This window comes from Fundulus heteroclitus, chromosome 6 (assembly GCF_011125445.2).
Source record: "Fundulus heteroclitus isolate FHET01 chromosome 6, MU-UCD_Fhet_4.1, whole genome shotgun sequence".
NCBI lineage: Eukaryota > Metazoa > Chordata > Actinopteri > Cyprinodontiformes > Fundulidae > Fundulus > Fundulus heteroclitus.
Genome location: NC_046366.1, coordinates 7,107,603 through 7,178,001, shown reverse-complemented (window position 1 = coordinate 7,178,001; position 70,399 = coordinate 7,107,603). Strand labels below are relative to the sequence as shown.

General features: G+C 42.4%; 5 protein-coding genes and 1 long non-coding RNA gene across 6 annotated transcripts in view; 3 read left to right on the top strand and 3 right to left on the bottom strand.

Moving 5' to 3' along the window:
- The window catches only part of dnm3b (dynamin 3b), a 39,299-nt gene extending 11,507 nt beyond the window's left edge, over positions 1-27,792 (bottom strand). The window contains exons 1-17 of the mRNA XM_036137954.1: positions 27,443-27,792; positions 26,793-27,130; positions 22,697-22,770; positions 22,332-22,481; positions 18,812-19,015; positions 15,063-15,161; positions 14,779-14,939; positions 14,244-14,386; positions 13,912-14,047; positions 11,501-11,568; positions 11,173-11,311; positions 10,905-10,991; positions 9,678-9,748; positions 9,441-9,495; positions 6,961-7,074; positions 2,807-2,916; positions 1,164-1,278 (exon numbers count right to left, since the gene is read on the bottom strand). Of these exons, the coding sequence (XP_035993847.1) occupies positions 1,164-1,278; positions 2,807-2,916; positions 6,961-7,074; positions 9,441-9,495; positions 9,678-9,748; positions 10,905-10,991; positions 11,173-11,311; positions 11,501-11,568; positions 13,912-14,047; positions 14,244-14,386; positions 14,779-14,939; positions 15,063-15,161; positions 18,812-19,015; positions 22,332-22,481; positions 22,697-22,770; positions 26,793-26,953 (1,887 nt within the window). The 5' untranslated portion in view covers positions 26,954-27,130; positions 27,443-27,792. The remainder of the gene's footprint in view (positions 1-1,163; positions 1,279-2,806; positions 2,917-6,960; positions 7,075-9,440; positions 9,496-9,677; positions 9,749-10,904; positions 10,992-11,172; positions 11,312-11,500; positions 11,569-13,911; positions 14,048-14,243; positions 14,387-14,778; positions 14,940-15,062; positions 15,162-18,811; positions 19,016-22,331; positions 22,482-22,696; positions 22,771-26,792; positions 27,131-27,442) is intronic.
- A 15,581-nt stretch (positions 27,793-43,373) lies between these two features.
- Positions 43,374-46,053, top strand: LOC105925182 (myocilin). The gene is made up of 3 exons (XM_021315671.2): positions 43,374-44,572; positions 44,826-44,930; positions 45,016-46,053. The coding sequence occupies exons 1-3, from the start codon at positions 44,089-44,091 to the stop codon at positions 45,816-45,818; spliced, it is 1,392 nt and encodes a 463-aa protein (XP_021171346.2). The 5' UTR covers positions 43,374-44,088; the 3' UTR covers positions 45,819-46,053.
- A 786-nt stretch (positions 46,054-46,839) lies between these two features.
- On the top strand, positions 46,840-50,616 carry LOC105915703. Its single transcript, XR_004931202.1, has 5 exons — positions 46,840-47,087; positions 47,368-47,494; positions 47,690-47,789; positions 48,627-48,810; positions 50,255-50,616. It is a non-coding gene; the product is annotated as an uncharacterized LOC105915703 (long non-coding RNA).
- Positions 50,617-50,685: 69 nt separating this feature from the next.
- Positions 50,686-52,744, bottom strand: LOC118563398. The gene is made up of 3 exons (XM_036137953.1): positions 52,452-52,744; positions 52,027-52,332; positions 50,686-51,832 (listed from the first exon to the last, which is right to left on the bottom strand). Exons 1-3 carry the CDS (start codon positions 52,666-52,668, stop codon positions 50,802-50,804), a joined length of 1,554 nt encoding a protein of 517 aa, XP_035993846.1. The 5' UTR covers positions 52,669-52,744; the 3' UTR covers positions 50,686-50,801.
- A 6,708-nt stretch (positions 52,745-59,452) lies between these two features.
- LOC105925217 (phospholipid phosphatase 6) lies at positions 59,453-62,588 on the bottom strand. Its single transcript, XM_012860951.3, has 2 exons — positions 62,078-62,588; positions 59,453-60,026 (listed from the first exon to the last, which is right to left on the bottom strand). Exons 1-2 carry the CDS (start codon positions 62,451-62,453, stop codon positions 59,605-59,607), a joined length of 798 nt encoding a protein of 265 aa, XP_012716405.2. The 5' UTR covers positions 62,454-62,588; the 3' UTR covers positions 59,453-59,604.
- Positions 62,589-65,199: 2,611 nt separating this feature from the next.
- LOC105925216 (peroxiredoxin-6) lies at positions 65,200-69,872 on the top strand. The gene is made up of 5 exons (XM_012860950.3): positions 65,200-65,399; positions 66,536-66,692; positions 68,069-68,218; positions 68,340-68,486; positions 69,357-69,872. The coding sequence occupies exons 1-5, from the start codon at positions 65,308-65,310 to the stop codon at positions 69,567-69,569; spliced, it is 759 nt and encodes a 252-aa protein (XP_012716404.2). The 5' UTR covers positions 65,200-65,307; the 3' UTR covers positions 69,570-69,872.
- Positions 69,873-70,399: the final 527 nt, after the last annotated feature.

Genomic DNA, 70,399 nt, shown 5'->3' with positions numbered 1-70,399 from the left:
TGAAGAGGAACACTTTTCCCACTCAAAAATACACTGGTTATCCAAATTAAGTCGCAGGGAAAAAAATAAAACAACAGTGATCATAGACTCACTGACATTACCTGCCTGATATGGGGAATATAAAAAATAAAAGCATGAAGATCAGCAACATTCCTCCTATAAACATTAGAATATAAAACTCCCACATTTCCCCTTTTAGTTTAATGACATTTACAAAATGTAGAATCAAACTGTACTGAATAAAATACTGCTTGATTTTTACTATTATTCATTCAAAAAGCAGCAGTCTAACAGGCTTCTTTGGCACATTCAGACATTCTATGAAAGATTATAGGCTTCTAGCTTGTTTCATACCATCAGATTTATCTATGATTCTGCTGCTGATGTGATACAAAATGCACCCAATGTCTTCTTCTGTTGTCAAAATAGCAGCTTCTTGGGTTATCTGGGAACATTTAGCATTTTTCTTCTGCAGACAATGAAATTTAGTTTAAAGTGGAACAAGGTTGTTTAAATAAGACTTTATGAGCACTCAACATTAAATATGTCAGACTAATGAAGCATAAAGCTTGTTTCCGTCTGGTCTTTCTGTGGCAAAATTGCAGTCACGTTATTCACATTAGCTTAGCTGGCTAAATGTGTTAATCTTTCTCTGTACAGTGCCTTGAAAACGTTTGTTTAAAATTTTGAGTTTCTAAAATTTGTATTTTTTAACATATATCAATGTGACTTAATAATAATCTTTACTGTCACTGGAACATACATTTCAATGAAATTTGTTCTCTGCATTTAACCCATCCCCTTGGGGAGCAGTGGGCTGCCACTGTGCGGCGCCCGGGGAGCATTCTTGGGTTAAGGGTCTTGCTCAGGGACCCAGAGTGGCAGTCAGTGGGAGTTGAACCCAAAACCTCCAAGACACAAGCACACAGCTCTAACCACTAGGCCACCACTCCCCACTATTTAGTCACTCCAAAGTTTATATCAAACGTTTGTAAAAAGTTTTTCACTGGGGTGTGGCATATTTGTACCTTTACTGGCGTATGTATCTTTTTTGACAATGCCTTAAAATCCAACCATGAGCTCAGTGATGACAGAATCAGAAAAAGCAGCTGCATTGACTTTCAGACAATCTCACTGAACTGTGCCTGAGTGGATTCACAAACCGTGGTGGTCTTCTCAGGGTAGACCCCAGCACGTAGGAGAGATGACTTCCAGCTGTCCACGTCATCCTGGGAGTCACAGGCCAACTCCAGAGTGCGATTGTCCTTGTAGACATTCCTAAACAAAATAACGTGCTCACAGTGAGGAATCTTAGCCCGTCTGATTTGTAAAGCATTCAGATGATATCATATTACGTAATATATGAGACTAAATTAAGCTACGTGGCTTCTCCCACATGGATAGTTTCCCGTTGGATGTTTAAGAAATGCCATGTCAACGTGTACATGAGGAAACTGAATAAAGCTGTTCACAGAACATGCTGTAACAATCAGTGAAGGTTCAGCCATGAGATGAGACATTTTCACACTGATTCAGTGTCTTATGAAGAATTTGTAGTCGTTTAAAGACCATCTGCTTGCTTTGTCTATATGATTATTATCGGTCTATAATGAAAACCTTTCACTTTTCATAATCTCTAACAATTCCTTATTTGATCTAAACAGGTTTACTGAATAAGCCAAAACTAGGGATGCCCTGATCCAATCCCATGTATATGCACAGGGTTTCAGTCAAGGCCTTTTTAAATGTTATGCACCAAAGGTCCAAGCGAAACCCAACTCCCGCTACCTGTTGTTGATCTACAGTCTGTGCTAATGTCAGCCACACTCTCAGTAAGCCTTGCAGCTGTGTTTGCACGGCCCATCCCCCCCCCCTCTTTTTAAAAAAAAACAATCCCAGCTCGTTTTAATTTTCCAACTTGCAAATCAGTATTATAGGCCACACACATTATCTTGTTGCTCTATCAACTCATGGTTTGATGGAGCAACATTTTACAATGATGCTGACAGTAAACAAGGAACTGTATTGAGTGCTGTAATTCCCTGTGCGGTTTGTGAATATGTCCTGCTCTGCGTGATTTGTTCTGGTCATATAGCTCAGACATCCCCAGGTGTTCCGCCGAAAGTGCTTAGAAAGCAGCAAAAATATTATTCCACACATTTTAAGACGTTCAAATCCAAGTGCTGAGTACACGAAGCAGGAACAGCTTTTTTCCATAAGTTTGTTTCTGCACGTTTACCTAGGTCAGCACTGAATTAGCCAAATCATCTGAATTAGCCAAATTAGCATGCTAGCATTAGCCAATCACATCAGCAAGCTAGCTGTACGTGTCCAGTCTCAAATATCTTCAGAAAGAAGTTATACAGGGATGCGAGTCAAGGCCTGCTGTTAGACGAGTTAACCAATGTTGGAGAAGCAAATTGAGGATAAAACCTGCATAAAACCCAGCTGAAGGTCGAATAGTCATTATTATCAAGAAATGTAAAAAGAGCTGCAGTTTCACTAGTGAGTGAGTAAATTCAAAATCACAACTCCAATACAGACATGTGGAAACTTGTGGAAAATAGTTATATATATATATATATATATATATATATATATATATATATATATATATATATATATATATATATATATATATATATATATATATATATATATATATATATATATATATATGTTTGTGTGTGTGTGTGTGTGTGTTAGACAAGGTATCAGTTTAGCAGTATATTGTCTCATAACCCTTAGTTTTACTGTGCAAAATTTGCAAAAATTTGTCTATGAGCCCAAATCATGTGCAGCAGACCTGGACTCAGTGTTGAAGATGGAGAATATGTGCTTGCTGGACATGAAACTTTTCTCCACATCGCGGACCTTCAGGTTGTCCAGGGGCAGCATATACTTCTTCTCCTTCTCCTGGGAGGGCGGAAAAGCAGAGGACAGCCATGAGGTGAACAGCTGAACGACTTATTATTTTTGATCATTCCAGCATATGTCTGGCAACCAACCGCAATGTCTGATGCTGGTCGGGAAAAAGGTGAACGCAAGTGAGGGAGACAGGGGCAGGCCAAAATCGTGAGGGGGTGACGGGAGGAGGAATGGGGGAGAAACGAGGGTGGGAGGTAAGGCAGGAGCAGAGAAAGGGAAAAGGCAGAATGAGAGCACATGTGGAAATCATTAGAGTTTGGGTCAGGATGCAGTCGTTCTTCACGGTGGGTTTTAACGCAGAGAAGCGCTGGTAGCGAAAGCCCGGGGAGAGTCTGGTCGAGCTTAAGTTGCGTGGCGGGGGTGGTCGCTCATAGGTAACTGACCCGGCTGTTCAGATAAAGCCGAGCTCAAACTCAGGGTTGAAGCGACAGAGACCCGGGCTCAAACAGATAAAAAGAGATCCTTACCCTTTAGTTTACACTTCATCCCGGCCTACGCGTCTTAACTCTGACTGTCTGATTTCTTTTATCTCAACCTCTCAATATTTTCCCCATATTTTTTCTCTCCATTCCAGAGGGGCCCACTTCCTGCCCGATCTTTTTTTGTGTGTGTGTGTGTGTGTGTGTGCTTTTTTTGTGTTTCGAGGGAGGGAGAGAGAGCGAGAGAGATTAAATGACAGCCCGCCGTTAAAACTCAACATCTGGTAGTGCTTAGCAGCACACAGAGAAGCAGGGAAAGGAGGGAGAAGTTAAAGAGATGGCAGGGAGAGGGAGGAGGAGAGACTGAGACGGAGAACAAGAAGAAGAGACAGTGAGTCCGATTCAGATAAAGGTTTGCAAAAGAAAGACCAGCGGCCTGGAAAGTTTTGGTTTATGACCACAGGTAAGGTTTGGAGTACACGGAGGACGACCGCTATGGACACTTCAGGGTTGGTTTCCCCAAGGGGTCACCATGGCCCTTATATGGTCAGCCGGGACCCCTCCCTCTTCCTCTCCCTCCACCCCCCCACCCCCTCCCTCTTGAGTGTCTCTCCTTCTTTTTTGTAATATCCCCTCCCTGAACACGCAGCCAGTGTGTCCCAGTCGTCTGAGCGAATGTGCCACGTCAAGGCTGGATACTCTTCATGGCCGGCGTGACCTGAAACGGACCAGTCCAGGACGGCCAACCTAAGCAAACAAACAAACAGGAGGAGGGGGGGGTGGCGGGAGGTTGAGGGGGGGGGGGGGGGCTTCCAGAAAACCCGGAGCAGCAGACACGGATGAGGCGCACCGCTGCATTTCGATGGGGGGGTTTTGGGGACCCTTTGCCGGAGGAGCGGAGAGAAGGGGCGGCGGGGAGGGCGCCGACGGCAGAGCTGTCCCATGAGCATCTGGAATGGCAGCGCACAAGGCCTGGCTCTCCACTCCGGCTCCGTCCACCCAGTGTTCAGACTACCTGTTCATTGTCATGCTGGTGTACAGTAGTCTGCACATTGGTTAGACTGGGCACGGACCTTCTTCTATCAGTCTGTCTTTCTGTGTGTCTCACTATTTTCTCGATATGTGCAATGTTTTTTGTCTGCAGCCGACATTTCAACCAAATTCTCGCTAGACTTTTGTCCACAGAGCACTCTAACGTTCACCCGCTTCCCGCTCGCTACCACTTTATGGAATAAAGTTCCCTCGCCACTAACATCAGATCTGGCCGTGTGCTCGGAGGCAGTACCTTGGTTTCGAATCAATGCTCCTCGCATAAGAAAGCAAGTTCACATAAGTCATTGCATGAATGAGCGAGCATACAGGCTGCCGTGTGCCCTGAAGAAGATGCGGTCCCCTGAAATGGGAGGGGGGGAGAGGAGCGAACACGGCTGCAAAGCGTTGAGCACGGGCTAAAAGAGCCAGGGACCAATCAATCAAGTGGGCTTTGGGGGTACAGTGAGACAGCCCCAGGGAAGGTATTTCTGTGGGCGGCCCAAGCAAGCAGAGGGCACCGATGTATGCTTGGTGGTAGCAAATGCAGGAAAAGCAACAAAAAAAAAAGGACTACAAAAACCACAAAGAAAAATGCAAACGCACACAAAGCAAAAAAATCTAACTAATCTGATTTTTAGCCTGGAACGAACCCTCTTGCTGCAAAAGTCAGAAGCTGCGCATATGACAAAAAGAATAAAAGCAGTGCCTCTGAAGTGTGGGAGGATGTTGGAGTGAAGGGTATTGATATCTAATAGAAGGTCCTCTCTTCACTGAAATGCTGGACACTGATGTTTGGATTGCGAACGTTCCTGCCAAGAATGCAAGAAGTTCCAAAGGAACTGCCAGCCGCATTAACGTAGGGAGGAGGGAGGGCGCGCATCGGCGTACGTGAACGCGTATGCGACCGTAGAAAGTTCAGGAGGGTGTAAAACAGAAATACACACGGCGAAGCTAGCGGAGTCTGTAATTACGGACGTTACCGCGCTAACGTCTCGGATGGAAATCTGTGCCGCCCCCCATGTGCCGTGCCGTCTGAGGGCTGTCGTGTATTTTGGGTGACTGCGAGAGGGAGCATTTGGTTGGGATTGGGACTGCTCCAAATTCTTGTGAAGAAGAAGTGAATGGCTAAACTCCGAGTGAAAGGAGGTGTGGAGCAATGTAACGCAGAGGAGAAGGAAAACTCCAAAATAAAAGGCAAGGTACAGGCCAATGTCATTTATGTGAAGATGCATTCAGAAATACTTGACATTTCTTAAACTTTATTTGGTGATCAAAAACCGCAGACGTAGCATTTTGTTCAAAAACTCGCCACGGTGTACCTCTCCTGAAAGTTCATGATGGCAAACGACCAAATCAGGACTGCTGAGCAACGACGCCGCATCAAGATCAGCTGAAAGAAGCTGCCGTGTGTCTGCCTATCTACACTTGCTGTGCAGAATGTCCCCCAACCTGTACAGCAGGCACAGACAGGCAGAGAGACGCCAGGCTGCCAAAAAAGAGCCCAGCACGTCTGACCAAATGCTGCATCCTGTTGATGCAGGCCTGTGGATGCAAATGGCGGTGGGATTTAACCGCTAAAGCCGAGTGCCGTTTGTCAGTCTAAAAAAGGATTTACTTTAAAACAACTGTATGTCATTTATCCACGTGGCGATGGTTAAAATGTGTTTTTCGTTATTTGATATGTTCTCCCTTCAAGTCCTCCTTGTGCCGGACTCTGGTGTTTTGTGTCCAAAATCTGATTTAGAGTCTTTGAGGATTTCAAGCATGACGCCAACTGTTTAGAGATTAACACTAACTAATAATTCTTTCATTAGCGTGAAGGATGCATTTCCAATGCATTGCTCCAATCTCAGAATGTCAGTGATTCACGGGAATGCTATTTTATAAAACTTCAAACTGCCGGCATGTTTGCATGTTAGCCGTTATTTATGCAGACGAAGGAAGGAGGCAGTGAGCTACCAACAATGTTTCTGTCTAAAATAAATACTGAATGAATTAAAGATGAATGAAATAGATTTTTTACCTGTACTGCTACAACATGTTGCTTTTTACAGTTCATTACTATTCCATCAGGTAGTTCCATTAAACAGAAACACATCATCCGTTCTCAACGTGTGTTTCACACAGGAAGATGTATAGTGGCGCACTTCCTCCTACCTCCATTTCCTGTTTAAGTATTTTCAGCTTCTGCATAATTAACAGTCCGACGTGAACATGACAACAATCATAAAACAGCCGTTTTTGAGATTGGAGTTTTCTATCAAGATGGTAAATATCCTTGTTGGTCTTTGGTCCAGCCTCTGGGACCAACTCGTCTAGATTTATCCTAAATGAAGACTCTAAGAGAGTTATCTGCAGCAAGTAGGATATCATCTGCTATAATCTTTTAAAAGAACTTTGCTTCAAAGGTTCTGAACTGTCCATTTAGGAACCTGCTGATTTTTATTGAGTTGTTTTAAAATGTTTAATTTGAGGATATCAAACGCAGGATTAAACTTTCATGAAGACAGCCTCTTTTTACTCGGGCTGAATTTACCTATGCATGACGTAAGAAATCTAAAGGTGGCTGCTTCCAACTTACCTCATCATCCTTGAACCAGGAGAGACTCTCAGCAGTCAGCACAAACCAGTACTCCTTGGCTCCTCCTTTTATGATGCTGATGTTGTTGATGGTCAGCCAGCCTTTACGGATGACCTAAAGTGGAGGGTAAAGCCAAGAAGAGTGTGAGTGAAAATGCAGATGACGTCTGCAGCACATCACAAGCTTCATCTCCCTCAGAAAAAACAAATCAGCACAGCACATGGTTACGCTTCGATCGTGTAATCTGAGCAAAAGGACGAGACGAAAGGAGTGCGAAGGTTAAGTTAGGCGTGTCGCCGGGTTTCCGTGACTCACTCGGAGTCGAGCACATTGCCGCGTGTCAGTGCAGCCTCACACAGGGAGCTGTGTTCACGGGAAGATGCCTGTGTTAGGCATGTTTAGTGCTTCAAACCCACCATAAAGCATGTGAGTGTCTTCAGTGTTGGGTTTAGTAACTGGACAAGCCCTACGCAAACAGTCCCATGGGTCCATTGCTAAGGGATTACTGGGTTAGATTACTGTCAGACCTGCAGCACCTAAGACCGCCTAAGGAGGTTACCCACATCTTTATAAAAGCCCCTTCTCCTGGCCGCAAATGTTAAGTAGGTAGAGATGTTTTGTTAATGCCTCTCTTGGAGGGTGGAACTTGTATCAGGAGAATAAAATGGTGAGATTAAACTCTTCCAACCAGGCAGGTGGAGAGAGGGCCTGCAGCAGGAGGGAATGTGGGCGTTACGAACACCCTGCAGCATCTTTGTTTTAGTGCGAGTTAAAGAAAATGTTTCTGCCCCACACCAGTCAGTTAGCCTCCTGTGGTGGAGAAAAAGGGCAGCAGTGCTGGACAGCACCACACACTGGTAAGGAGCAGAACTGCAGGCACAGATGACATTGCAAACCACGACCCACGATGAGCGATACTCACCAACAAACACCCATGTGAGGGTAGCTGAGATTCTCACTAAGGGATGGGGATGAAATGCAAGGTGGCACCTTTATGACACAGGGAGGGTTCAAACAAAGGGAAACGTCTCAACAACAACAACAACACCAGGTATGATGGTGGCAAAAAAAAAGGTGATACTTAACAAAGAGATGTTCACTAGAGATGCACCGACGGCAGAATTTGTTTTGATTTTTAAAAATCTCTTCTAATTCTGATTATAACCAATGGTATATTATGCACAAAAACACTCTTTGCACGTTCTGGAGCAATTTAACTAATTTAACAGTAAAATGTTAGAATGAAAATAATTATTCATCAAAACGTTTGAAAATTACAGAGCTGTCAGCCTCTGGATAACAGAAAATGTACAAGTTCAGTTAAATCCTTCAGGTTGTACAACAGATACAGCTATAATTGAAAAATAAAACAAAACAAAATACAGCAGCTCTTGTTCACTTCTTTACAAAACAGATGATTCATTAACTAACTTAACCTATATGGGAACGTTTTCAATCTTTTTTATCAAGATCTGTTTTAAATAAATAAAAACAGTTTCCAATGTAATATTGGAGAGATAAACTGATTTGCAGATATTTGTTAGATTTATTCATTTCAACTGTACTGGGGCAAATAAGAAGTCTTTCCATGACTGATCGCTTCTTATTTGCATCCAGATACCTGAGACAGCATCACCCAGTGTGGGTAAGAGAGAGCAGTTGGCGTTACACAGCTCTGCAGTTAAACAGAAATTCACTATTATTTTCAAACGCAGATAACACGATTCCTGAGTTGACATCTTAAACTCTTATACTAGCGATCAACAAGGTTGTATTCCCTGTAAAGTCAGGTTAAGTCACAGTTAAGGTCTTAGCTTAACTGTGAAAACTCAGAAAAGCTGGCAACATTTCCTCAGCCAGACTGACTGACTGAAAGACTGAATAGGATTTCTCAACAGGAAAAAGCAACCGATCAGCTTTGCTGCAATGACTGTTACTAGCCATAGCGTCCCTCCTGTTGCTGCAGCACTGAAAGAACAGTTCCCTTTCTGGAAGCATCTTTGCTTCTTCTGCCATCATTTTCAACGTCACACTGATACCTAAAATGGCTGCAGTAACAATTAACACACTGCAGTGTTGTCAGTGCAACCTGACAGTGCTTGGGATGGTGCATTCAATGACTGCATAGCCATTCAGGCCGGTCAAGCAAAAAGTTAGAAGCCGATATCTCGGTGCATCTCTACTGTTCAAGACTGTTGATTAATTGAAAAATTAAAGCATGCACAACAAATAATAATTAATATAAATTGTGTGTTTTTTTGTGGAAACTGTAGGAGTGAAAAAAGGAGATCTTAAATTTGATCCTATGCAAAAGATCAACTTAATAGAAGCGGAGCGTTTTTGCAGATGCATTTCAGTCGAGTGGTTTCTATTTTTCTGTGCGGCAACCGTCTCTGAGCCGTGTGGGCGTGCAACACAACAGCTTTGACCTGCTGCACCGCCGTTTGTGTTGTGACACACCAGACGTAGAATATGCTCACCTGATTGCCTGCTGAACTCTGGCTCTTATTAGCCTGACTGCTCCTCTGCTGAGCGCTGCAGCGGGAAAACAACAACAACACAGAGACGGGGGCCAGGGAGGCAATGGAGAACATGAGAAGAAAAATAAGGAGAAAGGAAAGAGTCAGAGTAAATCTTGTACAAAAAATAATGTTTTGGTAATGCTTTAAAGCTGGTAGTTAACATGCTGAGTGAAGGAGGAAGGGTTCAATCTTTACCTAGCGAAGCCAATGAAATCCTCATGGTTGGTGTTTATGTAAGAGAGCTGCAGATCAATCAGTAGCAGAACCTGCAACCACACACACACACAACATTTATGACGAGACGTTGCTGGAGACAGATGAAAAGCTTTATAGCTGTTGTGTACAACGCCTGGGCCACCAGACAGAGTCCCAGAGGGACCTAACCTGACAGCACGGTGCATAGAGTAGCAGCGTGCTCCCCCCACCTCAACCTGTTGCTGCTAACTGCTGCTTACACCGCGCTCTTACCCATCTTAAGAAATAAAAGCACAAAGTTGTTTTCTTTTGGAAAGAAACAGCGAGGAAACTCGAGCAGTGCTTCATTTTAAGGCAGAGTTGTGATGTTACCATCAGTGTTTCATAGGAGAGTGTACTCTGGCAGCCTGACTAGTTAACCATAAAATATCATTTTGCTAGACTCCCAGTATTTCTCTCTAAAGGCTAAAATGGCAGAATGTTACAATCTTTTGACATTTACTTGAAAATAAACCTATACCAGGCCTAATTTGTCCCCCTGTATATATCTGTTTATTTAAAAATCACAAAATCTTTTAAAACAACCTATTGTTTTAGCTGACATTAACCTTAACTTTTAGCTCACTGCTTGTGAATGAAGTAGAATGTAGTCTTTCATTTTATGAAATATCTTTAGCTGAAAGAACATGATTGATTAAACATGAAGGGACCAGGAAATGTGTGCTAAAAATCAGAGTGAGAAGCAAAAAGTGATATAGATGACATTATTTAATCTGAAATAATCCATACAGTAGATCTGTTTGGCAGCTGTAACACTGCTTGGGTGTTTTTCCATTTTCAAGACAAAAAAAGCAATGAAATGTTTTTTTTTTAATGAATTTTCTTGTAAGTACAATGATATTATGAACATCTGGTACTCAATGTGATCACACAGTGAGACTTCTGCTAGATGCCTCCCCTGTACATACAGCTGCAACACACAGCGAGGTGGTGGCCAGTTTGGTGCTAACCTACAGCTAACCTACAGCTTATTTTGGTCAGGAAACAACTTTTCACTACATCTTTAAATGATCTGTGTTTCTAAACAGTAGGAGGAGAAGTATTGACGTGATTTTTCTATGCACTAATTCAGTTCTAACAGTAATAGGCGACTTTCTAACTTGTATGTTTGCTATAATCTGTACCATTAATGCGATAAATATTGCAGAAACACAAAGCTGTTTTTACCTGGTCCTTGGCGCGACTCTCTCTGTCTCGGATATGAGAGGTGACAATCCTCTCGGTTTCCTCACGCAGCCGCGGGAAGCATTCCAACTGGAGACGAAGCACACGGCATAGAAGTGCATCCACGGATAGGAAGTGTAACATATCATTATGAAAACAGGTCTTTTTAGTTGTGCCATCTTTTTTATTCCCCTGCTTTGGGATTTCAACCAGCCAAGTGAAGCTTGCAGGTTACATGGGCCCCACAAAGGTCATGAGTAACAGGGAATACCTTGTTGGAGCACTGGCGCACGGTGTTGATCAGCTCCTGGATGACCATGTCCACACACTTGACGCACGGCTCCTTCAGCTTCACAATCTGCTTCTTCACTATAGCCTCAAATGCCATGTCAGGGGTGAAAAGCCCAGTCCTGGGGACAAAAAGGGATGATTTGACTGTCCATGTGTTGCATATGTACAGCAATAATTGGTTTATTAACGGATATTTTTATCATTCTGTGCTGCTAACAAGCGGATGGTGGCTTCCTAAGACTGATGAACATGCTGAACACTTAAAATTAATTTAAACACAAATAAAGTACATAATGCAGAAACCCTACCTGATGCCATGAATGTTCTTGATGGCATAACTGATCTCACGCCGCATCTCCTTGTCATCACACTCCATCTGAAGCAGAGAGCAGATCCATGGCGAATGCAGAAAATGGGACAGTAAAAATGGACTGGCGCTAAAATAATTTACATGTTCAGCTAAGTGATTATCTCAAAAACCTGTCTTTTACATACATAAACAAATATTTTATACATAGCTATAGAAGACTCAAGAACCATTTCTAAGCATACATTCATCCTATAAAATATTTTTCTTACACTCACAAAGATCTTTAAGAGGTTTAAAATAATGTATTTACTGTAGGATTAACACCAACCCTAATGTCATCCATATTTGTTGGCACCCTGGTTAAGATGTGTAAAAAGCCTTATAATACAGCCATCTTTTATTGCAGTCACATATTTTGAAACTCTTTTTAAATCCTACCTTTAAATTAAGTAATTTTATTCAGTTGGAGACAAATCCCATGTTAAGTAATATTGGCAATATTTCTTAGTAGCCCTGCCTCAACACTTTCCGAGCCTTCTTTTACCAATAGGACATCACTTTGTCCTCCCCAACAAAAAGTCAAGGTTGGAGAATCTAGAATGACCAATGACACTGGATAACCCCTCGAGATCATCCAGAGTCCTGGCTTGTCTCTTTCCTTTAGTGCCTCCAAAGTTTTTCTTTAGGATCTATGTCTGGGGACTAGATGGCAATAGAAGATGGTCGATATTGTACCTGGTGAAGCATGTTTATGTTGGTGTATCATTATACTGCTAAAACTCATTGACTACTCATTTTTAGTCTAATGGCAGGGTTCAGTAACCTGACGCCGCCAGATAGATTTGCTCCGCATATCCATCTGGAAACCTTCCGTTGAAGTAATTTTGGGAAGGGGCGAAAATACTGGTTAGCTGATTGGCCTATGTTGGTGACGAAGCATATGACGTACTCGTCAACATGCTTCGTCGTCGCTCGTAACCACAAGCCAAGCTACTCTTGCTGCTGCAGGTAAAGGCTCGTTAGCTCAGCAAAGAAATACTCTGTAATTCCGATAAAACTTGCTCGATAGCCACGCTAATGCTAGTTTCATCGGCTGAAGCCGCCATGTTCTTTAGACTGAAATGTCGATCTTCTCGTTGCGTCACACCTCAACCCGCCTCAAAGCCAATGCTGATTGGACGTTCGTTTGGTGAACGGCTCCAAATTTTCTTTAACGGAGAGTAACCAGACTGATCTGCGAGTGAAACCTTGAAAGCTCGCGAGATCAGGATGGTCTCACGAGGCTAAGAGTTCAGGGCTGCACAGTGAAACAGCGATTAGCACTGATGCCTTAGAGAAGGAAGGTCCTGGATTCACATCCCCACCCAGGGTCTTTTGTCCTGGAGTTTGTATGTTCTCCACAGTCCAAAAACATGGCGGTTAGTTTAACATAGAGCTAGTCTGCCGTTACCCTCACCAGCATAGAAAGTATTGTTGGATCAGTAAAAAAAAAAAAAAATTTTGTGTGTGTCTTTGCTCTGTCTTGTCTAACTCTCAGTTGAGAGTTTACACCAGTTGTACGTTTCTTCCTGTTAAAGGAGAGTTTTTCTCTCCACTGTCGCTACATGCATGCTCGGTATGAGGGATTGCTGCATCAATAACAACACAGGAGACTGTCCACTTTCAGGAAGAGCTAATGCTGTTAGTCAATGGCTCAATGCAATCTGCCGGGTTACCTTGGATAGAAAGCTTTTTAACCAACCTGTCTGGGTGATTTGATTGAATTTGACTTTGTAAAGTGCCTCAGGGTGGCATGTGTTGCAAATATAAATAAGTTGCGCTTTATAAATAAAACTGGAAACTGAATGCTTTTTGAATTGAATGTAGACTGGCGACCTGCCCAAGGTGAAACCCCCACCCCCACTTTTCTTCACCCAACTTCACCAGTTGGCATGTTGATAGGATCTATTGGTTGTTATGGAGACCTCTTTTACCCCAAATGGCAGTCTCCGCTGCAACTCTACAACAGCTAGCTTTAAATTTTATTTTCCCATTCTCTTCTCTCTGCCTTGGGGGAAATTAAATGTACTTCATCTGTTCAATACAGTTCCTGTTGTTTTAAATAGTTCATGTACTACTCAGGAATACCATAAACAAAAAGATTGGTGATTGTTAGGGGTGCAAAAAAAAATTATGATAAAGACAGTTATTTTATAGGCAGGGTTTCTAACTCACTGAATAAATGCACTCCAGTATAGTGGTTAGATTTTTCAAAAACAGAATTTAGAATTTATATGGCTGCAATTAAATATTAATTTAGTGCATTTTTAGGCTTTTTGCACATTTCTACCAGGAGGTGCCAGTACCTGGAGCGATTCCATTCCTTCAGCTATATTATACAGTCTTCAGTTTTTATTCTCAGTAGTTCACCTTGACGAGCTCAAAAGGAAAGCGCTCATGAAAGACGCGATTGATTTTTGCTCCACCAGACAGCTCCACGGTGTCCACCTGATCCCCTGAACCCTCAATCCTCTTCTCAAAGTCAACAGAGAACTGCTGCACCATTCTGAAACACAATAAATATGCAAAAAATAAATTAATAAAACACATCTATCAGCAGGTTAATGCAATTTCTGGTTTCTGGCAACTTAAAATGTTAACTGATAAAGAATGGCAACAAAAAGGACAGAAATTCCTTTCTCATCGTCTTTTGTCAACAACATCTCGTGTTGCCTCTGCTGTGGGAAAAATGCTATACTGACTGCAGCAGCTGCTTGGTTTTGCGAGATGGGTCATCAGGCCGGTATCCACGGTATTCTTCTGCCTCCTTGTCTAGAGCCAACAGCTGGGCCTGCAGCTTGCTGCGGAAGGATGGCAGGGTGTCCCGAATGTGGTTGGTCAGTTGCTGAGGAGACACAAAACCGACAAGACACAAGATTATATCATATCGAAGACAACAGAAATCAGTTAATTAAGATGTAATTAATATGTAATTAATATGTAGTTTAAATCACTGATCTTTGACATGTCTAGGATCATTTCTCAAAATCTAAAATGTGTCCGTGTCATGTGCTTCACAGCAATGAAATAAGATTCTCATCCAAAAGCAATCCAGAGAAAATCTGGAATTCTGGGAAATCAGGGGGTTATTTGGAGCTGGACCAGAGAAACACCCTTAGCCTTGTAAAATCTACATGAATGTGCCGAGTGATGGAAGCAAAAAGAACAAAGAAGTAGGCCACTCTCTTATTAATTATGTAAAGTGCACCATGGGATGGAGGGTAAATCCATTGTCACCTGGTTGAGCACTTGCTGCAGGCGAGGGGTGCCCATTTTATCAGCCATGTGCCTGTATGCTGGGTGGGACAGGAAGAACTTCCTCTCAGCCTCTATAGCTGCCTTAATGTCTTTCTTGCCATCAATGTCCTTCTGACTGCGGTTTACTACGCCAATGTACCCTGGGGAAAAAAAAAGAGGCAAGGATGTAAACTGAGATATATAATGTAATGAAAACATTCTGATAAGTGGAGTAAAAGGTCTAAAAAATGATACCATGGTGAAATAAAAACAAAAATACACACCTCTTCGCAGTGGCAGCAGTTTATTCTCCAAAACATCTCGGGCATCTGTTCCCTCGTCCATCAAATCCAGTTTGGTAATTACACCAATCGTCCGCAGACCTTGACAATGCAAAAAGCATGAAAGCAGGTAAAATGCGAAACTACTAATTACATACAGTACAGTAGTGCCAACATATTCATACCACTTGAACATTTACACATGTTGTCAAATGACAACCACAAACTTTATTTTCATTTTTTTGGCATTCTATGTGACAGACTAACACAAAGTAGAGCATACCTCTGTTGAAGAAGGGAACAGATACAGGGATTTCTAAATGTTTTAACCAAAAATCTGAAAAGTGTGGCTTGCATTTGGGTTCAGTCCACTTGATTCTGATGCAACTAAATGAATTTCACTGCAATCAACCTCCTTAAGAACCTTCTCCTAATCATCCTAGTCATCAAAGTACATCTGTGTGTGATTCAAGTTCAGTATGAATAAAGTCATTATGTCAAGGTCACCTAATAGGTTTATCAGAGAATATTAAGCAGAATAGAAGCAAAGAGACCAGAGGTAATTCTGGAACAGATTCACTGTTCAGGTGGCGGAATCTGTTAACATAACAAATTTTAGTCATGCACTTCACAAATCTGTAAACGTGCGTGAATGGCTGAATGACTGAATACAGTGTAAAGTGCTTTGGGGTTGTAGATGTCCAGCATTCCTTCCATGACTGATTGCTTGGTCACAACATTTTCTGGATTTCCCTGGCTTGCCTTGCTCTTGTTGGACTTTTACCCAATCTTCTGATCTCTGGTCCCTTGTCGGGTTCCTGATTCTACATTCTCCAAAGTTTCTCTCAGCTTCTTCGCTTTCTAAAGTAACCGCTGTGGTCTAAAGCCTCAAAGCTCCACCCTGGGTTCTACCCTTGGCTCCCATTCTCAGAACTCCAGCCTGGGTTCAAGTCTCCAAAGCTCCAGCACCGATGCCGGCCTTCAAGATTCTTCTGGCGCTGCTGGCCTCCTGAACTCTATGCCTGTTCCAGATGACCTTCCGATCACCTGCCTTTATGCTGCCGTTTTTTTTTTCTTGCACCCCATCCAAAAGCCCCTCCTCCCACCCAGGTTATGTTAAGTTTTTTTTTTTTTTTGTTTCTCCTGGACTCTGTTTAAGCCTCTCCTATTCTGCCTGACACCTCTGTATCGAGTAAAGCCAGTCGTCATTGCCAGGTTGCTCCTCTTGTTCCTACAGAGGTTTCCTGCCTTCAGACAGGTTTCGCTGCCAAATAAGCCTTTTACAGTGTGACTTACCCCAAAATCAACTTTTTTTATATACAGATAAGTTGTATAAACTGGGCCTAAAGGTGCTACATCAATGTTACTGTACATTTTTTTTTACATTTTCATGTGAACATGTTTAGCTCTACAATTTGTGTCCTAAAACTGTATCAGTGCTGCCCTCTTAGGGTTGAGCAGTGGCTACTGGAGTTGACCTTTTGTATCGGTTCAAAATGTGCATGCTTACACCCACAAAATAGAACCAGAGTCCTATTACATTATTCCTAACCCTGCGTTTGGGTATAAAAGCATCTCAGTCAGATACACGCCCCCGTTGTAAGTCAGACTCAGGAGTTGGAATCATGAGCATTGGGAGCATTGGGAATATTGATCGATAGTGTTCAACATTTGTTACTGCTTTGAACATTAGCCCATGTCAGCAATGATGCTGCTATCATCACTTTACCACTTAGAAACTGCACCTATTCAATCCTCCACTGCCTCGGCAGCTCGGGCATTGCCGAGTCAGCGCCTTGAGCCAGTGGGTCGAACTGATGACGCTCAAGCCTGCTGGGCTCCACAAAGCTTCCCTCAACCTCTGGTGATGAGGCGGATGAGAAACCCACCACCTCAAAAGACAGATCTGTGGCAAAACCACCAGATGTCATCCTTTTTCCCCTCCATGTTTCAATATGTCACTTTCCCTGGTCCTGACTGCAGCCCTAAATCCAGGAAAAAACCCAACCGCTCATCTCCACGCCTAGCCATGTCACTTAGAAATGCTTTTATATTGGGATGAATTACACTTTAAACACAACTCAGTGTCAGGCTAATATTAAGGCTCCCCACAATGGTTTTTGTAACAATGTGGGGGAACACCAAACATGTGGAACAAGGTGCTCTGGTCAAATGAGAAATGCTGGATTTGTTTTTTGGACTACATACAGAGTGTCATATGTGAAGGAAAGCTATGACACCACATCCTCCTGTACACTGCAGCCACAGTGGGCCATAGTGGCAGGAACATCATGCTGTGGGGATGGTTTTCTTTAGCAGGGACAAGGAAGCTGGGAAGATGGAACCAGTAAACACAGGGGAATTTTGGAAGAAAACCTGGTAGAACCTGCAAACAAACCTAAACCTGGATCAGAGGTTCACGTTCCAGCAGAAAAAAAAATATGCTAGACACACAAGCTAAGCTATGATGGGATAGTACAGATAAAGATATATTGATTTGCTAGAATGACCAAATTAAAGTCTACCTAAACAGCATTTATCATCTTTAGCGAGATCTAAACAACTTTTTAGTCACTTTACATAAAATCTGACTGAGCTTGAGCTATTCTGCAAAGAAGAGTGACCAACAATTTCAGTCTCTTGCTTTGCAAAGCTAGTAGAGAGATACCTCCAAAGATGTGCTGCCCTAGTCACTATTAAAGGCAGATCAGCAAAGTACTGAATCGGTGGGCTGAAAACAAAAGTAAGCCACACTTTTCAGATTTGTGGTCGTAAAAACCTTATAAATCTTCAGCAAGTTCTCACTACTCAGTCATGTTCTACCTTGTGTGGCTCCATCACATAAAATCTAAGCCAAATCTATTTTGCGTTTTAGGCAGTAACGTGATCATTCGCTCAAGTATATCATGAGGGTCTCAGCCTGTGAAATAGTCTTTTCCACTCCTCATGTAAACTGGGTCAAAGAGTATGCTCTGCTCTGGTGTCATTTTCTGCAAAGTACCACAAACGTTCAACCATTAAACATCCTGTGTAAAGTAATTTCTGTCTCTTTTCAAATCCAACATACATCTATCTTTACTGTCTAGAAACATTTTTAGTAAGTTCTGTGATACAACCTTGAACAGTGGTCTTCATTTCTGGCTCATAAAACCTGATACCTGCTTTTCTGTGACAGCAAACTAAACATGGACCAATCTGGCCAACAAACCCCTCTCTGCTGATCTGAGCAGCCCATAAAAACATGGCACACTTTCATTGTAAAGCTAATAAATGGCCTCCTGCCTCTTTACGACAGTTTCAGGTTGCATTTAATGGATTTGAGTGTAAAAGGAGTTTTAAAGGGTATTCCCAACCCCATCTCCCTTCACTTGGGGAGCGAATTAATAATAACAGTGTGTCTGTATTGAGTGCGTTAGTGACAAAATGTAAATACGCATTTAGTTTTGCCCTAATTCTGCTCTCTAGTTCTGCCCATTTCTTTTGTTTTTCATTTTGTTACTGCTTTATTTTTTTATTTCATTCTTCATCTCTTATGTTTCTCTTCTCTCAAGACTCCTGCTTCTTATAATAATGTGACACTTGAGTGATCCCAGCAGGAATATTCCTCCTTCACATTTAGAGAGTGGTCAAAGTCAAAGTCAACAGAAAGCAGGTAACAGAGATTCCCTGTTGAGCTTTTACCCAGCAAAAAAAAAACCAAAAAAAAAACACAAGGTCACGTCCCTCCTACTGCGTCGGTATCCTTGACTCACCCTGGGGGTCCACATCCTTCGCCAGTTTGAGGGCATCAGAGTTGGCCAGGTCAGTGTTTGCTGGGGTGACCGCCAGGATCAAGCAGCTCTCTCGGCTGATGAACTGCATGATCATGTCCCTGATCTGTTGCTCGATGTCAACAGGCTGGTCTCCAACTGGCACCTTGGTGATTCCCGGCAGGTCGATGAGGGTCAGATTCAGCACTGCAGAGTCACAGGAATGCATTATATAAGTTATTTCCCTCCAACTAATCATCATAATAAGATGTCCATTGACTCTTACATGAATTAGTTTGGGCTAGATCTCTGTGGTTTGAACAAGGGGGTGCATTATGGAAAAATGTATAAAATCAGAACATTTGACCACATTTTATGATGTATTTAATTTAATATCCGGACGCTGTGTAATAAACTAGAAATAAAAAATAAACATAACACAGGTAAATCCTAACTGTGACATTACTGTTATCCTGATTAAGTCTTCTACTGTCTGTAGGATAGTTGCTAGATATGGAATCCAAATGTGTAATTTGGCATTTGGATTAAATGCTAATGTTAAAAGGTGAATCAGTCATTTCACCGGTTTACAATTTATTGATTCAATAGTAAATTCAGCTAAGAAAGACCTGAAAATAACCAACTTAAATTATTTACAATTTAAGTTAGATAACAATATTACAGTATGTTCCAATTTAAAGGATTAAATGTTTTGTTTCCTGGTTTATATTAGAAGCATTTTAAGTAGCTGCTATTATATTATTTATTTTTATTTATTTATCCTTTATTTAACCAGGTAATACCCATTGAGATTAAAAATCTCTTTTGCAAGGGAGACCTGGATTATCCAAAAGTTGTCTTCTTAAACATCCCGCAGCTCCTCTTCAATTGAAAAGTTAGGTTCACAGTTTTACATACTGGTTTACAAATATTTTAGCTTTCAGCTGGGAGTGAATATTTCATATGAAGTATTTGATAAAAAAAATTATGTTTGGGGAAAATATTTCTGTTTTGTATAAATACCTAATGGAAGGAAATAAGTGTGCATAACTCCAAAAAGAAAAAAAGGGGGAGTAGATGGGTGTACGCCTCTGAAAAAAAGAAAAAACCCCCCAAAAAAAACGTCACTCTCAGGTTCTTCGTAAATTCAATATCTAGATCAGGGATGGGCAACTTCCATGATAAAGAGGGCCACATTTTTTTCCAGCATGACCACTGGAGGGCCACATGACCACGCACTTCAAATAATTGGATATGAAAGATGCTACAAATTATTCTCAATAAGAACAAATTTTAGATGAATTTATATCTGTATGTTTACTGCATACAGATATTTATATGCAGAAAATATAACTATTTTCTGCATATAAATGTATTTTAATATGTCCTTAAGCAAAAGACAAACCGTTTGCTTTAAAAAAAAATTTGCAAAAAAGGAATTTAAACTCCTCCATATCAATGCATTCAGGAGCATGGGACATTTCAAATTTACAAGGAAAGAGGCATAAAACGGAACAGAACTTAACTCAAACAATAATCTATTTATCCAGAAACAGTGTGGGCTTTCTTACAAAACTGAATGCTCTATAATTGTATTTCTGTTATTTTTTGATTATGCACATCTGTTAGCTTTTTATTCTGAAAAATCTAATGTCCCATGCTCCTGAATGCACCATAGCTTTCTGACGCTCACGAATGCATCACACTAGTCTGTGAACTCGGTGCTGTGTAGATGCACGTTTGATCTTCTGCTTAAGACAAAGCTTTGTAGTTTCAAAACTCACGTCAGCTCTCACAGTTTATTGTTGTGTGTGAATGACAAGATACCACAACAAATAAATCAGCCGTACCTCTAGGGAACGCAAAAACCTTTGCGAGGGAACGCATAAAAAAAAAATCCCCATGTCCGTACTTCTTCCCATTTTGTCTGAAAATGTGACTTTCTCTGTCAAGTTTTCCCTTTATGCCACTGCTAGTTAGCCTCGTGAGACCATCCTGATCTCGCGAGCTTTCAAGGTTTCACTCGCAGATCAATCTGGCTACCCTCCGTTAAAGAAAATTTGGAGCCGTTCACCAAACGAACGTCCAATCAGCGTTGGCTTTGAGGCGGGTTGAGGTGTGACGCAACGGGAAGCGCGTCAGTTCAGTCTAAACAACATGGCGGCTTCAGCCGATGAAACTAGCGTTAGCGCGGCTATCGAGCAAGTTTTATCGGAATTACAGAGCATTTCTTTGCTGAGCTAACGAGCCTTTACCTGCAGCAGCAAGAGTAGCTTGGCTTGTGGTTGTGTTTTCGTCGTCGCTCTGTTACGAGCGACGACGAATCTGATTGGTTTATTTGGCCCGTCTATCACCAACATAGGCCAATCAGCTAACCAGTATTTTCGCCCCTTCCCAAAATTACTTTAACGGAAGGTTTCCAGATGGATATGCGGAGCAAATCTATCTGGCGGAGTCAGGTAAACTGCTAGTGGCCATGGCTCTTGACTTTCTTCCTCGCTGTTGCAAATCGGCCCATACCCGCTATTGTTTGGGTATGGTGCGCCCTCTATCGGTCAAAAGTATAATTATTTATTTATTTATTTTATTATTATTAAATTATTATTGATCTATTCGCGGGGAAATCTCACCACTGGATTTGCTGCACTGGTGGCATCCTATCAAAGTTCCACGCAGGAATTTACTGAGCTCCTGACAGCGACCTGTTCTTTCACAAATGTTTCTATAAACAGTCTGGGTGCTTGATTTTATACACCTGTGGCCATGAAGTGATTGGAACACCTGATTCCAATAATTTGTACGAGTGAGCAAATATGTTTGGCAATATAGTGTATATTTATATAATAATTGTGAATATATTCATATGGCAAGGTGTTAATCTGATGTTTTTTATAACCCGAAATTGAATATAGAGCCACACGCGTACTTTTTTTGTAATGTTATATTATCTTAATGTATTTTATTTGGACTTTGTGTGATAAGTCACCAAAAAGTTAAAAAAATAATTAGGTTGACTTCTGTTAAGCAGACTGCAATCGATTTTATTTAGAGATCTTGGAGTAAAGGGGTCAGAATACAAGCGCATGCTAGTTTCTCATGCTTTTATTTCTTATTTAAAAAAAAAAAAAAAAACAAGTATCACTTTCCTTTGGCACCACAATTATGCTCATTCGATTCCACAAAAATGTAGCAATGAATTAAAAAGTTAGACATTCTGTCAATCTGATCAACCCCTACAGTAAAACAGCATCCCTGACATCTGGAATGTGAATGAATTCTAAAGATGACAGAAGTCAGCTAAAGGTGATTTGTTTTATTATTACCACAGATTATTTCTGTGATATTTCCCCCCCTAAGAAAACAATCATCTTTGTTTCCAGTAAGACAGCTCTAATGAACATCACCCGACAGCTATTCCTGATGACTCACAACCTGTCACACCCTGTTTAGATTCAGAGGAGTTTCGGCGCACTGTCACTAACTCCACATTAAAAGAAGAAAAGCGGAAATATTCCATGCGTACCATGAGGGGAGTAAACCCGTAGGTTGATGGGGACGGGAGATATGCCTTTGTTGGCCCCTGTGACCCGATCGGTTTCACCCTCAATCTCTTGGCGCACCTCGTCGAAGTCTGTGAACTTTTTCCCCTTGCAGTGGAGGAATTCAGCCCATTCTGTTGGGGATGAAAAAGGAAAAAAACATGCACCAAAGATCAGTAATGGCTGCACTGAGTGGAACAAAATGCCGGTGGGGGAGGGAATATAAGCAGAGGAATAAAAAGCAGCACCATTTAAAAAGAAAGGAGGAGTGTGTGTTTGGGTGTATGTGCGAGGGAGCAAATGTGTGCCTGTTAGTTTGCGTGGGTGTGTAAATGTGTGTGGAACTCACCAGCATTTGCACTGATGAGCTGCAGAACCAGAGGCCTGCGGGTGACGATACCAGAACCACGGGGCAGAAAGTCCCTAAGGAAGAAAGACCAATCAAAAGTTGCTTTTTACAGCCACAGTGTATATGAACACATATATTATGATGTTATTTATTTTCATGGACTGCTGATTTTATGAGTAAACGTTCTTGATGACATGCCAGATACGGCTGAGAATCTCTTTAAAATCCTGTTAGCAAGCTCGAATGAGTGAAAAAGAGGTGTTTTTTTTCCCCAGCTGATGTTTCTGCTGCTGAGGGCCGAACATTCTGACCTGATGAACAACCGGTCCGAACGAAGAGCTGACAGGGTGCTCACTCATTTGTAAAACGATGACTCCAACATTTTCTGGAGGGTCACACACTCTATGTGTGTGTGTGTGTGTGTGTGTGTGTGTGTGTGTGTGTGTGTGTGTGTGTGTGTGTGTGTGTGTGTGTGTGTGTGTGTACACTTAAAGCTGAGTGAGAATTTTTTTTGGCACATTTAGGTTTAGGGTCATGATTAGGCCAAAGAGAACGATGAAAATGAATGGAGGTCAATTGAAGTAGAGAGAGAGAGACAGACAGACAGACAGACAGACAGACAGACAGAGAGAAAGACAGAGAGAGCCAGCATGGATCTGTCCACCAACCTATCTGTTTGTCAAAAGGCTTGCTCCAGGAAACCTCATTGACACATATTGCCTCAGAGGGGTGAGCCTTAAAGAAACGATGAGGCCTCCACGTGTCCACTCAGCACTGCAGGGCCAGAACCGGACAGATGGACCGTTATTCAGCATCATGGCTTTCAATGAGTGCTGGAGGCGGACTAAATCAATGCGCCTTTCTGAAGTAGCGTACTAAAATATTTAGTCGTGTTAGAAACATCAAGCAGCAGGAAGTAATATCATGTTGCATATTGAGTTGATTTTCTCACTACTTCGCTGCATTTATATTTTTATAATAACAGCATACAAAAAGAGGTGAAACTCCTTTCTGCTGTTTGGTTTTGATGGGCCGTCCCTTAAGGATTCCTCAAAGATTGTAAGGGGTCCCCATCTGGCCAGTCCTTTGAAATGTTGTTGGAGACACCCCTGGAGAATCAATCGGAACTTGGAACCACTGCAAAGTAGGGATTTTGAAGGTACAAAAGGAGCAGTATGTCAGCACGAGTACGAAGCAGGGCAAGTGTTGCTTTGACATCAGAAGCTTCATCCGTTCACCTGATTAGCCTATTTGCTTGAACTACAATTCCAGAACAACACAATGAATATCTAGTCTGAGCATTCAGGCGTGAGAGCTGCTTCATCTGGACAATGCTTTAAAAAGGTTTAACCCCAGCGTTGCATTCTGCTACCAGCATAGCATACATAAAACCCTGGCTCTAAGAAAAGAGGTGGGTACCATCAAAGCCGACCCAAGGGGTAACCCGACCCAGCTGCTGTTCAGGACAACCAGGCAAAGAGGGAACCCCCGCAAGAGTGCTTTTAACTTGTGATTCAAAGCAACCTTTAACAGAAAAAGATCAACAAAATCTGATATTTCAAATGCACATAAGATTTAAAAGAATGAAGAATTGTGCTAGGTATATATTTAAGTAAAAAAAAAGAATTCCTTGATTGATAATTGTATTAAAGGTAATGGTGAAATGCACACAAAAATCTTAGCTATTTTGGTTTTAAAATCACAGTTCAGTACCTTTTTTAGTTTGTTTCAGTCAAGAGAAAACAAATAAAATGTGAAGTGACTGAAGATGGATGAATGGATGGATGGATGGATGGATGGATGGATGGATGGATGGATGGATGGATGGATGGATGGATGGATGGATGGATGGATGGATGGATGGATGGATGGATGGATGGATGGATGGATGGATGGATTATACAATAAAACCACTTCAAAATGGTCAGTGTTGTGTATGATTTTTCAAAGAGACTGGGGAGACAATTGAGAATAAAAAAGCTTTGAATATATTCTGACAATCCAGTCCAGATGGACTTGAACGCACCATCAAAGCACATGTGTTAGGAAATCCCCTCTGGTCAGTACCAGCATGTTGTGTATCTCATATGCAGTGTTTTGGACTAGTTAAAAGCTTCTGGCAGCTGGATTTGGACTTTAGCCGATCTTTCTTCAGCATCAGTGAAGTTTACATTGAGCTTAACGTTGTTTCAGCTGAGTAATTCAGTTGCATATCAACCTATCCACCTTATTGGGGTTTAAATATGCGTTACTAACAAAAGGTTTCAGTTTGGTCCGCTGTTCTTTCTCCACTTGTAGCTGTCTGAGGGACCTTAATGTTCCCAAACAGGAGTGTTTAGCGATGACTAAGATTCTTCCTCTCTGTTTGTTTTTGTGTCACTTTTTAAAGTCGCACTCCAGAACGTTGTATTGCAGTGTTCCACACATTTTGCATGTGTTCAGGTGTAAATAATGCCATGTGTCTTTTCGGTACATGCGGAGAACTGACAAGGCTGCACTGGATGTTTTCAGTACAAATATGTGCACCGTTACCCTGGTTAAAAGGTAGGACATAACATCACTAGTCACATTCTGCGGACAGCGTAAGTGGAAGCTGATCAACAAATAAATACGATAGGTTGCTCAACTGAGTGCACTAAAACACTGTTTCCTAGAACTGGCTGCCAGACCAAATGTTTATACTTGAATAATGTTGTCCTCTTAGTGACTTTATTGTCATATTTAGTGAGCTTTCAGACCCCTTGATTTACTCATTCTCCAAAAGTAATAAGCAACAAATTCAGTCTGATATAATGGGTGACTTTTTCAAAGTCTAATTGGGAAAGAAAATATCATTCTTACTATTCTAAGGGAGCAACCTAATGCTGCCCTGGGTCCATATATTTTACAGATTGCCAAAACAAAAATAAACTCATGCTGCTCCCAAGCCAGATGAAAGCAGAGGGTTGGAATTGTGACATTAAATGCTATTTCCATTCAGGGCCATAAAGGGAGGACAAATCTTTCAAATAACTTGAAAACTTGTTAGGATCTGCATATCTTCTAAACTGAAGCCCTCAAAGATATCACTGATTCGGAAACAAGCAGTGCTGTTACTGTCCATAACATATATTGGTAAACCACAGAGTTTATTCAGCATTCTGATTTTCTAACACGGGCAAAGCTAGAATAGTGGGTTTAGATTGTGTCTATATTGTATACATGTTGGATCTGAAGATTCTCAGTCATCCAGGTCATGGTCATTCCAAAAAAAAAGTAAAAAACAAAGCAACTGGGCTTGTTTTCCATAGTTGAAGATGTTTCGCTTCCTCTCCAGGAAGATTTCTTAAATTTAAAAATTCTGGAGTAATGATGAGTACCAAGCTATACACCACTGGCCAAACAAAGGCCTTGTAATGGCTTAGATAACATGTAAATTCATGTTAAGACCTTAAGATCTGTCTTAAGGACTGCAGAAGGAATTCAATGGCTAAATCTGTTGCACTCTCTTTTTACTGGGCAACTGTTCCTGTACATGGCCCACAACAAAGAAACTAAAATGTAAGAAAAAACAAAAGAAGAATCAACAAAAGAGCACATATCCATGGTTCTAAACCCTTTTAATCTGTTTTATTCACATAAAGTCTGCCCCAGCAACAACATCCTCTGTCAGTTCATTACTATTACACGCACATGGACAGTTGTGCTAATCTCAGACATCCCTTGGAGACTTAAAGCACGTTTAATAGCCAATTGCTATTTTACTTCCAGAGGAATTGGTAAAGCTGAATTAGAGAAATATTTGTTTAATGTTAAGCTACTTCCTTAAGAAATACTGGGGGTGCAAGTTAAATTCTACTCTGGCCCCATGTAATATTGGGCCGACTAGGGATGCTTATTGGGCCGAAATTCCCAAAGGTGCTGCTGTAACCCAAATAATGCTGTTACTGATCCAGTGCTGCTGGTATGAACAAAAAAGAGACATGACTGGGGGTGCCTTAAAGTAGAGGAATGATGTTTTGAATTCTGCAGACAGCCTGCCACTTCAGGCTTCTTACGTCACAGTCAAGGTTAAACGGGAGAAGGGATTATCCTATTTCCGGTGGTCAGTTTTTACCTGCCGACGAAGTTCTCCAGCACAGAGCTCTTCCCCGCGCTCTGACCACCGACCACCGCGATCTGCGGCAGGTCCAGGTTGCAGGCCTGGCCAATGGAGCTGAAGGCATCCTGCAGCTTGTTGACCAGCGGGATCAGATCCTCCATGCCACGATTTCCCATGGTGCCTTTTGTCGGGAGGACTTGGAATCAGCGAATGGAGACAGAAGGAAGGTGAGGGGGAAGGAGGAGGGGACGTGGCGCTGCTGTATTATTAGTCCAGGACTACCGTGGCGCTTGTTGATGTGGTGGAGTCATCTAGCCGAGCATTGCCCCCGAGCCAAGCGAGGGTCGGGCGGGCTGTGGAGACAGAAACAGAGAGGAGTGTCAGAAAGCAAAAGGACAGAGGGAGACAATGGGAGAGACAACTGCGCAGGAGCACAGCCCGTTTCTGTTTTCCTCCCCGTGGAACAAACACACATCCATCCATCAGAGCCGTTACTGTCAAGGACATTTGCTGACTGGAGCTCCGTTTCTCCACAACGCACAAATCAAAGCCGAGTCGCATTGATTCACGCCGAGGCACCTGCTCCTGATCCTGCACCTACACACACCGTGCCACAGCTGAATAAGATCGGTAAGATGAGCGTGTGACAGAAGAGTAAAGCTGACCTGCGTTGCTGTGTCGGCGGAGCTCAGGATTCCCTCGGTGCGCTCCGCGTCCGCGGCTCCCGGTCTGTCGCTGTCCGGTGCTGAAACGACGCGCAGCTCAGGCGGCGGAGGACGAGCGTCGAGACTCCGCACGGTTACACAAGCGCCACCTGCTACTACCGCTACAGGCGTCGCACCGGCTCGCTGCCCGTGAAGGAAAAGCGTGCATCAAAGCGTTCAACCGTGGCTGAATGTCAGAGCGAGCTGAAATTCGCCTTCGACAGATTAATCATTTTTTTCTCTCTCTCTCGCTCGCTTTGGTCTCTCTCCCCCTCTCTCCGCTTCTCTGCGGTGTAATTGCGAAGCTGCAATCGACGCGGCGGAAGACAAATGAGAGCGGTGGGTTCGACGCCGATGCGGAGGAGCGCGGCGTCCCATTGGCTGAGCGGGTACAGGTTAGGCCTTGCTCAGCCCGCCTCCTGTTTACATCTCCGCCGCTCCTGGCCCGTCGTGAGTCATGCGGCACGGCTGCGCATCGCTGCAACACGCAGGAGAAGGATGCGCCCCTTCAGATCCCCGCAGTGGGAGCAGAAATGCACCCGTTGTACATTTCACCAACCACTTACACGTTGTGAGCATTTTGTTAAAGATAGAAAATAATAATAATAATGTATAGGGAATGGAAACAAGGCCCCACAAGTACAAGTTGCATTTGAAACCTATTAGGCAGAGAGGAGATAGAAAGAGTGTGACATCTGGGCCCGGACTGTCTCAGCTGGCCGAGGCTCCTGCTGGTGGAAGCAGTCATGCGGAACGGATGCTGTCTTAACCTCTCACAGGCCAACATCTGTGCCCGCTGCTGGAGAAGTGCCTTCTTGGCTACAGATGAGATCCGTCATTGATCTGAGGGAGAGGTCTAACGTGCTCGTAAATGCCTCTGGCTGTGATGTTGAAAGCAGACTTGAAATACGCCGAGGACATAAAAAGCATAGCCTTTAGCGCTACTCATTCATTGCTAGGCCACAAAATGTCATTAGTGTTGAAATTGTCCTTGTCATCATGGACAGGCCTCTAGAGTCGACACAACATGATGTGGTGAGCACTAGATGGCAGTAATGATCTACTATGTATCGGTCTCCACTTTCAACCTATTTATTGGTTATTCCTGATTCAAGAAGCGTATTTTTAAATACACTGAACTGGCAAAGCATCATGACTACTGGCAGTGGAAGTGAATGACACTGATTTTTTTGTTCATCATGGTACCTGTTAGTGACCGGGAAGTGTTTTGCAGGAAGTGAACATTGTGTCCTCAAACTGGAAGCAGGAATGGCAGGCATGAGGAGGGACATGGCCAGGTGACCAGGAGCATCTCTAAAACCGCACCTCTTATGATGTGTTCCCAGTCTACAGTGGTCAGCATCTATCAAAGGTGGTCCGAGCAAGAAGAAAGTAAGGAACCAGTGGTTCATGTAGGGAGCGAAGAATGACCCATATGGTCTGAGCAACTGTAGCTCAAATTGCAGAAGAAGTAATCACTGTTCCTGGGAGGCAGGTGACAGATTACAGTGTGTTGCAAAGGGGCCTGCACGGCCAGAGGCCATTCAAGGGGGTCATAATATTATGCCTGAGCAGCGTATACAGTAAACACACAAGTCAAGATAATGCAATCAAATTTTTGTTCTACTTGCTCCCCTTCATAATAACATGTTTCTAAAAGAGAATCATAATAAAGAAAACCCACAAATAACTAATTCCTAAAATGATTAAAGGGTGCAGCCTTTTATCAACCCTTCAGTTGTCAGTATAAAACAACTGCAGTGAAGCGGATTAGGAGTGATGGTTTTTATTCCTTATACTTAAACGTTTTAGACAATCAAATAAAGATAACCCCAGTAAATAAGGCAGTTATTTCATGCTTTTTGAAGATGATTTCATTCAAAAAGCATGAAACACGTTTTCTCTAGTGGTGCACTGTGCAGCTCGCACACATGCGACCTGAGTGCACAAACAGACAGAATGGGAGCTGGTATTTTAATCAGGAAAATTACTCTGAATGTAGATATTAGTACCACTGAAAATCCTGGCAACCCCTACCTTAAAGGTGTTTGTCTGCAAAGGGGTAGTTGTTAGAATTACAACGTGCAGGTATGCATTATTTCCATTCTCCTTTTAGATGCTTTAGATGCCACTAGAGACACAAATATTAGTTACTGGAAAACAAGTTAGTGTCAGATATTCAGAGCTTTTTAAAAGCTATGTTTAACATTTTTATAGTCTTAAAACACTTTCATCTCTATTCCCTGATGAGACAGGCTGCAATCATACACATTCCACTGGACTTCCTACTTTGTCACTTTACAACATTTATGTAATGGTTTGCAATTTTTGTGATAGACAAAAACAAAGGGATTAACAAATGTGAATGGGAAAAAACAGTGCACATGATTTAAAAATGTATATACATAAAAATAAATCTGAAGAGTGATACCCCTAAATAAAATCCCATGCAAGCAATTGCCTATAAAGTTACCTCAAATGGTTAAAAAGAGCCTCCTCCTTTGTGTAATTGAATCTCAGAATAAATCCAGCGAGCATTAAAGGACAAACAGCGTCACGAGGACCAAAGAACACAGCAGAAAGGTCAGGGTGAAAGATGTGGAGAGGTTTAAAGCTGGGTTAAGTTACAGAGAAAGTGCCCCGAGCTTTCAACGTCTAACAGACCATTGCACTTCTTTTTTTTCTTTAAGAAGGGTCAGAGTTGGAACGAAGATGGAAAACATTAATTCATTCGCTCCATTATGTCCTACTTTTTGTTGGTCTGTTCAGTCCCAATAAAATAGCAATTCATGGTTGTAATGTGCAAAATGGGAAAAAAAGATCAACAGAAATAATATTTTTTATCAATGAACTGTACTCACTATGAACCGTGCTTCAGACGTGTAAATGGTTATAAGTGTTCAGGTCTATTATGGTCTTTGCTTATACACTGGTGTATTAGGGTCACTTCGAGGGAATTAATGGTGGATATGTTTTTGTTTTCTATTATAAAAGGTAGCTATAGTATAAAAAATAAACTTTAAGATTAGGTTTCAAGAATAAAGTCAGAATATTGAGACAAAAGTAGAAATTATATTTTTCAGAAAAGACAGAACACTGAAGAATGCCTTGTGATCTTCTTAGACAGGTTTGATGAGCACCGTATATCAAGTGTATGTCTACAGGATGTTTATGTACTAAAATAGAAATAATTTATTTGTTAATAAACATTATTCTCAAGCGTGAAGCTGCAAGCTGATTTACACAATGCATGCCGTTCTGACGATTTGTCATCACATCAGCTTTTTCCACAGAATTTTGATTTCTTCTCATAATTTCTAAATTTTTCTCAACATTTAAACTTTCTTTCTTATCATTTCTGCATTTTTTCATCTTTTCAACTTTTTCTGTTCATTTTGGCATTTCACTCACACTTTAGACTTATTCCTTATTTTAGCTTTTATTCCATGGCTCCACAGTAGTGCCATTGGTAGACCTGTTGCCTTGCAAGAAGGTCCTGGGCTGATATCCTGGCCTGGGGCCTTTCTGCATAGAGTTCATGTGTTCTCCCTGTGCATGTGTGGGTTCCCTCTGGGTACTCTGCCTATATCACACCATCCAAAATTAGGTTAAATTGCCCTTAGGTGTGATTGTGTATCCTTGTGATGGGCTGGTGACCAGTCCAGAGTGTTTCCTGACCAATGACTGCTGGAGATAGGCAACATTGATCCTGCATGAACAAACAGTTACAGATGATGGATGGACCTTTTTTTCCTTTTTCTTTGTTTGGTCACCTTTAAAAAAAAATCATAATTTCAACAAATGTTCCCGGCATTTTTTGTTTTTTCTTTATATTTTGACTTCCATCCATCCATCCATTTTCCAAACCGCTTATCCCTCATGGGGTCGCGGGGGTGCTGGTGCCTATCTCCAGCGTTCTGTGGGCAAGAGGCGGGGTACACCCTGGACAGGTCGCCAGTCTGTCGCAGGGCAACACAGAGAGACAAACAGGACAAACAACCATTCACGCACACACTCACACCTAAGGACAATTTGGAGAGGCCAATTAACTTAACAGTCATGTTTTTGGTCAGTGGGAGGAAGCCGGAGTACCCGGAGAGAACTCCATGCAGAAAGACCCAGAGGTGGACTCGAACCCAGGACCTTCTTGCTGCAAGGCAACAGTGCTACCCACTGCGCCACTGTGCAGCCCTATATTTTGACTTTTTTTCTCATAATTTCCTCTTTAATCTTAAAAAGGGTTGGCAACAAAAAATACATTGTCCTCATTTTTATTTCTCCAAGTGACCCTTCTATACTGTCATAACTCAAAGCTCCAGCAGAGATCTAAGCATTTCTTGCCTGTAAAGTATTTCCCAGTAGCAGTGCTGATCCTGGTGAGCACTAAACATTGAAACTACTGTCGAGGCATTATTTCTAATCATGCTCCATAATTTCACGTGGTAAATCAGCCACGGTTTATTTTAACTGCGACAGCTAGCATGACACACTGCAGATTGTAAGCCTTAGCACATGGACATAACGACAAAGTTCAAAGCAACTAACAGTTTCAGCCAATGTGCTGAGGCATATTTTTAAAATGACATATTTTACCTTTCCTGCAGTGGTGTTCAGACTGTCTAGCTCTAAGAACTGCTGTGCCTTGTTCATCTCTCAGGTTAGCATTAGGTTTTACATCAACAACTTAATTAGGTCTTGGCGTAAACACATTTACGCAACAATTTGTGCCTGTAAAAGCAAGTCTGGTGCACAGCTGACTGTCATCTGTGAGTACCGACACTGTTTCAATGAATATCTGAGAGAAATTATATATTATTTGATTATTCTATACCCACTTTCCTTTATTAGAAATCAATGTTCAGTTTCTGCAGACCTCTGAGGAGTTTTTCAACAATTGTTTTGATGGTGAACATTGCACATAAATGACCACAACAGCCTTGCCCCCTTTTTTTCCCATTATATAATATTGTGAAATTCACATTCAGAGAGACATTGGGAGAGGTGAGATGAGCGGCTGAGATCTCGCGAGAGCTGTGCGTAAGTATAATGGAGGCGTTCATGTAACAAATCAAACAAGCTAAGGTAAGAACGAACCAATAACTAAAAATAATACAAAGTTAAAGCCCAAACATTTACAACTGTCTTATTTTCTACGAGGGAACAAACTGGACGAAGAGACCGTGACGAGCCTGGAGTGCTACCTGGACGAGTGTTTTGATAGCATCGTGATGGGGAAGGCCCAGAAGCCTACAGCTGCTAGCACACCGTCACTTAAGCGCACTCGTTCTAATTCCACCAGTGCTTCTTCTTCATCCACTTTATCCCCAGACAGGAACTTCAGCGATATCTTGGAATCCATCGACAAGAAGCTTACCAGCCTTGATGCGCGTCTCGCCTTGGTAGAGGTTCTACACAAGGAGTTTCAGTCCCTCAGGGAGTCGGTGGAGTTTAGCCAAGCCCAGCTAACAGCTATGGCCGCCGAGAACGACGCGCTGAGGGAGAAGGTTACGGAGCTGACCGAAGGGATTATCCAGCTTTCCGGCGAAAATAAGAAAATGAAGGAATCCATTCTGGACATACAGTCGCGAAGTATGAGAGATAATCTCGTCTTTGCAGGCATTCAGGAGCAGCAGGGAGAGATAGCAGAAGAAACGGTCCGGAACTTTCTCCAGCAGAAGCTAAAAATCCCGGCGGATCAGGTAAAAAACATCACTTTTCATCGAGTCCACCGGCTCGGAGGTAAGAAACCCGACAAAACCCGTCCTCGCCCGATCATAGCTAAATTTGAGCATTATAAACAAAAAGAATTCGTTAGAAGTTGCGGCAGGGAACTGAGAGGGACAGACTTTAGTGTTAATGATCAGTTTCCTAAGGAAATCCTAGATCGCAGGCGAGTGCTGTTCCCAATCAGGAAGAAATACATGATGGACGGCGTTAAAGCCACCATATCGGTTGACAGACTTTATATTAATGGACAGTTGTTCAGGGATCAGAAGATCACCCCTTGGCTTTATTAGTTACACCACAGGTGGACTTAAAAGCATGTTTCAATGATTTAAAATAAATAAATAAAATAAATAAATAAATAAGACGCACAGATCGGTACACGGTGATAAATTAAATACACGCACAGCTAAAGAGCACGTTGGTATGGTTGGTGTTCACGGTTGGGTACAGAAGGCACGGGCTATGGTTTATCCCTTTACACACTCTCTTACTCTTTGCACTTTTTTATTTTTTTGTGTATTTCTATCTTATCTGTCTGCTTCTTTCCTGAACATCAGTCAATCACAAGCACATCATATGATGCTACCTGGGTCTATGTATGACTATTTTCTCAAGGGCATGCACCTTCTAACTTCTCACTCACATCTATGGCGAATGTAAAGTTTGTGACATGGAATGTGCATGGGGCTGGCACCAGAGAGAAAAAAATGAAGATCATTAACCAGCTTACTAGATTAAAGGCAGATGTTGTATTATTGCAAGAAACCCACAAATCAGCTACAAATGCAAGTGAGCTTAATTCACCTGAGTTCCCTAATGTGTTTGCGGCCTGCTATAACTCTAGACAGAGAGGTGTAGCAATCTTAATCCACAAAAGCGTTAGTTTTAAAATATTAGATAAAACTATAGATCCTGAAGGTAGATACATAATAATTAAAATAGCTATCCATAACCAGAAGCTATGTATTGTCAGTATATATGGTCCAAATGTTGATGACCCCTCTTTTTTCCACCAATTCTTCCTTGCACTTTCAAAACACGGGGATTGTTCACTAATTATAGGAGGTGACTTCAACTTTGGTTTAAATAACGATATAGACAGGTTGAATAAAACAGGGATTCAGCGTAGTTGGCAGTCAGTAAATGTAGTCAAACAATACATGAGTGATTTTGGTCTTTGCGATGCATGGCGTTCTCTTCATCCTATTAGTAAAGAATACACTTTTTTCTCAAATGTTCACCATTCGTACTCTCGTCTGGACTACTTTCTTATAAGTAGCTCACTGCTGTCGGTCGTTTCAGAGACGGTAATTCATCCTATTACTATCAGTGATCACGCTCCTGTTACTCTCACCTTAATTAATAAAAAAATAACCACACAAAACAAAAGCTGGAGATTTAATACATCACTGCTAAAAGATGAAGAATTTATAAAATTCATTAAAGAACAGTGGGCTTCATACTTAGAATACAATGATCAACCAGGTACATCTGCATCGATATTGTGGGAAGCTGGAAAAGCAGTGATGAGAGGTAAAATAATTTCTTTCTCATCTCATAAAAAGAAAAAAGAAAACAAAAAGATTCAGGAATTAGAAGAAAAACTTAAGTTACTAGATTTATCTCAAGAAGAAGGGAAGTTAGGTAAAATCCGTGAAGTAAAATTAGAATTAAACCACTATATTGAAAAGCAAAATAGATTTCTAATACAAAGGCTCCGAATAGAAAATTTTGAACATGGCAATAAGTCAGGAAGCTTTCTAGCTAATCAGCTTAAAATAAATAAGGAGAAAACTACTATATTTGCAGTTACAGATTCAACTGGTAATACAGTAAGTGAACCAGAGTGTATAAATAATACCTTCCGCGATTTCTACAAATCTCTATACACACCACAGATAAATCCATCAGAGAAGGATATTAAGCAATTTCTGGATAAAATTACACTTCCTAAATTATCAGATAACCAAAGAATGACACTGGATTCCCCGCTGACAACAGCTGAAACCCAGGAAGCTCTTAAAAGCATGCCTAATAAAAAGGCTCCAGGTCCAGATGGATTCCCCACTGAGTTTTATAAAGAGTTCTGGAATATTCTAGCCCCAACGTTCCACAGAATGTTGCAGGAAATACAGGAAAAAGGTAGATTTCCAGCTAATATGAACTCTGCCACCATCAGCCTTCTGCTCAAGCCAGACAAAGATCCTGTGTTGCCCACTAGTTATCGTCCCATATCCTTAATTAATGTGGATATTAAGATAATCTGTAAAGCCTTAGCAAAAAGATTAGACAAAGTAACTCCCCTCATAATACATCCAGATCAAACTGGTTTCATCAGAGGAAGGCAGTCATCCACAAATACACGCCGATTACTTAATTTAATTGATTATTCCTACAGTAAAAACATTAAAACCAATATATTGTCTTTAGACGCAGAAAAAGCATTTGATAGAGTAAATTGGAAATTTTTATTCGCTACTCTTCATAAATTCGGTTTTGGCGATTTATTCATAAACTGGTTAAAAATTCTATACAATTCTCCAACAGCCTGTGTCAGGACAAATAATCAAATATCTTCCAGTTTTTGTCTACAGAGGGGCACCAGGCAAGGATGCCCTCTTTCTCCATCACTTTTTGCCATCTTTATAGAACCTCTAGCAGCAACTATCAGACAAACAAAAGCTGTAAAAGGTATAAAATGCATGAAAATAGAGCACAAGATTAGTCTGTACGCGGATGATGTATTACTTTATCTCCAGCATTCAAATAATTCTCTTTTACAAGTAATTAGAATACTAGAATCTTTCTCCAAAGTATCAGATTACTCGTTAAACTGGTCTAAATCTACGGTACTGTCAATTAATTGCTCTCTCGAAAACTCCCTAAATTTACAAATGCAATCAGGAAATATTAAATATTTAGGTATTACTGTGTCGAATAAATTAACAGATTTACTTAAACTTAACCATGCCCCACTTTTAAACAGGATAGAAGAGGACCTTGAAAGATGGAAATCGCTTCCAATCACACTTATGGGTAGGGTAGCTTCAATAAAAATGATGGTCCTACCTAGAATTAATTATTTATTTTCAATGGTCCCCAATAAACCATCATCTGACTGGTTTAAATCTCTAGACTCTGCCATTTCTAGATTTCTTTGGAAAGATAAACCCCCACGTATTAGCTTAAAGACAATACAGAAGACTAAAGACAGGGGAGGATTAGATCTGCCTAACTTCCATAACTATTACTTAGCAAATAGGCTACAATACATCTCTAAATGGATAAAAAAATAGTCTTTTAGATGAGCCTTGGTTAGATATAGAACAGGAAATGTGCAATAATATCATGATTTCAGATCTGCCGTTTATAAGCTCAAATATAAAACGGCATACATGCTTCAAATATATCAACATTAGTTCTACTCTGACAGCATGGTGGGAGTTCCTCAAAATGACAAAGTCATCCCTTATCCCATGCAGTCGTACACCTATCTGGAATAACCCTGATATCCTACAAAATAATAAAATGATAAACTTTACATACTGGAAGAATAAAGGTATTAAATATCTGGAACATCTACTTGACGGAACCGAGTTCATCAATTTTGCTAAACTAAATATGCAATATGGCATTAGTAAAAATAAATTCTTGGAATATGAACAACTTAAATCTATAATTAAAAATAAATATAAGCATATTAATGGTGGTTTACAAGTCCCAACTAATATAATAGAGTTCTTAGATTTAACCCCCCCCAAACTACTGTCTAAATCATACAGGACACTGACTAAAATAGATGATTCGATATCTCTTCCTATAATGAAGTGGGAAAAAGATTTATCAGGCACCTTCGAACAAAATTTCTGGGCTCAGACATGTCTAAGAACTTTCAAATTGACTAGAAACACCAACTTACAACTAATACAATACAAAATCCTTCACAGAGTACATTATACAGGACAAAGATTATTCAAGATGGGTCTGGCACAATCTAATATCTGCCCACACTGCATAGGCAATCATCCTGATAATTATTTTCATGCGTTATGGTTATGCACACCAGTCCAGAGGTTCTGGACACAGATATGTAAGGACTTATCAAGGTGCTTGAGCTGTAAGATTACACCATCCCCATCAGTTTGCCTGCTCGGTAATTTTGAGGAAAGTCCTCTGAAAAAAGAAATAGTTTACATGGTTTTTACTGCTTTATGCATCGCAAAGAAAACTATCCTCATGAATTGGAAAAGTAAACAAAATCTCAGTATCAATCAGTATAGAGATCTTTTGTTGGATCATATTAATCTAGAGACAGCATCTGCTTCCACATCTGATTGGTCTTTTTGGGCTCCTCTGATCAACACCATCACTTAGTGGAATAGGGGGCGGTGGGTTGCTTCCTGCAGGGCGCAGTGGCTGGATGAAGGGGTTCCTGGGGCCCTGGGGGCACTTGGAGTAGGGCGCCTGGTGGATCCGGCTCCGGGGTCTGTTGCCCCCATCTGGGAGGAGTTTGGGAGGCCTACGGGTGGCCTACAGCAGCCGCTTGCGGCGCTCTTTGGGAGCTGCGTGTTGACGGACGTGGGTTACTGACCTGGTAGCTGTGCTGCCGCTGGGTGGGGCCGGGGTGGGTCTGGGGGTCTGGGGTCCCTGGGGCGCGCCGCCCTCGGGCGCGGGCCCCGGCGGGGCCTCGGGGGTTCCGGTTCCGGGGGGTGTGCCGCTTTTGGTGTGGGCCGGCGCGCGCCCGGGTGTCCGCCCCTGCACGGGGCCTCGGGTGCGCTGGGGGGTCTCGGGGCCCGTTGAGCTGGTAGGGGGGCATGGTCATTAACACCTCTGGGCAGATGCTCTTCTCCTTTATTGGAAAGGCACTCTGCCAGTGGGGGGAGGGGGAAAGGAGGGGGAGTAGGGATCTGCCCAGCCTGGATGTCTACTGTCGAATGTATGGTGAGTTGTTTGAACGTTAGTGTTGGGGAGGGATTAAATCCACGGGTGGGGGGGGGGGGGATTGGGGGGGGTTGACGTTCTGGTGGGCTTGTGTCCGGCCCCCTGTCCCGGTCCTGGTCTGTGTCGTCTTCCGGTGCGGGTTTCACCTGGGGGGTGGGGTTGGGGTGGCTCGTGCGGGCCGGCTGGCCAGGGTCCCCCCCTATTATTATTATTATTATTATTATTATTATTATTATTATTATTATTATTTATTTATTTATTTATTTATTTATTTATTTAGTTAGTTTAAGTAGGCTTGGTGGGTGGGCTGGGGGGGGCTTAGGTGTTGGTCCTGGTGGGTGGTTGGCTGGCGGGCCCTGCGGCCTCTCCCTGGCCCCCGGGCTACGGTGGTGCCGCTGGCGAGGCCCCCTTCTCTAGGTGGGGCTTTCGGGGAGCGGGGGTGCCTATTGGAGTCAGTAGGGGAGCTGGCTCCCTGGGTTGGCTTCCCAGTCATTTGCTCCCCATCCCCGGACTCCTCCCTCTGCCTGCTCCATCACGCCGCCACACATGCAGGTCATGAGGGAGGGGGCGTTACTGGAGGTTGCCACTTTCTGGTGACGCCCCTCTCCCCAATTTTATTTTGCATCTTAGACACTTTCACTTTAAACATTTTTCACATCACACACTTATATAGGCCATGGTAGGGGGGGGGTGGGGGGAAGACGTCTGGGAGGGGGCTTATGTTGTGTGGGCCTCACCTCGGACGGCTCCCTTCACCTCCTCTCCCACTTAGACATTGAGGGTTCTGGGCAGTCACACGGAAGGGGTGCGCTGGCAACAGCTACCTTCCGAAAGGGGGGTGGGCTGTGCCGTGCATCCCCTTCGGCGCTCCCAGTTTTTAAACGCACTTGAGAACAACATGCAACAACACAACATTTGAGCAGGCGTAGGGAGGGTCGGGGTCTTCTGCACACCCCCGTTCTCCGATGGAGGCAAGGAGTCTGGGGCCTGGAGGAGGTGCGGGCCACTGTGTCCGGGGTCTTGGCGGGGGGCTGCGGTGTGCAGTCAGCGGCCTACCAGGTCTGGGGCTGATGCCTCCGCTCCCCCCAGGGGGCGGGGGGCAGGGATGGCAAGGGTAAGGTGGGGGGAGGGAGTGGGTTTATTAGGTATTTAGGGGGAGGGGGGGGCTCTGGCCGGGTGGCTCGTGCGGGTCGTGTTGGCCCGCCCTCTTGGGGGGGCCCGGTCCGGGGGACGTCTGGTCGGGGGCCGGGGCCGGGGGTCGGGCACAAGCAGTCGTATAGTCGATTTGGGGTGTCCCCCCCCCCCTTTGGTCAGTGTTGGATGTGAGTGTTATGTGGGAATGTGTGTACAGCGTCTTTTTTTTTTTTTTTTTTTTTTTTTTTTTTTTTTTTTTTTTTTTTTTCTGTGTGTGGCGAGTGGGGCACAAGGGAGGGATGGGGTGAATGAGTTTTTTTTTTTTTTTTTTTTTTTTTTTTTTTTTTTTTTCAGGTATGGGTGTGGTCCGCTCCCTCTCCCAAGAACATCTCAAGTCTCCGATAGGTGCGGAGCCCATCCCCCCACGTCCTGCCCTCCTCCACTTCGTTGGCGGGCGCCTTGGCCCCCTGGCGCATTGGTTGGCTTCGGGTTTGGGGCGGGTTCCCGGGCGTGCGCCGGCCCGCTCCTGGCGGCCTCTTCGCGGGGCCTGGCCCCCCGGGGGGCGGCCGGGGCCCTCGTCGCGGGGGCGGGGCGCCCCTGGGGCCTCTGGCCCTCAGGGCCCATGGCCGGGACCACTTCAGCGGGGCTGGCTGCCGGCGGAGCCCACGGGCTCGTCTCCGCGGCTCTTGAGGGCGTCGACATTGCGGTGGCTGGGGGATTTCCTCGGGGTCGTCTCTGCTCCTTCCTTGGGGGGGGGGTTGCAGATATCCTGTGTCGGCCCCTCCTGGGCGACCTGCTTTAGGGACCCCTTTGGGAGTCTGGGGTTACGGGTCCCCTGACGCCTGCCTCTGTGCTCGGGGAAGGTGGGTCTTTGGTTCTCCACAATCACTATCAAGCTATTTCTGGATAATCTTCACCTAAACTAGTGCACTTTCACATCTCACACAGGTGCTGGGTCCCAGGTATTAAGTGTTCACTTATATACAGTAATCTTATAATTTATTTATTTATTTATTTATGTTGTGTCACTTTATTTTTTCAAATATCACATTACACATGTCAGCTTACATATTAATATATATGATTAAGCAATGGCATCTAGGTGTAATAAGAGTGTATCTGTTGCTTAATGTCTGTTGGTTGTGCTGTTCTTTTTGTGTCTCTTTCCAGGTGATGGAGCAGACAGAGGACATTTTATCATTCTCTTCCTTTTATCTCCTCTTTCTTTCACCTCTACTCTTTTTTTTTTTTCTTTTCTTTCACTTTTTGTTCTTCCGTTACTCTCCCATTGTCATGTCCATATAATTTGAAATTCTCCTTGCAGGAATCATAATAAAGCTATTTACAAGCATAAATCAAGTGGAGCACTATGGCGAAAGCTGTTTGCTCCACTTGTAAAAGCAAAATCTGTCGAGCTCCATCTGGCATTGAGATATCAATTCCTATTGCCATAGTGCTAGACAGGACACTGGGAAAAAGAAAAAAAAAAAAAAAAAAAAAAAAAAAAAAAAAAAAAAAAAAAAAAAGAAATTCACATTCAGACCGACATCCCTTTGAAGGTAATACTGGAAATAATGTGCTGCCAACAAACTCTGCGATTGTCTTTCCAGAGGGCTGCTTAGAGAAAAGCCAAACTAACTATTCATGGTTTCTCCATCTGAATATTTTGCTCTTGTCCATGTTTGTTAATGTCATATTTTATAATGAGCAGATAAAATGGCTTTATTCCAATGACATTAATAACTTTCTCATAAACAAAATTAAAAGCGGGTGTCACATTGTTGAAAATGAAGGAGTAAAGGGAAGCTTAACAGAGCACTGAACAAACTCTCAAGGATGTTGGTGGAGGACAGATGACAGAGATGACAAATTCTTCTACTTGGAAATTCACAATTGGGCAAATACACACCAGAATGGCTTTTGGAATGGATATAACATTCCATGCATTCAGAAGCGTAACTACTCGGAGCGTAACTATGACTCTATTTTTGGGCTGTGCTATAAAGCTGGGTCTGTGTTGGGAGACAAATTAAACAAACTCCCCAAAGAAGAGAGGTTAAATATATTTAGACAGAATTGAGCTAAAAGTTCTTATTTGAATAAAAAAAAATCTTGAAAGTCATGTAAACATACATAAAAACAAACATAAAAAATAGTTTAAATGAATGATTATAATCCCCAAATTATTTCAGTATTCATGCTGATGGCGAGTGTATGTAAACTTCTGACTGGAAACCTAGAAATGCAGAAATTTTGATTGGACAAAAACACGGTGAAACCCAGCATTCTTCAAAACTAGGGTGATCATAGGATGAGCATGATAAGCAGTTGAGCTGGGTTCTGGAGGAGCCTGCGGAAGAGCTTTTAGACTTCTTTAGATCCTCTGTGGTGTAACTCAGGGGCTAAGGCTAATGTTAAAAAGAATTCCTGAAACACTACATTGAATAAGAAAAACACACCTTCATGGCAAAAACACTGTGGACCCTAGAGACTTTCCACTGGCTGGAAAACAGACAGATTAGCGAAGCAGTCCACTGATCTCATGGAACCAAACACAGATGTGTGCCTCAGCATTCAGTTTTTTTTTTATGTGCATCTTGAGGTGAATATAAAAAAATGGAATAGTCAATAACAAGGAAGCCAAATGAGAAATGGAGAACTCTGAGAAACTTCTGCTTCTTGATCATAGAAGCAGAGAGCGAGAGAGATGTGCCAATGCAATGTCTCAGAAAAGTGCTTTTTCTAGATTTTACTACACTGCAATCACAAAAAAATCTGAAATGTCTGGCATACAAAGTCAATATTTTGCAGAACCTTTGTTTGTTGCACTTAGAGCTGCAAATCGTTTGAAGTATGTTTTTACCAGTTTTGAACATCTGGAGATTAACATTTGTGCTTATTCTTTGCAAAACAGCTCCATCTGATTGGTTGGAGAGAATATGGGATCACTGTTTTCTAGTCTTTTCCGAGATTCTCAATAGAGTTTATGTTTGGGCTTTGACTGCTCATACAAGAATCTGCTTCGATCTAAGCCATTTAATAGTTGCTCTGGCTGGATCTTTAAAGGACTGTGAATCTCCTCCACAGTTTCATCTCATTTGTTGCATCTTACAAGTTTTCTTGCAGGATTGCAATTCAGTCCAGTTTCCCTGCCCCTGAATAAGAAAAGCGTCTCCACAGTATGATGCTGCCACCTGCGTGTTTCACCCTGGTGATGGTGTATTCAGAGTAGCATGCAACCTTGGTCTTCCACCACTCATAGAGCTTTGCATGTAATTTATGTAAGAAGTTTACTTTTTTATATCTAATCGAGCAGCTTCGTCTACACTCTTTGCTGATTCCCATGCAGGGCTTCTGGCTACTGTTTAACGCTGGCTTTCATCTTGCCACTCTCACATGAAGGTCAAATTTATAGAGTGCAACATTTGTTTGCACTAGATGTTAGTAAGTGGTATTTGATTAATAGGGGCACTCTATTCATGTGCATGCCACTCTTTTCAGATTTTTGCTTTGTAAAATAGTAACGCATCATTTTCCTCCTACTCCTCATTTATGTGATAATAAATGTGGTTTTTTTTTTCTTTTTCAAATAAAATCTCTATAAATACATTACAGCTTGAGGCTTTTAATGTGAGAAAATCTGAAAAGTTCAGGAGGTATGAACACATGTGCAAGGCATTTTATGTTCTATATATCTGCTTTTTTTGTGTGTGTCCTGTCTGGCAATGTAGTACTAAGAATTGTTGTCTTAATGCCAAAAATGGCCCAACAGATTTGACTTTCACAAGTGGAGCCTTACTGCTTTTACCATAGTGCTCAGCTTGAATTATATATGCAAGAAGCTTTATTAGATTTTATGCTGGGAATATTTCATTTTCAATGGACACTGAAACAGGAAGGTAGAAAAATAGAAGAGAAGCAGATAGATAGATAGATAGATAGATAGATAGATAGATAGATAGACGCTTTCTGACAGTTGATTTTCTCACTGCTGAAGGCGTGTGAGGCCAAACAGTTCATTTGCCAAAGTAAACACAGTAAATGTGCTAGCACAGCACCATAAATGCTCTCTCGTTTAAATTTAAGTGTTCCTCTTTGGAAGCGCGCATCTCTTGCATGGATTTGTTCTGAGAAAACAGGTGCCATTTGCGTTTCATCAACCGTTCCCAGTTAGTCGGCCTCCTGACTCAGACATCCTGCCCAGCTGTGATGTGGCTCTGCTGTACCGCCATCTTCTCCGGCCGTCTGAAGCACCGGCATGCCCCGGCGATGCTGCTGATGCATTCCTCCTCCACCCTTCCCCTCCAGTCTGAGTTTCACCATGTGTTGTGGCCATAAACTGGGCTTATTACAGTTAATGATACCGTGGTTTAACAAGAGAACTATCAGTTGTTGAGGAAGTAAACAAAACTGCCGGTGACAGTGGCTAGACACATAAAAAGGAGATTGTCCAGTCAAAACAACCTGCAGAGACATACCAACTGCTGAGACAACGCAGGAAATCAGCACCGGAGAAAACACATGCTTTGTGGTTTTCAGGTTGTTTGTCCCTCTCAGCAAACCTGTCCTCGCCGTCAGAAAAAAAGCAAAAAACACATGGAGCATTATAAAAACACTCCACACCCCCTGGTTAGTCCTTCCCCTCCTGCTTAGCTGCATAAATACTCAAAGCTCTTCTGGGATTTAGGCATCGACCCGCACTGATAGGGACACACAGACAGAAATCTGACTGAGCGGATGAAAGACAGCTAAGCTATTTTATCAAGAGAAGAAAGAGCGGTACATCTGCCATTAGGACATCCAGAATGCTGCTCCAAAAGTCCGTCCTCTGTTTGCTCTGCTTAGCTGTGTTCTCCCAAAGCAGAGCCCAAGACCAAGCCTCTTTCAGCCGGTCCAATGACCTTACCGGACGCTGCGTCTACACCTTCGCTGTGGTCAGTCCGCAGGAGTCCAGTTGCCCCGGGAACATCACCAAATCAGAGACGCATGAGGTCCTGAGGAGACTCACTCTTCTTGAAGGTCTGGTCAGTCGGCTGATAGCAGGGGGGGCGAGTGGAGCCGGCTCTGGCGGGCTGAAGCACAGTGACGAGGACCTTCAAGAGGCTTACGCCCAGGTTACGAGAGAACGGAACCAGCTCAAACTGGACCAGGAACGACTGAACAGCCAGGTCCAGAAGCTGCAGAGCGCATTGGCCGAGCTGAGCCAGGAGACAGAGACGCTCCGGCAGAGACCCTGTGAGCCGACAAACACCTCAGGTGGAACCCTGCATGAAATCACACCTCTGAAAGGTATGTGCGCACATTATTTTTTAATGAAAATTACCCATGGCTATTTAGAAAATGGCTTTTAGAACTCACCGTAATGTTTTTGTGGTTGAGTGAGGCAATTAAGAGTGTTAGGTGCAGCAGGTCAAAGGACTCAGGAGGTACCTTGAATTCCTCCTTGAGTTTAGAAGTGTTATATTTTCATGTTGCTCAAGATAAAACTAATTACCTGACATAATCCTTTAAAACTAATCGTCTTGTTCTCTGTTTCTTCCAGGCCTGGTGGATCACTTTGAAAATAACTCCTTTCAGGAGATGAAGGCTGAGTTAAAAGAGGTTCCAGCATCCCACCTCATTCCCGAGGGAAACCGCAGCCGTTCAGGTTAGCAGTTCCTGCACACGAATGCATCTGACAGCACTGTAAATGTAAACAAATGGGAAAAAGCTCAAATCAAGTATCTCCTTAGGTTGTGGAGAGCTGCTGTCAGTAGGAGACCCTGTGTTGCACAGGAAAGCCGATGCCATCACAGGGAAGTACGGAGTGTGGCTGCAGGATCCAGACCCTCGGGGCCCCTATTACACCGAAAAGACAGTGTGGCGAATCGATGCGGTTGGAAAAGATGTCCGTCAGCTCTTCATGTATGAAGATATGGATCAGTTTTCCAAAGGCTTCCCTATGAAGGTCCTGGTTCTGCCTGAGCCTGTGGAGAGCACAGGGGCCACCGTGTACCGAGGCTCCCTGTACTACCAGCGCAGACGCAGCCGGACCCTGCTTCGGTACAACCTCACCTCAGAGGGTGTTGCATCCCGCCGGGACTTGCCTCATGCCAGCTATCACGGCCAGCACCCTTACTCCTGGGGCGGCTACACGGACATCGACCTAGCCGTGGACGAGCAGGGACTTTGGGCCATCTACAGCACGGGCAAAGCAAAGGGGGCGATCATCATTTCCCAGCTGGACCCCGAGACCCTGGAAACAAGGAGGAGCTGGGAGACCAGAATCAGGAAGAACTCCGTTGGCAATGCTTTCATGATGTGTGGACGCTTATACACGGTGGCCAGCTACACTACACACAACACCACCATAAATTACATGTTTGACACAGCCACAAATGAGGGCAACGCCATTGCTGTGCCCTTCAAGAACAAGTACCGCTACAACAGCATGGTGGACTACAACCATGCCCAGAGGAAGCTGTACGCCTGGGACAACTTCCACATGGTCACCTACGACGTTAGATCAGGATGGGCTGGTCAAGCCAGTGGCTAAACTCAAAGAGACCCATGTTCACTTGACAATGCCTTAAGAAAACACGTTTCATTAGATATGATTTTGTAAGACTTTGGCACATTTTCTTTTAAACATTCAGTGGTGTTTCTAACATTCATTTTGTTGTAAATAATATATTTCTGACAAGAGATGCAATGCTCATATAAGATATATTTATATGAGCATTTTGATTTAATTTCCCTTTGGCATAAATAAAGTATTTTTGGAATTTGAATTGAATTTGACTGTGTTCATAATTACAATAATCTTTACACCTAGCATTCATTATATATATATATATATATATATATATATATATATATATATATATATATATATATATATATATATATATATATATATATATATAAAGGGTTTCTGGTACATTTATAGGTATCAAACTTTGGGTTTTAGTCATATTCAATTAGCTGTTGATACAACATATCCAACTGGCAAACAGGTTTAAATCGGAGGCAACCAGACTTTCACTCAGTTCTTTCTGAAAACGTTTCGACACCTATCCAAGTTGCTCCAGTGTGAGCCACCAGAATTGACAATTGACTGTTTACTCTTGCGATGACCCGGATAACTGAGAATATGCAGCATGACTTTTTTATGTTTTCTAGCTCATAGACCGTATGTCCGTAAAAGGGCACATGCAATTGTGAGGAAAATAGAGCAAACAGGGTCTACTCATTGAGACTGTTTCCAAGTATCTTCAGTATGATGCTGAAAAACCTGAGTTCAGATTGTGATGCAATGGTGTGTATTAGAGTACAGGCAGTCATGATGATAAAATACAAACACAGGCCTCAAAGTATTTTATTGAGGTTGTAGTTGACCAGTCAACACAGTGTTGTGCATAAATGTGAAGTGTGTGATGCTTTTTACAGAAAATAAAAGTATGGTGTGCATTTGTCTTTGTCTTTTTTTACTCTGATACTCCTAAGAAACATCCTGTACAACTAATTGCCTTTATTGGACAAAGTAAATAGTCCAATAACGACGATAATACTTTAGTCTTCGCCAGGGTGAGTGTTTATTCTTATATTGTTTTATGTGTTAAAAGATGCTAGCGTTAGCGGTAGCGGCTATAGTGAACGATCATCAACGGTCATGCAACACATCTTAACAACAACGTTAGCCTGACAGTTGTTTATGTTTCAAGGTAAACCACTCTCAGCGTTCAAGCGAAACACCTCTGAAGACGTGGATTATTGCGAAGAAGGATGGAGAAGTCATTGCAGCTCATTGCAATTGCATGGCAGGGTGAGTAAGGCTAGGATGTTTACCACGATATCTCTCTCTCTCACACACACACACACGTAGCACTACTACTAGCATACTGACAGTGTACTTCAGAACCAGGGAGAGCTGTAACGTTAAGGGATAAACATGTTTATTCATCATTTAAGGGGCTACTCCATATTAGTATAAGTGGGCTGTATTACACATCATCAAAAATGTGCTGATATAGATTGCACTTTGCTCCTTGTGTAGATCGCAATTTGGGTTTTAAAAAAAATGTCATATTGTATTCTATTCACAGATTATCAGAATCATGTTCTCATGTAGGAGCAGTGCTTTTTTCCATTGAAGCTGGGGTAAAAATGCGAGATGCAGCTTCCTGCACAACAGAGCAGTGCAAGTGGCTGATGCCATCACATGTAAAAAAGGTAGGGTGATAATTTACCTGTTGGGCAAAGAGGAGCTAAGACAGCAAAGACCCACATAAACACAGTTTGGCATCTCAATCCTGTGATGATAGCCCTACCTGTTTTCTTCACAGCCATCAGATAAATGGCAGATTTATACTGCATATAGATATGTTATAAAATATAATGATCTTATTTGTATTAACTTATTTTCAGATTCCTGCTGCTCCAGTAGCTCAGATTGACTTCTCCTCAGCAAAATCCAAAAAAAAAAAAGCTTGACAGCTCCATTGACGGCAGGACAACTATAAACAAGGTTGGGAAATCACTTCCAGTTCCATGCCCAAGAGTGAAGAGAGGGTCAGAGACATATGCTAGTTTTTTTGCAAAATTAAGCAAAAACTGCCCAAGGAGTGCAGCATTGATGGCTAGGGAGCCTTACCACAAAGATTTCATTCCCGTATCTAGCATGCTTCCTAAAACTCTTCTTGAATACAGAACACCAGACACACTGCAGTTACCCCCCAAAGAGCTTGGAGAGCTATGCCAGGATTTCAAGATAGAAGAGCTCACCCTGTCCCAGGTCCAGGCTGTAGAGAGGTCAACTCGGAGTCAGAGCGCAGGCAGGACTTGGTTTAGACAAAGAGCTGGGCGCATAACTGCCTCTAAGCTTAAACAAGTGCTAAGGACCAACCCCTAGCAACCATCAACGAGTTTGATCAAGGCCATATGCTACCCAGAAGCATATAGGTTCACCACAGCAGCTACAAGGTATTTAGGGTTTGGATTAGGGTAAGGCAGAGGTAAGATCTGGGGTATGAGGCTGTCTACATTAAGAATTGTAACTAAAAAAGTGTTCTATGAAGTGGGAGGAGAGTCCATACCACAACTATAAAGCTGTGGTCCTTACTCTGCCATCTACTGTAGACCTTTTTTACATTAGAACAAATGTTTACTGTTTTCATAGTTCATTTGTGGTATGGACAGCTCTGAAGAGTCAACATACGTTATAGGGTTATAAGGTTAGGGTTATGCAGGAGTAGAACTAAGTATAGGGTTTAGGGTAATGGCATTGAAATCACTGAACTGGCTCTACACATCCAATACTAAGTAATAATTTCTTTTTCATGTTTTGCATGTGTACTGTTTACAGTTATGGATGCAAACATGAGGCACAAGCCAGAGGAGCATATGAGAAGCTGATGGGTCGGGAGCATGCAGGCTTCTCCTGTATGGACAGTGGTCTCTGGCTGAACCCCAAGTGGCCATACATGGGATCCTCTCCTGATGGGATTGTCGCTTGTGACTGTCACGGAACTGGCATCTGCGAAATGAAGGTGATAATACAGTCTATGTTGTAGTAAAGTCCCTAAATCTTTGAGTCTAAAGTCCTGGGGTCCGTTCTTCGTACGTCGCTAACTCAGTTAGCTGGATTTGATTGTTGACGATTTGGCATGATCTTGGATCGTTTGGTTCTTCTAAAGACATCCTGCACTTGTTGTCATAGCAACATGTGTGCAAGCTTAAGCCTGCTCGCTAACAGGCTTATTTCATGTAAACAAGATTAGATCACGGCTGTATAAACGGAGGAGATAGGGAAGTCTGTGCAGTCATGTCGTCCGTTTTTACAACGGCAACCTGTTACAGAAGGTGCAAGAATAATTTGCAGAGTTTTATAAATTAATCGTGTATTCAATTGCGTAATAGACAGGATCCTTTAGCGCAGCGCGACAGTGTAATTGTAGAGAGATTTTTCTTGGTGGCTGTTATAAACAGACAAACACATTATTTAACAGTGGCCTTTAAAGAGGAAAAAGTGGTGTTGGAGCCATAAATATAAAATATTTAAGTTATTTGTATGATAGTTTGCTTTTTATTTTTATCATATTCAGTAAGAATAAACTTTATTGTGAAGTTTGAAAGGCTTGCTTCCTGTCGAGCCGTATATTGTATTAGAAAAAACTATGGATGGATTATCTAGACACGGAGCAATACAGTTTTACCGTGTAAACTGTGGATGACTTGGAAAAGGAAAAACTTCATTTTTTATAGAGTTTGCACACGTCCTTTACTTCCCGTGTCTAAGGAATGACACTGAAATTTGGATCTCCTGACGTAACAAGTGCCTTGTTAAATTAAAGTATAATAATTAAAGGCTACCATTTTGTAGAATATTCTTGTATTTCACTTTTACTTGTCCCCATGTTCTAGTGGGTCCCGTGGAGGCTCTGACATAAAAGAACAAAGTAAATATGAGATTATTAAAATGCAAAAATTCATACTGTAGAAAGTAATAGAAACATCTACATGAACAGTATTTAAGCATTAATTTGTCTGCTGCTTTTTGCCAGCCCTCTCTCCTGGTTTTAACAGATTTTGAGGTGTTTTAATTAATGACTCAAATTCAGCAGAACCTTCAATTAAAAGCTCGTGTTCTGCTTGGGAGAAAAACTGTGGGCGTTCTTTGTTCATGCTGAACAGCCAATAGCAGCGCTGCTGATCAATGTTTCTACTATCGATACATTTCCCCTTTTAAACAAACGCATGAACACGCAGGTATCTCAGATAACTTAATCCAGCCATACTAATCATAAAAAACAGGTGTGTTCGAAGAACCCAATTAGCCGGATCATGATTAGCCGGATGAAGTCATCTTGGATGTCTCATTTGATCTTGGATGTTTTAAGCAACTTACGAAGAACGGACCCCTGAACTGAGCAAAAAAGCCGAAAATATATTTTCTAATCTATTGTTCACATGTCCTTCTCACTGTGATTTTAGTGTCCATACTCTTACCAAGATGAAGCCAATCTACGTTTGTGTGCTGGGAGAAAGGGCTTCTGCCTTATCAACGATGGGGATCATGTCATGCTGGACCGGAGTCATGATTACTACTTCCAAGTTCAGGCACAGCTTCACATTGTAGATGCAGAGTACTGTGACTTTGTTGTGTGGAACCGCAATGACATTTTTGTGGAAAGGATTTTGCCTGATTTTGAACTTTGGGATGATGTGATTCCTAAAGTTGAGTATTTTTTTAGAAAAAGTGTACTTCCAGAAATACTGGGACAGCAAGTTACAAACGTACATGTGTAATGTGATGAAAGAATGTTTACTGTAAAAATTAAATGCCATTGATAAGATGAATAACACATGGTGGTTTATTTACAAGATTGGGTTTGTCAGCAATTGCCTTTAGACCCCTCTTAAAAGACCTAAAACTATCATTACATTTCAAAACATATTTAAATTACATTACATATTTACAGATTGATGTGTGTCAGGGCTCAGGTACTGGACTGACTGATTATCCTTACCCCCCTCCTCCTTACTCCAATGGGACGACAGACTGAGAAAGATTAGACAAGACACAGCAAATAACCCCAATCTTGTCAATCAATGCTAGTGCCTCACCTGGTTTTGTTGCCATGTGCTCTATGGGCATAGCCCTGCTTTGCAGAATCTGATATTTTCTTCTGACTAAACCGATGATTCTCTCAACATGAATACGCAAATTAGCTATTTTTCTAGTTTCTGCCACCTCATACGCTGACAGCTGTTTTCTCCCCTTGGTAAATGCAGGTGTTTGTAGTGAAGCACAGTAAAATCCCACACTGTCGCCAATATTGAACCCACGGTCTGCTAGAACAATATCTCCAGGTAACAGGTTATTTAGGAGGCCACTCTCTATTGTGATCTGTTTATCACTGACTCTCCCTCCCCAGGCACAAGATATGTAAGTGACATAGCCTTGGGGTGCAACACCAATCAGAAATTTTACAGTATGGTGATGCTTATAGTTTGACCATGTTTGTGCTTGGGCTAGTAAATTAGAGGGCTTCTCGATAAAAACTTCAAAACAGTCAATTATCACAGCAACTTTACATCCAAATGCCTGTCTGAATCCCATTGGCATTGTAGCTTGAAGTACATGTCGCTCTGGCCACTCAATTTGAAATTCTAACCTTTCATGAAGTATGTCAATTATTTTATGCCAAACTCTAGAGGCGGTGGGCAGAGATATCTTAAACCTGAAAGCTAAATCTTTCAGTTGGAGATTTAGTCTCAGCCTCAGTAAAACTAAAATTAACTGTTCAAATTTTGACAGCACAGACATAGGACCAGAGGGAATGTAGGGTTCACACAGCTCAAAAATCTGCATTAAAACTAAGAAGTTGGGGAGGCCTGTGTAGAACTTTGTCTTGTCTTCATTTTTTTCAAAGGACTCCTGGTTGAACTGTGTGTCCAGTGCTTTGGTTCGAAGATCTCCCAGCTCTGTTGTGATCTGTCCCAGAACATCCTCCATCTTCTCAATGTCATCCATGGTTAGCTCAGTCTGGCATCCGGCATCTGCATAGGCTGCAATATAGCAGTGGGGAGCATAATTAGTTAATTCATAAAACTGTATTATGTGAATTGCTGTGAAGTTATCTTTTTGACCTTTTTACAAGCATGCAAGTTGTCTGGCCCAATTATACAGGTTGATTTTCTGACAATCACATTTGTAACATTTAATAATAATGCTGTTTACACATCTTAGTACAATAATTTACCTAGATCATTTAATGTCCCATTGTCCCCACTGCTGCCTTCTGATTGTGGGTTGTCAGCTGGCTGCTTCGGTTCAGAGCAGTCGCCTGTCTGCGTTAGATCGGAGCTCATACCCGGGCTCTCAGCTGTCTTTTGTAGATCCAACATAGCCTCTGCACATTCTGACCGGCTTTGTTGATCTTCTTTGAGCTTCATCCTCTTCTCTCGTTGAAGAGAGGCTTCCGATTTGGGCTTAGTTTTTTGGTAACCGAGGTTTACCGTCGGAGCCCAGTCTACCGACTCAACGTCACCCAAAGCGCTAGGACAGCCTAAACAGTCCCAATGAAGATAATCATTACTAAGTAAACGAGCATTTAACGACAACCTTATGCTATATAAACACAACCACAAAAACAAGTTAGCTAGCTAACATAACGTTATAGCTTACCTCCGACGAAGTGGTCGCTGCAGACACGGGCGTTGGCAGACTCTGCTCCTCCAGACCGCAGACGTAAGTTTAATATCCATTTTTTACGGCGTTGTTCTGTGAGCTTTTTACAGTTTTCACCTTTATGGACAACAATCTTTGGTACTCTGTAAAAGCTCTTTTCCTTTTCTCGGTTCGAACGATTGGAGCAGCCGTAAACCACACAAAACATAGGCATTGTTTCAGACGGCCGATCCTCAGCTAATTCACTTCCTGCCCTCCATCTGAATTTCGCGGTATCGCGCAGCAGCACTGTGACGTCACGTGAAACCAAGCTGCTATGTACAGTTTCTGCGCAGTTATAAATCCAGCTGTTCTGGGAAGGCCGCTGATGTTTGCTAGACATCACAGAACAAACAGCATCACTGAGACCAAGGGGCAAAGCGGAGAGGTTAGGTAGAAAGTTGTAGAGAAGTTTAAAGCAGGATCTGGTTAGAAAACAATATCTCAAGCTTTCCATATTTTGCCGAGCACTGTTCAATCCATCAGTTTCAATGGAAAGAGTATGGCATAACAGCAAATCTGTCAAGACAGCTGACAGGCTGGGTAAGGAGAAGCAGCCAAGAGATCCAGGGAAACTCTGCGGAAGCACACATTTAGTGGTGAAATCTGCTGAGAGGACAACTATGCATTGTGTATTGTACCTCAACGAATGAGTGGCAAAAAGAAAGTAATTCTTTAAATACAGTAAAAACAAGTCACAATCCCAATTTGCTACAGGCAATCTAGGGAGTGATTACGTGGAAGAATGTGCTCTAGTCAAATGAGAGACCAAAACAATTTTAATTTAGTTTCCTATAGTTGCAAAAATCTATAAATAGCAGAAAAACTGCAAACAAAAACATAAAATAAACTTTAAAAAAAAAAAAAAAAAAAGAAAGAAAGAAACAACCAGAATCTCCACAGGGAAGCATGATGTTGGCAGCATCATACTGTGGTGATGCATTTTTTTAGACAGGAACAGAGAACATGGTGAGACTCCTGAAGGTTGCAGATAGTGGACTTCTGGGGGAAAAAACTCACTTCCCATTCACCCCCCCCCCACTATCCTCAGCAACACTGTGTGTCTTCTGTGGATCACTCTGGTTCCCAGAAACCACCCTCTCTCGGGACCTGAGATGGTACTTACACATCGACAGCATCTGGAAGAAAGCCCCGCAGAGACTGTACTTCCTGCAGCGAGTAAATTATTACCACCTTCCCCAGGAACTGTCATCTTCTAAGCTGCCATCCTCCAGTCTGTCTTGTGCTCATCCATCCATCTCTGTGTGGTTCTGTTCCTCCACAACACTTGACAGGTCCAAAATGCAATGAACAATTAGAGGTGCGGAGAGAATAATCAAAACTGACCTTCCATCCATTTAGGGCCTGTACAGGTCCAGGGCCAGTAAGAGGGCAGCTAAAATAGTTGACCTAACTCATCCTGGTCACATGTCATGCAGACTTTTACCTTCAGGTCAGAGCTACAGAGCGCTGGTGGCTAAAACGAGCCGACTCAGAGCTAGTTTCTATCCCCAGGTGGTGACTCTGATGAGCACTCTAGTCAGAGTAGCCAGATATTCCGCTGGGATAAAAACCTCTCCTGTACACATTGCCCTGTTCTTATTTTTTTTCTCTGAATAATGTATTTTCTGTCATAGATTGTAGTTGCTGTTCTGCTTGCTGTTACTAGTTTTTCACACGACACGAGCATTGCAATCCAAAGTCAAATTCCTTGTTTGTACCCACAAACTTGGTGAATAAAGTCGATTCTGATTCTGTATAGTCAAAAATACAGACACTACTGTATGCTGCATAGGGCTGCTTTGTTTTCAGTCCTGAGTCGATATACTGAGTCAGGCTACAAAAACAATCCGCAATTTTTAGATTTTGGATTTATAAACCCTTTTATGTATCAATTAAGTCTAAATGTAGGCTAGCCATGACGAATTTAGGTCCCTTTGTTTTTTATACCAAATGAAAACTTACACTTGAAACTGAAGACTGTGTGATGTGAGCATTCGCCTGCGTCAGTTATGCCGTTGTGGCTTCACACTTCAATTTTTACTGTCATGTGTGGTTTGTGTAGGTGACTTTTGCTGCAAGAGCTGCCTCTCACCCAGCAGAGTATAACGAAGAGGAAAACAGTTTATAAAGAGGCGAGAAATTATCAACTGCAATCCTTTGCAACTTTTGTTTGGACACACTGGCCCAGAGAAGTACAAGAAAAATAAAACTGTAGCTTATAGAGGAGAAATACAAAAAACATCATAAAATACCCGGGAATAAAAGGGAGTGTTGAAATAAATATAGGCCTGCTCCTGCTTATTTCTGAAGGCCCGTCTTACCCCGGTTTAAGATTTGGCAGTAAAGGAGAAACAATTTATCAGAGGCAAACATTTAAAATATGCATATTTATTTCATTTGGAATAGACAAAGAAAAACTTACAAGCTTATTCTACCCACATCCTTCTCCCAGGCATTGCGGCTTCTTTGTCTAACACCTTAAAACAAACACCCTGTGAAGCTGTGCATGTTTTTTGCTTTAGAGGGGAGGCACAGTTTAGAGGCCAGAAGTACCTCTTATATGTTCCATATAAATGGCTGATTAATATAACAACTAATGATATTTTCCACAACAGGAGACATCTCCAGAGGTCAATATTTTTATGCAGTTTTCTGCACAAAACAGGAGTTCTTTATATGTGTGTGGAATTGTTAACTAAAACAGATTAACTTTACCCTTAATACAAATGAGCCAATAGATTCTCCACCTACACTAAACTGCTAACTACGCTACTGAATGGATAAAGTAATAAGGGTAAAAAAAAAAAAAAAAAAAATCAATCAGTTGATAAGTAATGAGCAGACTGAGAAATGATGAATTATGAAACCAGAAAGCAAGGACAATTAGGCAAATATCATGAACTAACTGAGATAAATCAACTAATGACCAGTTTATAAAACTAGACAGTGAGGAATATCGACAGCTTCAGGATCTGATAATAACATGAGCCAAAGGGAGGAACACCAATGCAGAAATGACACAGAGATGTGTGTTTGTGTGTCTACACTGAGTGGCAGCTAACCAGGGTAAGCTAATTAGTAGCTAAGTAGCGAGCTAACTAGCTTAGCCACAATGGTTTGGCCAATAGCAGAGACCCGCTAGCTGGCTAATCGTCAACACCACAGAGGCCAAGTGAGCTCATGGTTTGCAAATGCTGTCAAACTGGAATAAAAAGTCCTAAAAGAAGGTGGAGCAGCCTGTGTGCATAGGAAAAGAGATAGAGAAATGAGAAATTAAAGAAAATTACAAAGCTTAATAAAACAGTATGTAAAAACTGCAATGTTACGTCAAAATAGCTTCAGCTAGTAAAAACTCACTGATCAGCTCTCTTAAAGCTGATCAGCATAATTTAAGCTTAAAACAGCCTTATCTCTACCATGAGCTGCGCAGCAGACATTGCGCTCAACATCTGCTGCAGGTGTTTGAAAACACACACAAACAACCTTGGATTGTTTTTCTAAAACTAGCCTTAAAGTTATTGTTGATAATCTTGTTCAGAGACACTTTTTGTTATAACCCTTGGTGCGTAATGATGCTCCTTGCAGGCTGCCTTTCTAAAAACTCACTTATGTAACAAGAGAGCATTGGTTCTGTCAGGCCAGCTGACAGCTTTGCTAGGGCCCGGGACAACACAATCCTTTTGCCCCCCCCTACACCTGCTGCCACCACACACAGACACACCAAAAAAAAGTCAACTTAACTGTATACTTTATTCCTCCAAGCCTTTTATTTCATTCTATAACCTGCTGTTTACAGAAATATTTTTTGTCCTCCAAACAAGTCTAAGATGACTTCACTTCATAAATGTGGTTAGACCCTCTCAATCTGCTGGCCGTTCATTTGCCATCTCTGAGAAAGGCTTCTTTTTTGCCGTTAAACTCAGAATCAGTCATTTTTGTTGGCCATAATGCGGGATCATTGAAATTAACAGCGTGATCCGTCTCTGAGTGACTATGCTCAGACTCTCCGATCCGACAGAACCCCCACCCCCCCTTAGTAATGGTCCCCTATTTAAAGAAGACATATTACGTATACCTAATGCAGATATATATGTATATATTTAGTTACTCTGATATTAAATATTTTTCAAACAAATATTTTCTGAAAATTTACTTGCCTGTATTTTAGTGGTCAGAGTGTCAGTTTTGGGCCTCCCCGCTGTCCTGGGCCTTGGACAATGGAGCCGTTTGCCCCAACCCCCCGTCAGCGGGCGTTGGTTCTGTTGCTGAATGGTAAATGGCCTGTACTTGTATAGCACTTTATCAAGTTAAACTGTTAACTGAACCATCATTAGTTTACTTTGTAGTCAACTTCAAAGATTTGTAGTCCAATTCAAAAATCATTAATACTTGTTTTTATTCTGTTTTTTTTTCCTGTTTTAATCATGTAAAGCACTTTGCATTGTCCTTGTACCGAAATGTGCTATACAAATAAACTTACCTTGCCTTACCTTATCAAGTCTGATGACCCCAAAGCGCTTCACACTACAGTCAGCCACCCATTCACACACCCATTCACACCCTGACGGTGGGTGTGAATGTGTGTGTGCTATGTCCAGGCCAGCTGACAGCTTTGCTAGGGCCCGGGACAACGCAGTCTTTTTGCCCCCCCCTCTACACCTGCCACCACACACACACACACACACACACCAAAATAAAAGTCAACTTAACTGTATACTTCATGCCCTGGAAATCTCTGTATTTTATACTGGATATTTTCAACCCATCTATTGAATTTAGTGCACTAGTTGATCTTTTCTTCATCAGAGAACAGCACTGCAGCCATAATATGGCCTTTTTTCACCTGCTGTATCTTAGCCAGTCCCTAAGCTTGATGTATCATCAAGCTGTTGACCTTTCGGGTTTTGTGATTTTTATTTTATTATTACAATTGTATAATAATAATAATGATGTTATGTCCATAGTGTTTTTTTCCTTATACACCTCTTATATCTTTCAATCCTTATGTATGTCTGTGTTGTGTGCACCTGCCTGTTGCTTTAATCCTATAAATTTCCCCGTCGTGGGATAAATAAAGGATTAGCTAATGTTACCTTGTCTTAGATAACACTTTTTAAGGGGATAAATGTACTGGGTTCTTTCAAGGTCTTAATTACATTTTCTGTGTGGGCTCCGGTAACATATGATAGATAATATCTACTTTGAAAGTTAATATGAACTGCTGCTGAAGATGACCACTCTGATCTACCTGGATGTTCTCCGGAGGACTGAAACGCCTCAGTCAGTGACGTCAGTCTGGTCTGTCGGAGCAATAAGAGAAGTTTGGTCTCCTCTCTCCGTTTCTGTGGCTCGACGTTTTCTTGCTCATGGTTTTACAAGTGCTTAGATAAATTTGTTGTGTTTCCACTGAATTTAACCGGCTTTTTACAAAACATACAGCTTGATTTCATTTACGGTATTAAAATAGAGCCAAAGGCGCTACTTTGCCTCTTCATGTTTTTCCGCTCCTGCAGTCTCTCTCTCTCCGAGTCTGAGAAGCAGCAGCGCGGTTGTTTGTGTGTTGAGTGGAGACACGGATCTCTATAGAGCTCAGTGAGTGGAGCATAGACATAATATGTCTATGGGTGGAGCGCGCTGAGTGGGCGGGCCAGGCTGAGCCTGCATGCTGATTGGCTGGCGCCGCTGAGCCACGTACGAGAGTGACACAGACGGGGAGACTTTGGTGAAGCTGCTGTAGTCATTTTGCGCGCGCTGACTGACCCCGCCCCCCCTCTGTCCTGGGCCCGGGACAACAGACCCGTTTGTCCCCCCCTGTCGGCGGGCGTGGCTATGTTAGTAGCCACAGCTGCCCTGGGGCAGACTGAGAAGAGGCTGCCATACATCGGCGTCACCGGTCCCTCTGACCACCGCCAGCAGGCAATGCGGGTGAAGTGTCTTGCCCAAGGACACAACGACAGAGACAGTCGGAGCGGGGGGTCAAACCCGCCGGGTACAGTACTCATTACAGTTTACAGGACTCAAGCCGCTGGTTGATAGAAAGGGATGAAATTGCAATGTGTCTGTACCAAATGTGGACAGGAATTTACCCCAAGCCCACACTGCCATTTGCTGCCAAATCAGATTTTGTTTCTGTTTTTTTGGAATCCTTTCACTAGATTTTAGCCAGTTCACCACAAATACCATATCTTATAGTAATACAGAGAGAGAGAAAAAAATCAAGGCCCATTCAATTACAGTAAAAACACAGTCCATTTAGAAACAAATCTAATCTTCAACGACTCACACCATATTCAGTTTTTTTTCTATGTACATCACTCATTGTTAATAATGCTTATTTATACACTATATTTCTAAAATGTCAAAATAAATGTTAATAAATATTAAAATAAAAGCTGTGGAATTATTACTAAGTAATCTTGTCTTTGAGTCAATAAAGGTATTACGGCATGCTGCCTCCTATGGACCAAAAATCTCAGTTCAGTATTGTCTACTTATCCAGTTTCAATCTATTCCCGGCACAAGTAAGGACACTTATTCTCACCTCCTTGGAAATCAAGGCCTAAAGCGTTTGCCCGGTGTAGCGAGGGCACGTTAAAAAGAAGTAGCCGGCACCTCAGTTCATCACCGTTGAAACGAGAGAAGTGTGCAGTACAATGACAGTCAGGAGACTCAACAGCAGCTGATGGAAACTTGGGTGAGTGGGAGCTGACTTTCCTACCCAGCAGAGCAGGGATCACACAAATATAGTTCCTGCTAGGGATTCTGACAGCTCACGTGTAAACTCAAACAAACCTGATCAGGAAGCACGTGTGTGATTGTAACCGGGCTAAAAACTCACCTATAGATCCTTCCAAGACAGGGTTTCAGTGTTAGAGAAGAGACTAAGGTATAAAGATGCCGTGTCTGTCTTTTAGGGTTAGAAGTTCCTAAACCCGGAAAAGAAAACAGAACACTGATCCAGAACAGCACATATGTGACTTTATTTGAAAAATAACTAAAGTTCAGCAGGATTTTTGTGTTTAAGTACAAACAGGCTGCACATTTTCTCAACACAAAGGCTAACACACACGCACACATGTGTCCACACACACACACACACACATCTGACCTAATGTTTCCAATCTACCATCCACAGTCCATCATAAGCCCTGTCCAGGCTCTCTCTCAGTTGAATGAACAGCTGGTCCTGCAGACAGTCCCAAGTCACCCACAGCCTCTCCATCACGCTGTACTGGCAGTATCCCATGGCCAAACCAAAGCCGACATCCGTCACATAATGCCTGGCCAGCAGCAGCCGGGACAGACTCACCAGGACAGCCCAGCCCACCACCAGGACCCTCATAGAGGCCGTGTCTGCCAGCTGGGCGAGGAAGAAGCGGGCGCACATGGCAGCCCTAGAGGCGTGGCCTGAGGGGAAGGAGTAGCGCTCCACAAAGAAGGCTGAGAAGATATCAGAGCGGTTCTGGGCAGGTGTTCGACGTCTCACCAGCATCTTCACGGCTCGGACCACCAGCAGGTCCAGAATTAGAGCTTTGAAGAGGAAAAGGACACAAAAAATGTTGGATTACACTTGTAATATGGACCAGTTCTGACAATAAAAGTTTTTTTTTTTTTTTTTTTAGGTTTACATAGAGACCAGATTTCTGTGGTATTGCAAGAGTATGTAGCGGCCTTGAGATGATTACGTTCAACTGGAAAGTTTGTTGACCCTAGTTAGAGGAATCAGCAGAAACAGCTCCCTCAGACGATCCTTTGATTTTACTCATACATTGAACATGTGTGCGCCAAAAGACCATACAACCATCCATTGCAAGGTGGTGCCATACACACAGCACATAAAAATAATCAAGTTACATCAAGAACAGAAGAAGAAATATACAGGTACATAAAAAAATTAAACATTGTGAAAAAGATAAACATGTTCAAAAAGAGCTTCAAAAAGAGCTTCAAAAAGAGCGGATGAGGATCGAGTCAGCCCATCAAGAGCCACATTCCTTGTGTCACTCCACCCCTGAACCAGAGACAGCGTCAGAAACATCGTATCTGGCTGGGGAGAAAAAGAAGCTCAGTGGTATAAAGTCCTGTTTATATCATTCAGACCTCCTGGGGGCATGCATAAATACTTTATTTCCTCAGTTAGTTCTTTAATGAAAAACAATAGAAAGATGTACAACAATTAGTAACATTGTGGATCCAGCACCTTTGCGCGTAGTACGCATCCGTTATTCAGAATAGGAACGCAGCAAAACTAAAACATTCCTCCAAGATATAAAAATCTGCATCATCTCCGCATATTAAGATCTGCTTAACATGTTTTTTTTTATTTAGCAATCTACATGACTAAATAGGAAATTATGTGAAATCAGCGTAATTTTAAATAACCACTGTTCCAATCAATGCTTGTGGACTCACATTTAATATGATGTAAAATGTCAAGTTCAGACTTAATAAATATTAAGAGAAGGTTTTACAAGCCATTTTAAAAAAAAGGTTTCGGTCACGAATACTTACATCTCAGAGAAACTCTAAACACACATATTCACCAGAATTTTATTATCTGGGGGGAGAACATTCAAATGAATATTATTTGAATTTCAAATTAGATTTTTCTGTTCAACTAAAAACATTATTTAGCTCATTTAGTTTAATGGTCGTTTTGTATCTATTATTTGTAATTTTAATGCTGTTGGGCCTTCATTATTGATTAACCTATTTTTTTAATTAATTGCATTATTAATTAACATGTCTGTGGTTAGCTAAATCAGAAAAAATAGGATTTTTATATTATTATTTTTTTTTAAAACAAGACCAACTCTTTACGGGTCAAAAAGTTTGCTTCTCACCATTAACCCATGATACTGTAGTTACTGCAATGGATTTTTTTGCCTTCAGTTATCATCATCATCATCATCATCATCATCATTATTATAGGCCTTTGATGCATACCCATCGTGCTTTATGATCCATATAAAGCATAATGGGCTTTATGAGTAAAACTGACTTTGACAACAAAAAGGTTCATCTACAAAATTTGGCCCTGTGTTCCATAGGTGTGGTATTTCACTGTAGCGCAACACCTTTTTGGAAAGGGTACAAATCAATCAGTCATTAACTATAACCCCCCTCATGCAGGTGCGCATTACACCATACACAACTGTGGATTTTAAAAACTGGTGTTTCAACGGGCGCTGCCATGCACCCTGTTGCTTTTGTTCGGGGGTCCAAGCCCTTTTGTACTGTACGTTATGTGACCCGTGGGGGGGACTAATTTAGCTCGTTGCGCTATTTCAACAGCCATTATCAGTACAGCTTTGGTCAGACAGCAGCGGAGCGAGACAATGACTGCCAACGGTCTTATTTTGGTCTTTGGCACATTCGTGCGTAAAAGCGCGCGTCGGCGTTGTTTCAACTTTGGTGACAAATATATAAAGGAAGATCAACAACACGAACCTAAATGAAATCTAGCAAAAATGTCTGTGGTGTTAGACCAGGGAGGGACTGTTTAGAAAAGAGCAGTTAGTTGGAATAAATGTTCAACCCAGACCAAGTCCAACACTATCCACTTCAAACAGTTTCCTCACCCAGCGTCAAATTCAGCATGAGCTCCTGCTCCGCCACGCTCTCCCCGCGGAGCAGAGAGTACACGGTCCCGACGAGCCACGGGATGACATGCCCGGAAAACTCCACCAGCCGCACCAGGGGCCGTATGCTGCCCCACGGCGACTCCTCGCAGGCGCAAACTCCGAGCCGCTTGGACAGCCACAGGTCCACTGCCAGTAGGAACCGCAGCGTTATAGCAAACATGGGCTGACTCAGACTGACGGGGAAGTCTTCGGACTGCGCTCCGGGGGAGAAGTAAGGGCAGCTGGAGGCTCGGCGGCGGCCAGGGTGGCTCTCCGCTCTGCTTCCAGCTGCGGCTCCTCGGCAGCTGTTCCGTCTGCTCGCCGGGGAGGACATGCTTCCTCTGACAGTGCGGTCAGAGATCCGGAGGGGGGACTTTGGCTCAGTGGAAAAAACAGTCGTCTTGTAATAGGAAATCCATTACACACTTACCGAGTTGCCTACCGATCTGCGTATCCCTGAAAGTGTGTGTGTGTGTGTGTGTGTGTGTGTGTGTGTGTGTGTGTGTGTGTGTGTGTGTGTGTGTGTGTGTGTGTGTGTGTGTGTGGTGTAAACCGCTCTGAGTGGAAAAGCGCTACAGAAAGTTCTGATCATTTCTCCGTGCGCCACTCAGAGTCCAGACACGGATTAATCTGACGTCAGATTAAAACAGGACCCCTTTGATCACGTGGATTCACAGCAGGATCCCAATTAAAAACTGGAGGAGAATGTACTTATCTGTTCCTTGAATCCTTTATTTTCAGGTGAATGTATTTGGAGTCAAATTTAAGTTAATCATATTGTTTCACGGAAGATAAATAGGTTAAATAATTTGCTGGGACACTCTGAGTCAAAAATAATTATTTTGGGTTTCAAAAAACTCATTTTGCTAACCAAGTCTTGGGTCAACCATAGACTGATCCGGCCCTGATTAACTTTTCTACCCCCATAAATGGGTTAATGTGACTAATATCTAGTCTACCAGAGAGTAGGTTAGAACAAGCCATAACTGAGATTACTAAAGAAGTTATATTTAGGCTAAAATGAATTATCAATTAATTTTCTATAGGCACGTAATCATTGCTGGAAGAACTGGTACCTGTCTCAGTCAGTGATTTAGAGGTGGGATACACCCAGCACGGGTTATATCAGCATCCATGCCAGGGCACAGATACAGACACTCAGCCAATTAACCATGGTTACTTAGCATTTTGAAGGCAGTTTCCCGGTTTAAACCTCAGATGTGAGATGGGAAAGTTTGTCTGAGGCCTTCAGAATGAAGACTGTATCAGCCTGAGTCTGATGACGTATTTAGGTCTAGAAAGAATTTCAAATCCACCATTCTATGTAGGGAAAATAGTTTATAAGTACAGAACGTTCAGAACAACTGCCAGCCGGCCTAAGAGTGCAGCAGTTTCATTTCTACGGAAGGTGTGCAAGGAGGAAACCTTTGCTTTCCAAGAAAAACACGAGGACAAGACTAAAGTTTGCAAATGACTGGATAGCAGAACAAAATGCATGTATCCTTCCAGGAAGAGTAGCAAATACTAACTGTGAAGCATGGAGGTGGAAGTGTCGTAGGATCTGTCCAAATTAACCGTCATAGAATCTACCATCAATTCTATCGCGTTTCAGAGGGTTGTTGAGGAAAATGAGTGGCCAAATGAAAGCTGAATCTGAACTGGACCTTACAACATCATAATGATCAGAAACATACCTGCACCAACCGAGCCAGACCAAACTCTGGATCTTGTTCTCGTTGAGAGGCAGTGAGGCGACCTGAAATGGGTTGTAGATGCAAGAAACTCCAGAAACATCTCAGAGCTGAAAGTCAAACTTTTCTCAGACGTTTTTTTTTTTTTCACTCAAGTTATTTATTTAGGTATAGGGGTTAAGGGTAGCCATTAAGAGGTAGGGTGTATTCATTTGTTTTACTGCATCTGAATACAGATTGTTAATGTAATGAATAAAACAAGCAAGGTTATATTTTGCTGTTATTTACTTTATTGTCCACCTGCTATTTATTCACTCTTGTTTCTAGAGATGAGAAATTTAGATTTGATAATCTAAATATGTCTTAATAAAGAACTGGGGTATACCAACTCGTTGACGTATCTGTATGTTGACTAAATAATTCATTCTTTGAAAAATAACCAGGGTCAACTGTGGCTCAGTATGCGTACTAGTGCAATCTCAAGATTGTGGGTTTGATTTCAGTTTCCCTGTTACATGAGGAAGGCAGTTAACTCCAAGTTCCCTACCAATATGCGCATGTATGGGTGTGTGTTAGAGAGTGTGACTGAGTGAATGTGGCTCTAGTGTAAAGTGCTCTGAGTGCTTAGTATGACTAGACAGGCGCTATATAAATTCAATCCATTCAGCTAGCATTGTGCTAAGTACTTAGCAGGTGAAAGGCCAATGATATGTTAAGTGAATAAACTCCTTGTGTAGTCTAGTCTAGTTCAAAATGTCAGCTCTCCATTCCTGATAAAGTTGTACTATAGGAAATTTGTAATTATTCAAAGAATCCCCATTTTATTGTGATTTTGGCTTTTTAAATAAAGAAAAACGCAACGCTTTTCAAAAGGTGATGTTTTATTTTACATCAAAAGATGTAAAATAAAAAAGGACAGTTAACCTAATGACAAAAAAAATATGATACGGTTCATCTCACTCAATTGGGGAAATTCAATGCAATCATTCATTGGGGGAAAGAACCTGTCAAAAACCTGCAGTGGTTATAGCAAACATTAGTTGGTTCTTTATCATTTTAGCCAAAGGTATTGACAGTCATCGTGCAAAGTTCACAGAGGCCACCTGCAGCTCTGGAGGTTCCACACACTTGTTCTAGTCCCTTTTCTAACCCTTTGCTCAGTTAGTTTGCTTAAGTTGCTCATCATTACCTCACAAATACATCTCTGCAGAAACCCCCAAGTTATAACTCAACACTTTAGACCAGAAAGTCTAAATCTGTCGATCTGACAACTCTGTTCTTTACAACCTGTGGTCCCTGAATGCATCATCATCATAACTACATCATACTACCACATCCACCTGCCCCACCCACCCCTCCACACACACACACACACACACGCTAACACACACCCTCTGCAGCTGCGCGCTGTGTGTGTCTCAGAGGGAACTTTCTGCTTTCAGTTTCATTCACACCGACTCTCGCAGCCTGACCCACGGCCACATCCACGCTTCCAACATGCCAGGGATGCTCCTCGGAGACGTGTTTCCCAATTTTGAGGCAGAGACTACCGCTGGGAGAGTAAAGCTCTACGAATATCTTGGCGATTCGTAAGTAAAGACCTGCTGATCATTGACAGTGTGCAGGTTTTGCAGAGTTAGTAAGAAGTCAAACAGCATAATGAGGAGGGGGAAGCTTTACTGTGTGTAATTCCTGTTAACTGCTTTCTAACTTCTGCTTTATGAGAATCCAGTTTAGATACTTGTGAGAGGGGATTATGTGTGACACACATGCAACTACGGCATGTATAGGACCAAATGTGTCGAACGTCTGTGATTCAAGTCAGAGATGCTTCGCAGTCACATCGCTGACCACCTGAAAAAAACTGCTGTTTATCAATTTTGTCTTCAAATCAGGCCACATCCTGTCAGTTTTGCGTCAGCTATAGAAGCCATCAGGCTGCACATCCCAACAAGAGGCCACCGTTTAGTTCACCAACCGCTTTAATTATTTAACAAAAGAAAGGTCAGAAGCCCTTCAGAATGATTTGAGTCCATCCAGTGTTTCAAAGTTTTCAAAGAAACACGTTCATCATCCTTGACCTGAACGAAAACTTTGTAACCATTTCCGTTTCTTGCATTCTGTTTGAGGTTTATCACACAACGCTAGGAACTTCCCAATCAACCACATTTTAGTTATGCAACACCAATAAGTTGCCGTCCTGTTTCATGGCCCAGTTTTGGCTAAGCTGGAGCTGTCAGACATACGGCCTTATTTCTGACTCGACAGGACTTTGTTATACAGCGAAGATCACGTCAGCTCAATGAGAGCAAACTGACCAGATGTTTTAGTGGCCTAAGCTAAAACCATCATCCTTCCACTGCTGTGCTTGACAGTGATGATGGGGTGTGCATCACGGCCAAACGTTTCTACGTTGGCGTCATCTTTCCTAAGAAGAAATGTTATGGTTTCTATACTCAATTAAGTAAGAAGAGACTTTCTGATAGCACCCCTTCCAGACGAGAGACGTTTTTTCAGCATTTCTCTGTTCTCTGATGGAATCTAACATTCAGAGGCCTGTACAGTTTTATGATGGAGATCTTGGGTGCTTCTATTCCGGCAAGAAACCAGGTCACATCCTGTCATTCGAATGTTAGATTCTTATCATCCTCCAGCAGACTTTGAAGCTAATCTAAAGCCCCGCCTGACTGGGTTTCTAAAATGTTCATGCCGTCTGTGTCCACAGCTGGGGAATCTTGTTCACCCACCCCAGAGATTACACCCCGGTATGCACCACGGAGCTGGGTCGGATCGCCAGGCTGGACGGCGAGTTCAGGAAACGCAGCGTCAAACTGATCGGTCTGTCCCTCGACAGCCTGGAGGATCACTGCGGCTGGAGCAAGGTGATACACAGCGCCCCGTAGAACACCTTGAACTTTCCTATATTCTGTCACATTATTGTAAAGTGGAATAAAGCCAAAACCTGAAAAGTCTGGCATGCATTTGTATTCAGCCCCCTTTATTCTGATACCCCTAAAAAACTCAGTGCAACCAATTGCCTTTAGAAGTCATCTAATTAGAAAAGAGTCCAGTTGTGTGTGTTTTAATCTGAGTAAACTACACGCTGTTCTGTGAAGGCCTCAGAGGTCTGTTCAATAATTCATCCAAAGATGGAAAGAATATAGTTTATCTGCAAGCGTGCCTCAACGTGGCCAAACGTCCACCCAAACTGACAGGCCGGGTTAGAGGGAGGGCATTAATTATTGACGGAGCCGAGAGGCCCATGGTAGCTCTGGAGGAGCTGCAGAGATCCATTGCTCAGGGGAGGGGGATTGTCATCAAGGCAGATATTAGTTGTGCACGACACAAAGCTGGCCTTTATGGAACAGTGACAGGAAGAAAGGCGTTATTGGAAGAAAACTATAAGATGCACTGTCTGCAGTTTGACAGAGAGGCAAACATGGGATAAGAAAAAAAAAAACTTTTTGGCCTTGATGCAAAAGGCATTGTGAAGTAGAACACAAACACTGTATATCCTCCTGAACACACCGTATTCTCTATGACCCATGGTGGTGACAGCATCATGATGTGGGGTTGCATTTCTTTCATTGGGACAGGGAAGCTGGAAGGAGCTAAACACAGGGCAATCCTGGAGGAAATCCTATTAGACCCATTAGCCTTTCAACAGAACAAGCACAAATATGGCATCAGAGCTATAACTGAAGCAGTTTAGAGCAGCAAGGGATGCTTATGTGTCAGAACGGCCTAGTCAAAGTACAGACCAAAGTTTATTTTAGAATGGCAATCATTGAAAATAGCCCTTCACAGATCACTCTTCATCTAATCCGACTAAACTGGAGCTGTTTTACAAAGAAAGCGAAAAAAGGTGTCTGCAGATGTGCAAATCACTACCTTGTATTGGTCTATTGCATACATTTCAAGTAAAATACATTGAAGTTTATGATTTTAACGTCACAAAATGTCTCTGAAAACCTGATTATATTATCTCTTAACAGAATTCAGTGTTTGACATCTAAAAGCTAATATTTCCCCCTTTTTAAAGTATGTGGTTTGTAAATAATTAGATCAACATGCTGCATATTTCCTCCTCGTTCTATGACTATGTTGAAAACTGTCCTAATAATGTAGTTTGGTTTGACGTTACTGTAAAGGATGTGTAATTTTTTTTTGGGATCATCTTATTTTAGGACTAAAATGTTATATTTGGCACCAGCTCTGTTTAAATAACTCACTTGGGCCTCGCGTGTGTTCTGACCAGGACATCCTGGCTTACAACTGTGAAGAGTCTGAGTGCTGCAAGCTGCCCTTTCCCATCATCGCAGACAGCAAGCGCGAGCTGGCAGTCGCTCTGGGCATGTTGGATCCCGACGAGAAGGACAAAGACGGCCTGCCGCTCACTGCTCGCTGTGTGAGCTTCCCAGCCCCGCTCACAGTCTCTTGTGCTTCGTTTCTAAAGCCTGAAGCAGCAGCCTGAGTTGAGGATTTTAAACCCACTTACCTTCCCCTCTCTGCTTTCCATTTGTGCACAGGTTTTTGTTATTGGACCAGACAAAAGGCTGAAACTGTCCCTGCTGTACCCAGCAACCACAGGACGCAACTTTGATGAGATCCTGCGCGTGGTCGACAGCCTCCAGCTCACAGCTATGAGAAGAGTGGCCACGCCCGCCGACTGGAAGGTATATAGTGAGCACAGCTCACTTCATATTTTGTAATGTTAAAGGCAAAACCTCTATGTGCTTTATGTGTTAGACCAACACAAAATAGTGCATTATCGTAAAAAGGAGAGACAATCTAGCATCATCATCCATAGCATGAGTCTGCCCCCACTATGTTTTACCAGGGTGATGCTGCAGTGTTAGCAAACACGCACGTATCTTTTTGTATGTAGACCAAGATCTTCAATCTTGATCTTCAATCTTGGTCTAATCTGATGTGCTTGCTGTGTCTCCTATTCGACTTGTAGCAAATTTTAGGGCTTCTAGGCTGCTTCTCCTCTCTGTTCCAGGCCTGCCGGTGCTTTTCATTTTCACATGGTGTTTTTTTTGGGAAGTCGTGGAGCTACTTGTAAAGGCAAGGCCACATTGAGCCGTCTAGATTAAATCCTACACCAGAGAAACAAAAATATGTCGGATCCGGTGTCATATCTGATTTGTTTTGTTGTTACGGCATTCTGAGCACAGACTGCTGGAACAACAAAACCTAGAATGTGTCCTGTGACCTAGAACACTCTAGGTCACATGACACATTCAGCGATGGATCCGACCCTCTAGTTGCATTGGTAGGTTTTTAATACTAATTCTGGGGTCAAAACTTAGACGGTGCTGCCCTAACCTTTTCTGGTGCACAGGATTTTATTTAGGGGTATCATTCGAAAGGGTGCTGAATACATATGCATGTGACACTCGTCAGCTCTCCGCTATGCTTTAACGGGTTTATTTTCCTTCTTCTTGAGTTATGTGCTACTTTGTGTTGGTCTGTCACCTAAAATCCCCTAAAATAACCCAAAGGTTGTGGTTGTTAAAGGAGAACTGCATCTTTTCCTCCAGCCTGGAGACTGCGTGATGGTGCCTCCGAACATGCCCGAGGAGGAGGCCGCCGCTTTGTTCCCAGCCGGCGTCTTCACCAAAGACCTGCCGTCTGGGAAGAAGTACCTGCGCTACACTCCAGACCCACAGGATCAGGGGGAGTGTGTGGATACCGAAGGCTCACAGACAGAACCCAAACCATGCACGTCTCTTAAAACGAGCTTTAGGTTGTGAAGCATAAATATGAGAGCCGTCGTCAGACATCTCACTGTGAATCAGACGAAGTGATAATAAAAATTAATGCAAGCGTCTTAATGTAGAAGCAGGATTATTCTTATCAAACATGTTTAGAATAGGCTGATTATAAAGTGGTGGAAATTAAAACTAAATAAATGTACACCGATCATTAAAACACAGCTGGGCAATGAAGTGTAGATTTCCACTTGATAATTCCCCAAATATGCTTTTAGCCAGCATTCTGTATATGTTGGTCAGTGACATCACAAGAGGCACAAGAATCATGCTGATCTGCTAGAATCAGAGCAGATCAGCGTTGTAGCAGGCCAGCACCTTCTGACAGACTTTGAAGGGATTCTAGCTACATCTGGGTTGCAACAGATTTAGACTTTAGTGTTAGAGTAAGAGTTAGACTTCAATGACCCCAAAGCCATGATGGATTTCACCAGGGTTGATGAAGCTGAAGCAGATGATGGTCATGATCGTCTTTGGAAAAACGTCTTTCCTTCTGCTTGGCTTAAAAGCAAACAAAAGACTTCTACACTCTTTATCTCTGCAAGTTTTCCCTTTCTGACTGTAAAGACTACACATGGAGGCGTAGGCTCAATCCTAATACCCTTACATAGCAAGTACTATTTATCCGAAGCAGAAGTGCGTCAGCAGTCACCATTATAAGTGCTGTCCGAATAGTGCAGTCAGCAAGGAAGGAGGTAGGAAAAGTAGCCTGTATTCTCCCTCCCGCAGCTAGTTTTGCCTTAAGGTATCCCACAGTCCTTTGCGTGACATGACGTATCAGCACAGCCCCCTGACAGACATCAATGAAAATG

Excerpts from the sequence above, each read along its gene's own strand:
- LOC105925182 (XM_021315671.2), top strand. The coding sequence starts at position 44,089 with ATGCTGCTCCAAAAGTCCGTCCTCTGTTTGCTCTGCTTAGCTGTGTTC. Across the intron at positions 44,573-44,825 it reads TGAAATCACACCTCTGAAAG|GCCTGGTGGATCACTTTGAA; the intron begins GTATGTGCGCAC and ends TGTTTCTTCCAG. Across the intron at positions 44,931-45,015 it reads GGGAAACCGCAGCCGTTCAG|GTTGTGGAGAGCTGCTGTCA; the intron begins GTTAGCAGTTCC and ends GTATCTCCTTAG.
- LOC118563398 (XM_036137953.1), bottom strand. The coding sequence starts at position 52,668 with ATGCCTATGTTTTGTGTGGTTTACGGCTGCTCCAATCGTTCGAACCGA. Across the intron at positions 52,333-52,451 it reads CAGCGACCACTTCGTCGGAG|GCTGTCCTAGCGCTTTGGGT; the intron begins GTAAGCTATAAC and ends GGGACTGTTTAG. Across the intron at positions 51,833-52,026 it reads TGGGACATTAAATGATCTAG|CCTATGCAGATGCCGGATGC; the intron begins GTAAATTATTGT and ends GCTATATTGCAG.
- LOC105925217 (XM_012860951.3), bottom strand. The coding sequence starts at position 62,453 with ATGTCCTCCCCGGCGAGCAGACGGAACAGCTGCCGAGGAGCCGCAGCT. Across the intron at positions 60,027-62,077 it reads CATGCTGAATTTGACGCTGG|CTCTAATTCTGGACCTGCTG; the intron begins GTGAGGAAACTG and ends TCCTCTTCAAAG.
- LOC105925216 (XM_012860950.3), top strand. The coding sequence starts at position 65,308 with ATGCCAGGGATGCTCCTCGGAGACGTGTTTCCCAATTTTGAGGCAGAG. Across the intron at positions 65,400-66,535 it reads TACGAATATCTTGGCGATTC|CTGGGGAATCTTGTTCACCC; the intron begins GTAAGTAAAGAC and ends CTGTGTCCACAG. Across the intron at positions 68,219-68,339 it reads TGCCGCTCACTGCTCGCTGT|GTTTTTGTTATTGGACCAGA; the intron begins GTGAGCTTCCCA and ends ATTTGTGCACAG.